The 63,552-nt window shown below is 37.9% G+C and overlaps 1 protein-coding gene across 1 annotated transcript; it reads right to left on the minus strand.

Annotated features, from left to right (window-relative positions):
- Positions 1-18,494: 18,494 nt before the first annotated feature.
- Positions 18,495-48,813, minus strand: LOC126816612 (uncharacterized). The gene is made up of 13 exons (XM_056099467.1): positions 48,173-48,813; positions 46,807-47,018; positions 45,554-45,643; positions 43,969-44,104; positions 42,275-42,359; positions 41,571-41,649; positions 40,664-40,747; positions 39,996-40,150; positions 39,110-39,147; positions 38,123-38,228; positions 36,157-36,312; positions 35,375-35,399; positions 18,495-18,500 (listed from the first exon to the last, which is right to left on the minus strand). The coding sequence occupies exons 1-13, from the start codon at positions 48,222-48,224 to the stop codon at positions 18,495-18,497; spliced, it is 1,224 nt and encodes a 407-aa protein (XP_055955442.1). The 5' UTR covers positions 48,225-48,813.
- Positions 48,814-63,552: the final 14,739 nt, after the last annotated feature.

Here is a 63,552-nt window from a genome sequence, read left to right on the forward strand (position 1 = left end):
ATTGCCGGTTTACATTTGAATAAGAAGAACTTTAGTAACATCAGCAAACACTAGTGTTAATGCCTAGAAAGTGTCCTATATACTAAATTGTGTATTATTAAACGGGTCTTGTACCATTACAATCATACAATACAAATGTGTTATCCGTCGACAATTTTTTTCTTTGAAATTACTAGGGTAAATAAAGCAGTTTCCAAATAATGTATTAGCCAACAAATATACAAAATATTTAAAATTAAGTGTCTTACCATAACAAGGAAATATATTAAGTGTCTTACCACAACAACGGAAATATATTGAGTGTCTTACCATAACAAGGAAATATATTACGTATCTTACCATAATAAGGAAATATATTAAGTATCTTACCATAACAAGGAAATATATCAAGTGTCTTACCATAACAAGGAAATATATTAAGTGTCTTACCATAACAAGGAAATATATCAAGTGTCTTACCATAACAAGGAAATATATTAAGTGTCTTACCATAACAAGGGAATATATTAAGTATCTTACCATAACAAGGAAATATATTAAATATCTTACCATAACAAGGAAATATATTAAATATCTTTATAATAACAAGGAAATATATTAAGTGTCTTACCATAACAAGGAAATATATTAAGCGTCTTACCATAACAAGGAAATATATTGAGTGTCTTACCATAACAAGGGAATATATTAAGTATCTTACCATAACAAGGACATATATTAAATATCTTACCATAACAAGGAAATATATTAAGTGTCTTACCATAACATGGAAATATATTAAGTGTCTTACCATAACAAGGAAATATATTAAGTGTCTTACCATAACAAGGAAATATATTAAATATCTTACCATAACAAGGAAATATATTAAGTGTCTTACCATAACAAGGAGATATATTAAGCGTCTTACCATAACCAGGAAATATATTAAGTGTCTTACCATAACAAGGGAATATATTAAGCGTCTTACCATAACAAAGGAAATATATTAAGTGTCTTACCATAACAAGGGAATATATTAAGTGTCTTACCATAACAAGGAAATGTATCAAAATACTCCCACTGTCCGTACTTATTACATGTTGCCGTTGCCTCTATAGAGTTGTCCGAGTTGCATGTATATAGAGTTTCAGCTCCAGGGTAGGTTCCATAAATAGTTTTATTAGATCCCCAGTAGTCTCTAGGGATGCCACAAACCACTAAAATTAGAAAACAGAGATACTCGTTATAGGGACGCTTCCGAGAGTTTTACGTCCACTTCCACCAAAGGTGATATCGTAGGCAAATGTTTCCTTAGACACTTGCCAGAAGAAACCACAAAAATAGGCTTGATCTATCTTTTAGATAAGACACAATGTCTTTGCAGGGAAGCGTCCAAGATAAAATTCATCAACAAGAGAAGGTCCTTTGTTCAAAAAGAAAAGAAGATCTTAGATATGGTAGGTAAATTTAAGTTTGACTGTGAGCTGGGCCCTGGGCCCGCCGCCTGTCTGACCTAGGTTCAGGGGTGCAAGCAATGTACTACGGGCTATGCGTTGTCGTGCGTTGGCCTTACCAACAAAACAAAACAAAGAACGTCCCGCTACATGGTATCTGAATGAATGAATGAACATTTTATAGCACTCAACTTGAAAAATAAAATTAAACGGGGTTTTGCTCCGACTGGGCTAATGAAGATGGCCAACTGACCTAAATATTATCAGAAATTAAATAGAATGTGGTTTAACGTCCTACTTTTTTGTACAGAGATATTTTGCTCTTTACAACGCAGCTACATCCTACTGTTAATTTGAATTCCAACGGTCAAGGGTTCTTTTACGTGCACTCGGAACAACTACACGCCGTCCTTGCCGGACCACCGGGGAACATTGTCGAGCTACAGCGACTCACTAGATATCATGTGACTTACAAAATGACTGACTGATTGGAATAACGAAGTGGAATAAGGAATAATGAAATAGAATAATGAATAATGAAATGGAATAATGAAATGGAATAATGAAATGGAATAATGAATAATGAGATAATGAAATACTGATACTGAGATAATGAGATAATGAAATGAATAATGAGACAATGAATAATGAGATAATAAAATGAATGAATCAACCAATCTTACATTTACAGACTGGTGGTGTTCCTGTAAAAGTGCCATTAGTACAGTTCCGTGTTAAATCCCCATAAATTTTGATATAACCAGTATAACATGTGTATACAATGCTTGAACCTTCTGTTAATACAACACCGTCAGAGGTTCGATACGAATTTATCACAGGTCCGGGTTCATCACACTCAGCTGCTGAAACAAACATAAGTTTATATAACATGCATTATGCAGAGATCAAAAAGGGCCGGATCCAGGAATTTCTACAGGAGGGGGTTTGGCAGGCTTCTGTTAAGGAAATTTGACAGCTGACAATGCATGATGCCATCATTGTCCCCAAATTACGTAGGCATACATACACATTGAGCTTTCTAAAGAAAGAAATCCAACACCCCGTTTGATAATTTTAAAATCAATTTTATTCATTATGATAACACGCATGTCTATATCATTATTTCACGGTTTCAATACCAATCCCATCCCATCATTTGAAGATAAATTGTAAACCACACGCCGTTACACTTTTCTCACAAAATGTTATGTTACAATTTATTTTTTATGTAGCTGAGCAGGTTGGGGTCACCCCCCGCCCCCCAACCCCCCCTCTCTCTTTCTAGTTTTCCGTGCCGACCATAACAGGTTAAAACAGATCTATACCCTTATATTACTACTATCTTGAATGGAATCCTTGACGCTTGAAAGAAAACGTAGAATGAAATATGGGGTTATATATTAAACATACATTATACAAGAGCCCAATCTGCCTATTGCAGGTCTTTTTTAGGCCTGAAATGTTATCCAAATTATTAATTAGACATTTATTAACATTAAAAGACCTTAATCTTTTTTTTAAAAAACAATATTTTTATTCAGGTTGTCTGAATGGGATTGGGGAACAGACTTAGCCTATGTAAAACCCCTCTCCCTAAATAATATGTGTATATATATCATCAATGCAAAATGTGTGTATATACATAGTATATACATATTATATAAGTATAATTAAATATGATGGGCGAAAATGTACAGTATATATAGTAGCTAATAATTATACATATACAACTATAGTAAGAATTTTTAATAATAGGCAACATTAGAGAGACTAACCTTAATCAACTCTCGATGCTATCGCTAGCCTGCAATATTTACTGGATTTGAATTCATTTTGTGATGGATGTTTAACGTCAAATTAGATAATCCAGACTTTAGTAATGCTGATCGAGGTTAGACCTAAAATTCAATCCCTAAAATCTCAGTTCTGAGTGGAGCAATTTGACTGAATTTTTTAGCATATTCTCTTTACGTTATCTAGATTTTAACTATTATAGTGAGAACTGTCAACTCTTTATCTAATCTCCCATAAATCCCCTTAAGATTGTCATCTGGGACCGTGAAGTAATACAAAAAATATTTCGTGTAGTCATGACCTTCTCCGTGTAAAGCTTGAAATCATGGAAGACATTTAATTGGGTGCGCTCATTAAATAAAAGTATGGTGGCTGAAAGCCGTTAAGCCAGAGCGACGAAAAAGTCGCCGAAAAATGCGCCGATTTTTTCGGCGACTTTTTCGTCGCGTGGCTTAACGGCGACTCTGGCGTTGTATCTAGAAACACGCCGATCTAAATGGACGCTTTCAGCCACCATATAAAAGCCAATGGCTGAATTATTTGTTGGTGTTTCTTGTTTTGTAAATCTAATTAGCCAATACAACTTGAGTATATTGCATATTTGTTTGATATTACTATTTTGCAATTGACGTTTAATTCTTATTCGGATTAAAAGGACACACCATCACAGTCCCACTCTGACCCCTTGACCTTTTTAATTATGTGAGTTGTTTAGAGCGATGAACTTTATATAAATATTAAAACATTAAACACTAACCACCTTAAGCCTGATCATTTTTGTCTCGATGACATCGATTTTTGTTTCTTCTTATTTTCTTTTCATTAAATGTGAAATAAAATTGAGTACATACCATTTGTAGAGCTATACCTCCTCAAGCAGGTTATGATATAGATTATTGATTATTGTATCGATCTCTGGACGGATGTGGACAAGTTCATATAACAAAGGAAAGAAATCTATTAACGTGTCTTTGTTTGGTTTTTGGGTATATTTACACAATGTATACAAATTAAACGAAATCAATTCTAGCAATGGACTTTGTATATACATATAAACAGAATAGTTATATAGGCTGCTATCGAGACGCTTTCTACGTTAAACGATTTTCTTTTGTTTCAATATCACGAAGAAATAAAAAACCTTTTAAGTTGTAATTTATCTAATACAATTCATACAAGTGGTTTCAAAAATAGGGTTAATTAACCCATTGAAAACCATTTCTAAAATTTGAGCGATAGAAATAAAATACAATGAAATGAAATGGAGTATAACGACCTACTGTTCTGCTCCAACTGGGTTAATGAAGACGGGCATACGCCATACAGCAACGTGCTATGAGGGAAATTACATGAAATTAAATGGGTTTAACGTCATACTGTGCTGCTCCTGAACGGGCTAATGAAGACGGGCATACGCCATACAGTGTGCTATGAGGGGAATTTTGCCCGGACAGCGGCACTACGGCCTACTCTTATATTCCAACTGCCAAGGGATCTTTTACGTGCACGCCAATGTGTACACGGGACCTCGGTTTGTCGTCCCATCCCAACGACTATACCTTGTCCCTTGTTAGACCCTCCGTCCTATACCGCGGACAAGGAGAACCACATCCGGCACGCTGGAAAATTCCCGATGAACTTTTTTGTCCAACGTAGGTATCGAACACATGGCAGTGAGCCATTGTTTTACTCACTGAGTCACCACGACTTCCACTGCGTGAGAGACGAAAGAGATGGAGAGAGTGGAAGTAGGGGCTAGTACCGTTTGACATTTTGAGTACCCAAATCAGAAACAAAGTTTCCTGGTATCTCACCGTGCCAATTCTTGGCTTGCAAAATGTGGCGAAGGAAGAAAGCGCAGGTATTTAGTTTTCATTTTGCAATCTATCTGGGAGCATTCCGCTAGACAAAAGGGCGATGCCCATGAATGAAAATTAAGTTAAGACGGGTCGCTATTTTGTAGAATGACGCGATGGTTTAGCTGTCGGCTGATTGGTCAAACAAAAACATTGCTCCACTAGATACTAGATTTCATTACAGGCTATCGGAGTAAGACGTTGGCTCGCTAGTCTGGAGGCCTGGTGTTCGATCCCTGCATTGGCCGAGAAAGTTCATCCAGAATTTCCGGCGTGGTTCCCCCTTGTCAGTGATGCACGAAAACCCGAGGTCCTGTGTACACATTGGCGTGCACGTAAAAAATCCCTTGTCAGTTGGAATTCGATATAAGAGTAGGCCGTAGTGCCGCTGTGCGGGCAGAATTTCCCTTATAGCACACTGTATGGCATATGCCCGTCTTCATCAGCCCAGTGGGAGCAGAACAGTAGGACGTTAAACACCATTTCATTTCATTACAAGCTATTTGATACAGAACAATTGGTGTTCAGAGTGGGGAGCACAATTCCTTGTCTGAGGCGACAAAAGTTAGCATCCGTTGCCGTTGTGTGCGATTTTGTCTAGCAATTATTGGATAATAAAATTCGCTTAGAAATTGTCTAAGACAATCGCTCATGATGCCAGAAATATGGCGAGTTCCACGTATGAGGGTTAGGGTTGAGAGTGATATTAGTTCAAACGTGTTGAATATTAGAAATGAAATGGGGTTTAACGTGCCAGTATTCTGCCACGGTCTACTCTTATATCGAATTCCATCTGCCAAGGGTTCTTTTACCTGTCCACTATAGTTTTCACGGTACATGTTGTAATACTATGTAAGGTGCACTGTTTAATATATTGAAGTGGTTAAACAAATGGATGACAACGAGAAATGGGCTAAGCAGGTATTTCGCAAGATTCAACTTTCTTAGACGAACTCACAGATAGTCTCTTCCATCATCAATTGCTGAGGGTAGGTTACTATCGTCCAGGAATCTGGTGCACAGATTAGCACAATTAAATAGAATAATGTTGACGTAAAACGGTGCTCATACGAAACACTGACAGCCCTAAAAGCTGACCCATTTATATTTTCTATATAAGAAAGAGCGAGGTTAAATGTCCCTTTAGACATCATACGGCATTCCTGGCCGTACGACTAGCCGCCTCGGCCTAGAGGCCGGGATACCGACCAGAATGGCTCTCGCCACAGAACACGCACTATTAAGTGATAAAGAACTTATATTTCGCTTATATTTAATCTGTGTATGTAGTTTCCTGCATGTAACCTATGGATGCTATAAAGATATAAACTTAACCAACAAAGTATTCTAGAGTCAATTGGTCCTTGAAGTTTTATACACACCGTGAAAGTCCTGACTAGATAAGTGTCATCCTTGTGCCACGGACCGTTTTCCGGAAGTTCCTGATTAGATAGTAACGACGTAATCGAACCTGTCACACTCGGTTGTTCGTCCGGACTAGACGTACTTGAATTGATGATATTAACGTATTGCACATTAGACAGATAGCTATTGAACTTTAAAACAAATTAGTCTTGTCGTGGAACCTTGTAAAATTGTACACGTGCACAACATGCTCATTCTTACTGCACAGAAAACCCACCCCATTTCTCTACTAGAACTGGCATAAACCAGCTAAAGTATGTAATACAATTGCAAATGCCCCATCCATGTTACAAAAACTTTTAATGGACATTTGCTTAAAGCCTGAGTAAATTATTTCATGAGACTTAGTCTGATCGCAAAGGGAAAACCTTTATACTTTTTGCGTTTGAAATTATTTGCGTGCTCTTCAGCATATCTTTTGAGTCTATATTTGCTTTCCAGTGTCTGAGGTAGATAAAAATCAATAATTCTTTGATCTGTTTAATATTATCGTGATTTCTTCACACGATCCGCTCTAATCTCAACAACTAAACAATAACTTTATCTTCAAAATGAATATATGGTAATATCGATGGGGAAGAATAAAAAAAACAGCTTTTTATTTCAGTTAAGATTTTACAACCTGTTTTAATATTGAAATAAAATTGAACCATATGTTAGTCCCGAAATGACCTAGTTTGTGTTGAGTGGACGTTAAACCCCATTCCTCTCTCCCTGTTTATGTCGTTTGTGAATCAGCTATTTTTATTTACTTCCGCATTGTCTTGATCTGTTTTGCTTCGCTCACTACGAATTTACCATTTTAACAGGTTTTCAGATTCATGAATGGAAGACATCTCAATGTCTGTATAAACAGAATTGGGTTTAACGTCTTACTGCTCTGCTGCGAACTGGGCTAACAATGACCAGCACGCACCCAGTAGTGTGCTATGAGGGACATTATGCCCGGACAGCAACGCTACGGCCTACTCTTAATTCGAATTCCAACTGTCTATGGAATTTTTTAAGTGCACACCAATGTGTACAGGAGACCTGATTTGCCTCCCATCCGAACAACTTACCACTGACACGGGGGAACTATTCCGGGAATTTCTTGGTCAAAGCAGGGATCGAACACGGAAGTTCCCTGTTAGTGAGCCAACGTCCTACCCACTGCGCCACCATGGCTCCCCGAACTTCTATATAACATTGAACAAAGAGTAATATTAAAACAGGTTGTAAAATCTTAACTGAAATAAAAAGCTGTTTTTTTTATTCTTCCCCATCGATATTACCATATATTCATTTTGAAGATAAAGTTATTGTTTAGTTGTTGAGATTAGAGCGGATCGTGTGAAGAAATCACGATAATATTAAACAGATCAAAGAATTATTGATTTTTATCTACCTCAGACACTGGAAAGCAAATATAGACTCAAAAGATATGCTGAAGAGCACGCAAATAATTTCAAACGCAAAAAGTATAAAGGTTTTCCCTTTGCGATCAGACTAAGTCTCATGAAATAATTTACTCAGGCTTTAAGCAAATGTCCATTAAAAGTTTTTGTAACATGGATGGGGCATTTGCAATTTTATTACATACTTTAGCTGGTTTATGCCAGTTCTAGTAGAGAAATGGGGTGGGTTTTCTGTGCAGTAAGAATGAGCATGTTGTGCACGTGTACAATTTTACAAGGTTCCACGACAAGACTAATTTGTTTTAAAGTTCAATAGCTATCTGTCTAATGTGCAATACGTTAATATCATCAATACAAGTACGTCTAGTCCGGACGAACAACCGAGTGTGACAGGTTCGATTACGTCGTTACTATCTAATCAGGAACTTCCGGAAAACGGTCCGTGGCACAAGGATGACACTTACCTCGTCAGGACTTTCACGGTGTGTATAAAACTTCAAGGACCAATTGACTCTAGAATACTTTGTTGGTTAAGTTTATATCTTTACAACCTGTTTTAATATTACTCTTTGTTCAATGTTATATAGAAGTTCGGGGAGCCATGGTGGCGCAGTGGGTAGGACGTTGGCTCACTAACAGGGAACTTCCGTGTTCGATCCCTGCGTTGACCAAGAAATTCCCGGAATAGTTCCCCCGTGTCAGTGGTAAGTTGTTCGGATGGGAGGCAAATCAGGTCTCGTGTACACATTGGCGTGTACTTAAAAAAATCCATAGACAGTTGGAATTCGAATTAAGAGTAGGCCGTAGCGTTGCTGTCCGGGCAAAATGTCCCTCATAGCACACTACTGGGTGCTTGCTGGTCATTATTATCCCAGTTCGCAGCAGAGCAGTAGGAAGTTAAACCCAATTCTGTTTATACAGACATTGAGATGTCTTCCATTCATGAATCTGAAAACCTGTTAAAATGGTAAATTCGTAATAAGCGAAGCAAAACAGATCAAGACAATGCGGAAGTAAATAAAAATAGCTGATTCACAAACGACATAAACAGGGAGAGAGGAATGGGGTTTAACGTCCACTCAACACAAACTAGGTCATTTCGGGACTAACATATTGTTCAATTTTATTTCAATAATTCGCTTGCTCATAGGGGTCTTTACCAGTGGGGGGTGGGCGGAGGTTGGACATGCGACCCTACTCCTTGTCACGTACAACCAGGGAGTCGAAACCACGCCAGTTGACTCAATGACAGACCTTATGATACAACACGTGCTAACTATTCGGCCATCCAACCCCCACGACGTAAACAACTCTAGTCGAATTAACTAAGCAAACGACTACCGTTCATTGTTAGACTATTCGCGTAGTCTACCGAATATAATGGATTAGAAATTACAATAACTTATTTTAATATTGAATATAAATCCCATATTTAAATATACATTACATCACACTTCTACTCGTTGCCACTGGCAACCTTTGATAAAACTGTCCTGTTTAATTGCAATACATGCTTAAAAGTATCCGTGTATCAGAAATGTACAGAAAGAGTACTGATCATTTCTGATACACGGATACTTTTATACCGTTTTAGATATCTATCAAGCAATAAGTAGCGGACGTATAGTCCGACCCAGATCGCAATTGATAACGGGGCTCTAACCAATGTACATGAAACAACTAGTCAAAATCATAGTAACAAAACAAAATGGGGGGAACTACATGGCAGTTCAAAAACATATACAATGACATTAAATTAACATACCAACATATTACAAAAATCAATTATTATACATACCAATTGGCATCTATTTCATAATTTTGTTTGATTTATATTAATATGCAAAATATATAAATTAGAATATTGAATAATTATTTTAATTAATTGTGATGATAGAAGGCGCAGTTCTCTTGCTGAACACTTCACAGGCATTGAAAATAAGCAGGATGAAAAAAAAAACTACCTAGAAAGTCATAAACTTTATTACAAATAAATTTCAACGGAAGAACCATCCGCCGATGCATACTTTCACCAGGAATGACCCACGTTTCGCATTTCCTTTACACTACATTTAATAATATCGCAGTCCTCTACGCCATAGACATTGTTTTGACGATGTGGTCTAAACAAACACGTGATTGTTTTACGCTCAGAGTATCATAGCAAGACGCACGCGTGAATACTACTCAGGTCGTCTCTCAACTGCGAAATCATTCTACCATGAAATGTAACGTGAGGCTCAGAAAGGGGTAAATAATGAAAGAACAGAAAGTATTTGTCACTTTTCGGTTGAAACGACTCGATAATAAATACTATTTTTCACATTTTGCTTCACAATACTCGATAGAAATGTGATGTAAGTAACTTATTAGCACCTTTCCTCGGTGTATCGGTGAATATCAGGACAGTTTTGGTCGAGGAGCCGCCTCGGCTCCGCCTCGGCTGGGCCCCTCGACCAAAACTGTCCTGATATTCACCGATACACCTCGGAAAGTGTGCTAATAACTACTACTTAACGTAGCAATGTTTTTTATCCACCCAACGGTCTAGAGACTTGGATATGTGCTTGCTCTGTGAATACATCCCTTATTAAAAATCCGATGTGAAATTTGAACTTTCGCTAAACTACACTCTAAATGAATACTTAGATTGGTTATTTAAAGTAGCTAAGGCATTAACTCAATATCACCCATACAGTCTTCCATATTGAAAACACGAATTATTTGTCAATTTAAATCAACATTGTTATCTTAACGGGAAAAGATGACCTTCTGATCTCCAATATTTAAGACAAAATAAGCATTTTACCATTGCTACACGAATCGTCTATCATAATGCGTTTCAGTGCCGTTTGTAACAAAGGACTCGAAGAACGAGGCTAGACATATTTCACAAGTCACGTCAAACGATGACGCCATATTGATTACATTACGATACTATGCCCCAAAATGCACAATCAACGTGTTCTTTATTATATAAAAACGTAAAGGGTATATTTGTATGTTAAAGCTTCAAAGAGCTAGAATTAATAGAATAAATTTATTTGGCTGGGTCCACTCGTGGGAAATATCAAAACCATGCTAGGCTTATAGGGACAATATCGCGAAAAAATATAAAACGGAATGTCACAAACTGTTTAAATGTTACATATTGTACCTTTTAGTTTTAGTTCACTTTGACAAGCCCTGTTACAATTCCCGTATCCGCCTTTCCAATGTCCCACAGAATAGTACAGTTTTGTAGTGCAATGCTTACCTCTCCAGTCATCGAGGCGGCGCTGTACCTACTATCTTCTGGCGTAAGTACTAAATCCGCTACATCAATGTCTGATTAGGCCAAACTAGTATGACCAAGCCTATCGTGGCAAAGACCGACACTTACTTCGTAAAAATATTCTCCCAAACTCTTGATTTCGATGATTTGTCCAGACTGTTGCTCTACAGCCGAAATTATATAAAAATAATATTTTTGGCAGGTTGTATGAAATGACACCTGACCACCTTATAACTCTAGCATCCTCAATTTTTATAACATTTGAATCCAACCAATAAATATTTCACCCTTGCATAGTCCGTCCTTAAGCAGTTTCGCAGAATACAGGCGTTTCTTATTAACTAGAGAATAATAATCTATGTTTGCGATAAAACTCTTGATCAGAGCCACTGGGCTAGTGCTCAATTATACGGCCAGCTCAACTGCAAACAGGCCTAGCGCTAATCCCAACCCTAACTTTGGACCTAGCCCTAACCCTGGATCTAGCCCCAATTTTTACCCTAACCTACAATCTTGCCAACAATCACGTGCCCTCACCTTATTTACATAACCTTATTTAAATTGGGCTGGGCTTAACCACGATTACTCCGCGATTAAAAGCACGATTTCAACCGTAGCGCGATTCGTGATAGTGGTAGCCTAGCATTATGGTGCAAAATGTTTTATAAGAACAAATTTAAGAATCGCAGCCAGCAGCAACACCTCCTCCCTTAATCCGCTCCTAAAATATATACTCTTACCTGTCGCCAAAGCTGTTCCCACCAAGACTAAGAGAAATATTTTCAATGTCTCGGTGTCGTCCATTGTCGCTCAGCGTCTTCTCAAATCTTTTTCTTATCATCAACATTTAAACAATTGTAATAAATGTCCTTACAATTGTAATTTATATCCAAAAGAATCGACGACATTTTCCCCCACAGGCCAGATCATCTTCTTTATATTTGTATATTTGTGAAGGAGTCAGATTGCCGGCGTTATTTGAATCGATTTCACGGCAGGGTATATTAAACAATAAAACATGTTTGGAAGATCAATAAAAAAAAAAACGCGGGGTAAAGAGATAATTAAATATTAATACTTTAGGCATTTAGCGATTTTAAATATATATAACAAAACTGACACAGTTATATGCGACAAAAATCACTGGTTTATTATACACAAGCACGAAATGTCAAATCCTAAAAAATAATCAGCTTCAACATCTTCGATACTAACAAATTGGTGTCGCCTGTCCAACCTCGTCGGTTTTCTAAGGAGCCTCCGTTTTCCTACCACTGCAAAAGACGCCTACGCGCAGCGAATTATTGAAATAAAATTATACCATATGTCAGTCCCGAAATGACCTAGTTTGAGTCGAGTGGATGTTAAACCCCCCTCTCTCTCTCTCTCTCTCTCTCTCTCTCTCTCTAGACCTGCTCAAATGAATATATAGGAAGTGACGTCATTTTAGTAGCCGATCACCATTAGTCTCTATCATCCAGAAAAATATTTTACGAATATTAGTCTGGATGCGTTGTCAACATTTGAGAATGATAGGTCATTGTCTAGATTATCCGGTCTTTTACATTATCATAAACAATGGTGTTTAAAGTGCTACTTTTCTGCACCGACTGGGCTAATGAAATCTGGCAAACTTCATTTATGGTCTTGGGTACGACGCGATTCGAAAATAATTTCTATGACTCCGTCAATTCGACATCAAAATTGGCATGCTTTTTCCTTGTACAATTGCCAATATAATTTTTGATATGACGTCACGGTTTAAATGTGGCGTCAGCGATGACGTCATGTCGGTTCCTGGTCCATATCAAGTTAATAGTTACAGTGATATTTTTCCACTATAATTATGATATAGGCAAATGATTAATTGCCCATCGAATTGTCTACGAATGGGAGATGGGGAGCGAATGGTTAACGCGTGCGTGTTGGATCACAAGGTCTGTCATTGAATCAAATAGAGTGGTTTCGATTCCCTTCATGTAGCGTATGTCCAGCTTCGTGAGTTTTTCCCGGGTCCTCCAGTTCCCCCCCCCACCCACACACACACTCGACTGCTAAAGACCCCTAAGTCCAATTGAATTATTGAAATAAAATTGAACCATATGTTATCCTCGAATTGGTCTAGTTTGTGTCGACTGTACGTTAAACAATCTCTCTCTCTCTCCCTCTCTCGCGCTCTCTCTCTCTCTCTCTCTTTCTCTCTCCCCCTCCCTTTCTTAGCCAATGGAAAAGATTTTAGCTTTTGTTTGCGTGAAAAGGACCTCTTTCTGTATACAAGGGCGTAATAAACCGGATATGGATCTTCACATGCTTCTATCAATCTCCATTGTTTACAAAGGGATTTATTCAGTTTCAAGTATACTTAAAACATTTGGTACTAATGGCTTTTAGGGCATTAACCCGTCGCTTCCGACAAATCCATTTACTTGAAAACTACATCAAGCATATAGAACAGCGATATTAGCTGAACATTAGGTGTGTTGTAGATGTATAATCGATGATACGTAAATGAAGCCTGTACAAAACAAAAGTTAGACAACTCAGTTATTATCGGCAGAAGTGTCGTTAAATTCGGACCATGTATTTTACCACCCGTTCCAATATTATTCCCTCCTAGGAGGGGATGATAATAACAAAATAAATCGTCCTATAGTGAGAACTGCCATCTTTTTATCTAATCTCCCATAACGTATCTTTAAGAAGTAATATTAGATTTAATATGGTTTAACGACCTACTGTTCTGCACCGACTAGGTAAATGAAAACGGGAATATGTCATACAGTTTACTATGGTGAAGGACATTCTGTAAGGATAGCGATGCTACGCCCTATTATTATTTCAAAGTACAAGCATCAAGGTTCCTTTACATGCATGCCAAAGTACACGATACATCGTGATTTCGTGCCATTGGCAAGACTGGACGCCCAAGAGAATTGCTGTGAATTTCACTGCCAGGAACGAATGAGATCTGTTTCATCAGAAAATAGAAATGAAAGACAATTTCACATGGATTCCGTCTAATCTTCATGAAATTACAAAAAAAAACACACAAAAAAAACACAGCTGCGTGGTTTCGTGACAAGGAATAGGGCCGCCTGTCCAACCTCGTGGGTTTTCACCGGGCCCTTCGGTTTGTTCACACTGCTAAAGACCCCTAAGCACAAGCGAATTATTGAAATAAAATTGAACCATGTGTTAGTCCCGAAATGACCTAGTTTGTGTCGAGTGGACATTAAATCCCATTCCTCTCTCAAATCAAAATAAATAAATTTTACAGTTTACTGAATACGCGTACACACGGGACCTGTGTATAATATGGATAGAAATTGACATGACACAAATATCGGGTTCCTTTCATTGAGCGGCGTAGTTCTCCCTTGTCAGTGATGCAGGACGGAGGGCCTGACAAGGACAGCTGTCTAGTCCTTCGGATGAGACGAAAAACCGAGGTCACGTGTATACATTGGAATGCACGTAAAAGATCCCTTGGCAGTTGGAATTCGATATAAGAGTAGGCGATAGTGCCGCTGCCCGAGGCAAAATTTCCCTCATAGCACACTATATGGCGTATGCCCGTCTTCATTAGCCCAGCATAGGAGCAGAACAGTAGGACGTTAAACCCCATTTCATTTCATTTTCACGTACACATTAAACCATCCGTATGAAGTATGCCAGTCTTCATTAGCCCAGCATAGGAGGAGAACAGTAAGACGTTAATCCCCATTTAATTTCATAGAGTGAGAAGAATTCATGATTGTAATTTAATGAGGAGATAGACAGTCTCTATACCTAATACATTCTCCCAATATTCAGTTCTAGAAATAATTCACAATAACCCAATGATTTCATTCAATATATTTATTAAAATTATTTCAAAACAAAGAAATGTGTAACAAAAAGTTTTTAATTTACAGGTGAGAGCTAAGTGTATTCCATTTCTTCACAAGAAATATGCGTTTCAAAGTCATTCAGGCACACACATAGTGTAACAAGCATGGTGTTCATTCAATGCAAATAACCGTTAGGGATGAATCAATCAGTCAGTGTTGGTGGTTATTTAAACATTATATTTTATTGTCCTTCCGTGTTAGCAATTTATCGGTTTTAAATGACAAATGAAATGAAATGAAATGGAGTTATATCGAATTCCAACTGCCAAGGGAACTTTTACGTGCACGCCAATGTATACACGATGCCTCGGTTTTTCTTTCCATACGAACGACTGGACCTTCGTCCTGCACCACTGACAAGGGGAAACCACGTCTGAAAATCCTGATGAACTTTCTCGGCCAATGTAGGGATCGAACACGTGACCTCCAGGCTAGCGAGCCAGCGTCTTAACCAACTAGCCACCGTGGCTCCCTTCAAATAAAAAATCAATAGTGTAATATACTGTGGATCAAACACGCGACCTCCAGGCTAGCGAGCCAGCGCCTTACGCCACTTAGCCTCTCTGGCTACCATTTCAATAACAGACCTAATCTGTACGTATAACTGAGTTCTGGTAGTTGGAATTTGCATTATAAGACTTTGAAAAGGGGTTTTAAAGGGTTCATTCAACCAGGATTATTCACTTGACCTATTGGTTACTGGGTTATGGCCATTTGAATAATGGCGAAATTTCAGCAAAATCGAAAAATATCGAGATGAAATGGGACAATAATGACATTAATATGTCGGAGACATTAGTACAAACTATAATTACACCAAGTTTCAGATTTTTGGGCGCTCACCTACCAAGTTGTATCGGCTCGAAAATACGAGACAAATTTCGAAAATTTGTGCCTGAAACTATATTCGAGGCCAATTGTCTTGGAATCTAGTGAGGACTCGTGCGTTTGCATGTGTTTCGTATGTAGCACTACCGGCAATCTCTGGATAGGCCAAACTATGGGTCTATATATATTATTTTATAGCTCCTGGAGCACTCCAAAATTCAGAAGATATACAATTACACTAATTTTTGGCGGTTTTCATGGCCAAGTAGCGTGTGAACCCTACCACTCACCTGTAATCTGATTGAAAACACGAATTATTTATCAATTTAAATTAACATTGATGTTGTGATCTTAGCGGGAAAAGGTAGGCTTCTGATATCCAATATTTGCGATAAAATAAACATAAAAAGTACACGAATCGTGTACCATAATACGTTTCAGCACCATTTGTAACAAGGTACTCAAAGAACAGGGCTAGACATATTCCACAAGTCACGTCAAATGGTGACGCTATAATCTTGAAGGAAACAATGAGACTGATATAGACGAAGAATATAAATATTTAATATTTTATTACTAGACTATATCATTTTTTTATACACTATAATATGTTCATGTTAAATGTTTAATATTGTTTTATAGTTAGTATATATGATTTAAAATTTTATACACCATCAACAGACTAGTAGAACCAGTAGACTTTATCTCCATGTTTTATATTCAATTTTGATAATGGAAGATGTTTGTTGTGATGTGTGTAGTTGTACTTCTGTTCATCATCAGCACTGTAGATAGAACGAATATAACCATCATACTCTTTTCTATACTTCTCCCCCCCCCCTCCTGCATCATCTCCTCTAATTCATACACTGTTTTATCCCTACGTATGGTCGTATTATACAGACCCCTGTAAATACAGGTAAATATATATTATAATATTTATACAGGTACTGGATACTACAGGTAAATAAATAAAACATGTGATTCCAAGAAAGGGATAGAAGAAAATAAAATGGACGTTGAAATAGTGGACCTGTTTTCCATGTACGTGTTTTCCATGTAAGTGGATCTAATGCAGGTGTAATGGGACCGTTTCCAAATAATCGGCTAAAACGCGTACATGTAATACGTGGTTTATAGTGTTCAACTCAGATAAATATCTACTTGGACCATATTGAAATAACAGTCACCAGATGGGATAAATACCACGTGTGTTAAAACTGCTAACTGTTATATTAGTGACGTCATCTCTATTTGACGTCATCAATCGGTTGATGTTTTTGTTTAGTGTGGTTTCAACACTCGACTTGTATAGTGATATCAGTGTTTTAACTATAATATATAATTTTTACATGTTTTGTTTCTATCATCCACCCACTAATGGTTCTATTATAACAAGTTTAATATTCCTGATATGTCGGTTATATTAAAAACAATTATTTCATCTACTATTATAAAATGTTTATTTACCATAACTTGAGAGTAATCATTTCGTCTGTCTTGTCTGAATTTTTATTCGGTTGCGTTTTCTTGTCTGAATTTTTATTAACGTTAGTTTTCTTGACCACCTTTTCATCTTCCAGAACCCCCACTCTCTCTGTTAGTTGGTTCATTCCATCAGTGAGTTTGTGTATTTGATCGTTTTTAACATCCAGTTCATATCTCATGGTATCCACGTCATCGGTGAGTTTCTCTATTTTATCTTCCAGTTCATATTTCATGTCGTCCACGTCTTCCTTTAGTTGATTGGTAAGGCGGTTATCGACGATGTTATGATTACCCAACTGTACATAACTGGTACCGTTAAAATGATAAATAACAGGGTTGGTTTTAGTTGATTCTGACTGAAATAAATAAAATATATATAGAAATAATCACTGTCATGTGACATGATAAATACCCCCCCCCCACCTTCCCCACCCACGACATCAAAATGTCAAGTAGTATCACGCGTACGCGTAACTGAAATAACATAAGATCTGTCAAATGCCGTGGTTTCGATTCCCCATTTGTACGTGACAAGGAGAAAGAGAGAGAGAGAGAGAGAGAGAGAGAGAGAGGGAGAGAGAGAGAGAGAGAAAGAGAGAGAGATAGAGAGATAGAGAAAGAGAGAGCGAGAGAGAGTTTAACGCACACTCGACACAAACTAGGTCATTTCGGGACTAACATAATAAATGGTTCAATTTTATTTCCACAATTCGCTTGCGTGTAGGGGTCTTTAGCAGTGGGAGGAAACCGGAGGACCCGGAGAAAACCCACGATGTTGAACAGGCGACCCTACTCCTTGTCACGTACAACCGGGGAATCGACACCCCGCCTGTTGACTCAATGACAGACTTTATGATACAGCGCGCACGTGCTAACCATAGCGAGGCCGATTAGGCTCTATACGCGATATTTGGTGATGAATTTCCGTGTTTCTGGGATATATAGTATAATGTCCTTAATATACGTAAAACGTTCTAAAGAAATATGATTATTTTATCAAAATCAATTTAAAAAAATATCCCCCAAATCTTTTAAACATAAGAAAAAGTCCCATTGCTAAGCGAGGCCGATTGTATACTTCATGTGGTATAGTGCGATGAATTCCGCTATTTCTGTGATATATGTGATATTATTCTTAATTTATATAATACAATCACGTAAATATAATTTTTCTATGAAAATTAATTCATAGAAATACTTTATAATCTTTCAAAATTAAGAAAAAGTCCCACTGCTAAGCGAGGCCGATTGTATACTTCATGCATCGCGAGACTCTAATATACGCGATATTTGGTGATGAATTTCCGTGTTTCTGGGATATATAGTATAATGTCCTTAATATACGTAAATAAATATGATTATTTTATCAAAATCAATTGAAAAAATATCCCCCAAATCTTTTAAACAAAAGAAAAGGCTGACTGCATTGCGAGGCCGATTGGTGGTTCTATATGTTGTACAGTGCGATGAAATTCACTATTTCTGAGATATATAAAATTAAAGAGAGAGAGAGAGAGAGAGAGAGGGGGGGGCGGGGGCGAATAACGATTTAGTAGAAGATCCAACATCTCATTTTTGCAACTACCATACAGCGAGCCTGTTTAGATTCTTTGTGATATAGGGCGATGGGTTTGCCTACTAAATATAACATAATATTCATAATTTTTATTAACATTCAAGTATGGAAATTAATTGAGAAAATTTATACAAAATATAAACATAAGAAACGGGTGCAGGAAGATCCAAACTCTCATTTTAACCACAACTAAACATAATATCAAGGCTGCATATCGAACTGTCATGCGGCCTCGCTCAACAGCGGTCTCGCTTAGTACGCTTTATTATTTTCAGTGTTGGATGGCTATTATAGGACAATCTAGAATACAGTGTGTAAGATGGCTATTATATGACAATCGAGACTACCGTGTGTTAGATAGCTATTATAGGACAATCGTGGGAGGAAACCGGAGTACCCGGAGTAAACCCACGAGGTTGAGAAGGCGCCCCTATCCCCAAGCCACATACGCTCACACGAAGGATCGAAACCACAACCGTAAGCCAGAGGTCGAAGCGCGACACTCTTGACTACTAAGCCATCCTAACACACCTATCTTGTATGTAATTAATATGAATTTATATACCCTTAAATCTGAAACTCTAAGACCATGTCTTGTAATTAAATTGACTAACGACCGATACTGAGAATTGAAAGGGTTCTTCTAAGGAGAATAAAACCTCGATTGTTTGTTTAATTTACATGAATGCACGAGATTCCAAGTCCGGATTAGTTTTGAATTATTTTGTCAAAATTGAAATTTAAAATCTGTGATTCGTCACAAATTGAATAAACTGTATATGGACCTTCGAGTATGAATACCGTAAACAAATTTGTTTGGTAATTCCATAAACGCAAGCCATTCGATATGACAGCCCAATCCTAGCCCACTTTTCCTGATTCCTGGCAATTGTCTCCTGTATTAACCAGTTACTACATTATTATTTTTCAACGATGACTAAATTGTACGAATTATAGGCCTAACTAATGATAACGAAGCGATAACTAAATTGTACGAATTATAGGCCTAACTAATGATAACGAAACGATAACTAGATTGTACGAATTATAGGCCTAACTAATGATAATGAATCGATTACTAGATAGTTTGAATTATAGGCCTTACTAATAATAATGGAACGATGACTAAATTGTACGAATTATAGGCCTAACTAATGACAATGGAACTAGATTGTTTGAATTATAGGTCTAACTAATGATAATAGATTTGCAATTTCATAGGAGTTTTGGGTAATACAGATCATTATACACCGGAGGGATATGGTGTGTAAAGTGTCCTTCTGCAGAGCAATCATTGTGTAGGAAGTGAGATTTTCACCCCAGTCAACATCAAATCCATGTAGCAAAAAATCTAAACGGTCAACCCCCTACAAAATTATGATGAGGAGATTGCCTAATGTAGTCCCATTGTGCCTATAAAGATTGGAACCAACGGAATGTTGAGCTAAAAGCTACAACCTGTGATGTTACAGCCATTTAACATTGAAGTCAATGGGCAAATACTTGCTAGTATAGTCTGAGTTCATATAGTCGAGCAGTTGGTAACACAATTACTATCCTTCTAATTGAGGTAGAATGTTCAAACTTGGTGTAGGTTTTTATTATGTCCATGCCTTAATGGAGATCGATGATAAACATTGCATGCTTACAGTAAGCAGATATAAGCAATCTGATTGGTTGATGCTTTGGGGGACGATAACTTTGGCTATAATTAAGTGAGAGTGATGAAACTCTTGAGTATAGATTCATTTTATCATTACCTTGACTAAGTCCGATGATGAGGATTTTCTGAATAGGCTAAGGAGCAATAAGCAATTTGATTGGTCAAAACTTTGGAACATAACAACTCTCCTCTTAATTGACGTAGAATGTTTAAACTTTCGAGCTAAAGTTAAGCAGACCTAAGCAACTTCGTTGGTCGATGCTTTGGGACAAGATAACTTTGATTCTATCTGATAGAGAGTGGTGAAACTTAGTGTATAGTTGATAATCAGTTTGATTGCTTGATACTTTTGAAAAAAATAAATGTGCGATTAATTAATGTGTGTTATCTATTTATTTTGGGATTTCGGCGGGGGACATCAGCCTCACTGTTGGCTTGGTTTTATTATAGGTAGTTGATATGAACAAGTTTTACATTATATTCTGTTATTTATCCCGAGTTCAGCAGGAAAGACGTTTTTCTTGTTGTTTACTCTTGTGATATATCTATTAGACAGATTATCCTTTAAAGTGAGGCTAAAAGGTGAGGCTGAAATGTAGCAATAACATATCAGTAACAACGGTCGTAAAGTAATCTGTGGTCTCGATATTGCAGGTGGGGTAGGGGGATGTCTGATAGTGTGCTTTAGCTCATAAGGTCTGTCATTGAGTCACGTGCCCGGGATTTGATCCATGCTTATATGTGACAAAGAATAGGATTGTATTTAGTGTAGCACCATGGGTCGTTTGTCAGACGTGGAGAACGGTCAGCGCTAAACCCGGTTGCCACATCCGACGTATAACCCATGCATCGTTTCTTCCTACATATTCTGGAACATCCCATGATCGTCTAATATTGTCTCTGGCCGCATTTGTTTCTTATTTTCTTCTTGTAGGACTCCACTTTAAATATTGTGTATTTATTCTGCCATTCAGTTTATGGTTACACACAGTAACAACAATACCACATTTCGTTTCTACATTTTATATTAAGCACTGCTACATAGGTTACAAAGTTACAAACATAATAAAGTCATTCTCTCTAACCCGCTCTCATACAGACGCAGCGGGTCTGTTGATGGAAATTCCTATATCTTCTCCCTACGAGAACTACATGGCTGTCTACCCTAGAGCGCACATTCTATTAATTATATATTCTCAGATTCATACCCATTAATTATTCTATTGGCTACTTATGATGTAATTAATCATGTGATTGGTCACTCTTCCCAGATATGAAATGGTAACTTTCCTACCACGTATATTTCAAACAATAACAATTTATCCTTGAAAAATGCAAATGACCATCATGTTTACTAAACTCTAACTGCATTAACGTATCTAAACAACCAGCATACTTTCTCTATTTTTAGTTATGAAGTTAGAATCAATAATTTAAAAGATAAAGTTATTGTTCTAGCCATCATATTTCTACATTCTTGTCTTTAGCCCCATGTCTGGCTATTGTCACAATATTCATAACCACTTTTGAATTTGCGTTTCCGAATTAACTTATACCATAGCTAATATTTTGACAATGGAGAATAATTAATCAAAACCCTAATATTATTTATATAGATGTTTCAAAGCACAAATTCTTTCCCTCCATATTACTACATTAGGTCGTCTCCTTGCCCCCTGCTGTTGAAGACCCCTACACACAAGCGACTTGAAGACCCCTTGTTTGAAGACTCATCCACACAAGCGATTTGAAGACCATTTCACACAAGCGATCTTTCGAGAGACATCGTCTTATATACTGAGCTACAGCGACTCCCTTTTGTCAAACAAGACAAATTGATTATTTTGAAATGTCTTTATATTAAAGTTACAATTTCATATTTTTAAGTTATATTTTTAAAATTTATTTTAAAAAAAGCCTTAAAATAGAAGGTATCTATAACCTGTCATACCTTGTTAAAGAATAATCCTATTAATCCTATAATTCACTATTGCCAGTTGAGAAATTAGCAAAAATATCATTTTCAACTTCAAATTCAAACCTTTAAAAATAGCTATTCTATGGGGGGAATAGGAAAACAAGCTAGGTAATTGTGTTATTATTTCCTGTGTCAATGATTTTTAAGTATGGGAAATAATACCTATGATCGTATAATAGTGAGTTGATAACCTATTGAGCAAAAGTGTACACATATTTCACTTTATATTAAATGTGTACACACATTGGACTTTATATTAAAAGTGTACACATATTTCACTTTATATTAAAAGTGTTAACATGTTTGACTTTATATTAAAAGTGTACACTTATTTGATTTTATATTAAAAGTATACAATATTTGACAGTATATTAAAAGTGGACACATATTTGACTTTATATTTAAAGTGGACACATATTGGACGTTATATTATGATAAATGTGAAAGATTAATTATTATAATCAAACTGAATGTATTAGTAGTCATTGGTTAACACCGTTGGACATTGGTTGACATTAGTGGCCACTGGTTGACACTGGTTGACGTTGGTCGACACTGGTCTATACTGGCTGACATTGGTTGTGTTGACATTAGTAGCCACTGGTTGACATTGGTCGACATTGGTTGACATTAGTCTACACTGGTTTATACTGGTTGACGTTGGTTGGCACTGGTTGACATTGGTTGACACTGGTTGATATTGGTTGACACCGGAAAACCTAACATAAATGTAACGACTCTTTCATCCAGTAATTTTTGGCACAATGGATATAATTGAATACGAAGTGTTGTCATCTAACGTGATCCATTCATTATTTTATTTAAATTATATCAGATAAAATATTGAACTCGTGTGATTTATTTTTTCTCCCATAAACGTTCAGTAGTGATCCGGGCCCTTATTCACGAAAACTTAAAGTAAGTTACAACCGAAATTTTTAGAAATACTGCAACTTCAATGGATATATTCAAATTGATTTTACTGGTCAGCCAATCGAATTGCAGTATTTCTTAAAATTTCGATTGTATCTTAGTTTAAGTTTTCGTGAATAAGGGCCCCGATCTATCTAATACCCTTTGATCAATATTTAATCTGAGAAGAGAAGGTCACCTGAACAATCCTATAACGAATCAAATACACGTAAAGGTGTGAAAAAATTTTTTTTTAGAAAGTTTTAAATAATGCATCTAATAAGAGATCACTTCTTAAGCCAGCGAAAAGCAAATGTCACCATGCCAAAATAAGCAGTTGTTTCTAATGGCAAGTTCAGCATGTCCACACTACAGTTGAACCTGCGGACAAGTTATCAACTACACAAACATTACAAGCAATAAACAATAAATATCAAATCAAGTGAATGGATTCGAGCGCCATGCGTAATTAGTGTCCACTACGCTGTACAGTCCTAGGACTATAATGATACCGGCTTCACTCAAAATAAAAAAATAAAACAAAATCACAATTAAAATATAGCACAAAAAAACCCCCAACATAATAGTTTATTTCCCTTTTCGTCGTTTGTCGTTGGATTCAAGAAGGCTCTGTACACGAGATGAAGTTGTACGCATCGTGAGTCCTGGTACTGGTGTCCCAATATATTTTGGTGGTTTGTTTGGGTTTGAGGTCACATTATCTAGAGTGGACACCTGTGGTCTTGTGGACAACTGTGCTTTTGTGGACACATTTGGTTTTGTAGATAACTGTGGTTTTGTGGACGACTGTGGTCTTGTGGGAACCGGTGGTTTTGTGGGCAACTGTGGTTTTGTGGACACCTGAGGTCGGGTTGACAAAGGCATCTTGAATGGCCCATGACTAAAATAGGGCTTATTATGAGCAACGTCATTTCTCGTCAGTTCGCTGGTTCCGGGATTTTCGACTTTTTCTCCTGAATTTGAAAGTGGTGGACCATCTTGATGTGCAGTTGTTGAGTCACTGAAATCTCCCACAGGATCAGTATCCGTCCCTGATTGGGAGTCATGAAGCGATTGCACGTCCAAATCTGGACCTATTACGGACACCCGTCGTGGTCTGGATGCTGACGGCGGATGCAACAATGTATTGTCCTTGTTTGTTTCGCCATATTCAAGACTGTGTCCTGAGTTGACATTGGATGAGCCAGACGGTGGTGTTTGAAGATTGCGTCTGGTAACTGAAGGTGAATCGAGTCGAGAGATTGTCGATGGATTCAGGAAAGGTCTGTAAGTTTCGCCATGATTCGCATCACCAAATTCCTGCCCAAATAAAGATGGCGATGCCGGTCGGTCATCTACTGCAATGTGTCGTCTCAACAAAGAAGGTGAATTAAGAATCTGTGGATTGCCAGAGATCTGATTACGTCGGGATGGTACTGGTGAATCTGATCGTGAAGAGTCTAAACCACGTCTAGCAATACTAGGAGAGTTGCTTCCCAGTTTAGATTGTAAATCAGCACGGGCGTTAGATGAATACAAATTTTGAATTCGGGCGTCCAGAGGTGTTGGTGATTTCCCTCCAACATACTCGCTTCTTGATTCTGGACTTGCAGTATTTAATTTATCACCGGACCGGAGATCATCATCGGTGAATCCGTGATTTATTCTACCCTCTGTACTTACAGGCGAAACGTGTTTAGCGGGAGTTTTTCCAGAGAGAATATTCTGAACACGAACCGATTTAGTAGGGCGAGATAAACCGCGAATTGTAGGGGATGGGACCATGGGACCTTGGTCGAAAGCGGACATCTGGTCAATAGAGGAAGAAGCTACTGGTTTAGTATGCAGGAGTGGTCGACCAGGTCTGTTAACTGTATGTCCAAAGCCGCGTTTTGCTGACTGGCCGTACCCATTCAGTTGCCCTGCGTCCATTATTACTCCATTAGGAGCATTAGCATAGTTTCTTTTACCGTTATTGCTGTAGGCATAATCTTCTGGCAGAGCTGATGAATGATGAACATACGAAGAGTAAATTCCCACTGTACCAGAAGTATAAATCGTTTCTTTAACGCTGAAATATAGAAATAGAAATATGTTTAATGCCCTGCTGTTCTGTATCAACAAACGGAAATCCAAGGAGAGAAGGGGAGAGAAGTATGGTTTAACCTCCACCACTCGACATAAACCAGGCCATTACGGGATTAAATAATGGTTAAATTTATTTCAATAATTCGCCTGCACGTACGCGCCTTTAGCGGTGGGAGGAAACCGGAGAAAACCCATGAGTTTGGACAGGCGACCCTACTTCTTGTCTCGTACAACCGGGGAATCGAAACCACGCCAGTTGACTCAATGACAGACCTTATGATACAACGCGCACTCGCTAACCATTCGGTAGTCCAACTACCCAGACGGACATACGCCTTGCAGTGTGATATTGGGGAAATTGTGCCCTTTCAAAACGAACTGGCAGGAGGTCTTTATGTGCACGTTAAATTGTACACGGAAACTCTTAAATCACTGACAGGGGCAAAATACGCTGGAAAAATCTTGATGAATTGTCTCGGCCGCGACCGGGTACGAAACCGGGTTATTGAGCCAGTGCTATCTACTGGAGGTCGGGTGTTCGATACCTGCATTGCTCAAGAAAGTTCATCCAGATTTTCCGGCCTGGTTCCCCCTTGTCAGTGATGCAGGACGCAGGGCCTGACATGGACAGCTGTCTAGTCGTTCGGGACAAAAAACCGAGGTTTCGTATACACACTGGCGTGTACGTAAAAAATCCCTTGACAGTTGGAATTCGATATAAGAGTAGGCCGTAGTGCCATTTTAGATTAATTTTGGTTTTAGGTCATATAAAAATATCAGTAGACTTACGTTTCATCCTTGTAGTAATAATTTGAACTAGCTGTTTCAGCCGTTTCTTTTGTCGATTGTAAAATAGCCCGTTTCTTTCGTCGTTTTTTTCTCCAACATAGACAGCAGACAATCAGCAGAATCAGCAATATTAGAAACGCTAAAGCACCAACTATATAGGGTACCAGCCAGAGGAGCTAAAATAAAAATCATGAACCGTACAACACCAAATTTATTATATGGTATAATCGATCATAGATGGTATAATAAAGAAAACGAATCTCCATTTACATATGGTATCAATAGGTAATATAACCTCTACAGCTTTATCTATATATGGTATCAACCTCTACAGCCCTAGACATATATGGTATCAACCTCTACACCCAAGCTATATATGGTATCAACCTCTACAGACCCAGCTATATATGGTATCAATAGAGATAATATCTTCCACACCCCCAGTTATATATGGTATCAAGCAGAGAGGCTATATAGCATGGTATATTTTCGCATGTTTTATTTTCTCATTCCCATTCCTATCAATATAGTTTTAATAATTAAAGAAAATATCGCGATTGTCAACATATTTGTTATAATAAATGAATTCGTTGTACCTCGGGGGGGGGGGGGCGAATGGTTAGAAGTGCGTGCTGTATCATAAGGCCTGTCATTGAGTCAACTGGCGTGGTTTCGAATCCGCGGTTGTACCTGACAAGTTTTAGGGTCGTCTGTCCAACCTCGTGGGTTTTCTCCGGGTCCTCCGGTTTCCTATCTCTGCTAAAGACCCATACGCGCAGGCGAATTATTGAAATAAAATTAAAACCATATGTTAGTCCCGAAATGACCTAGTTTGTGTCGAGTGACCGTTAAATGTACCCTTCGTTGGTTTATGAATGAATGCATGAATTTATGAGTTATTTAATAAATTTATGAATGCATTTATGAACTTACATCAGTTTCTTCTGAACATACAGTAACTTTAAAATCCTCCGACACGTTCCATGCTAGAACTTTGGGATAGGACGTGTAATATGTATCTGTTACCGCCACGGCCAATTGTATGTAGGTGGTGGAAAGTGTATCATTGGGGACTTCCGCTTCCGGTAGACAATCTATTGCTGATACAGCTCCAGCTGTAAGGGGCATAATAATATATTCATGTGCATATTATCCACAAGAAGTGTGCTCAATCCTGGATTACCTCCCTTTCTATGTTGAATAACGATGACAACAAGGTTTAAATTTGCTGTTTAATTGTTAACACTGTCCTATTGCTATCTATTGATAACTTGTGTTTTTCCGATGTGGATTTACTTGTCAAACGTACAGGACAGAAGGCCTTGTCATTGAAAGTGTTTAGTAGTTCGGGTAAGACAAAAACAGAGAACCAGCATACTCGTAAGGGTGCACATAAAAGAGCCCTTAAGAGTTGGAATTCGAGTCGAAATAACCCACTACATGATGTCTGTTCTATTTCATTATCCCGGTTGAAGCCGAAAAGTGGATGACTAAGTGGGTAAGTCGCTGGTTTACTAGTCTGGAAGTCGTGGGTTTGATCCCTGCATTAACCGAGAAAGTTCATCTGGATTTTCCAGCGTGGTTTCCACGTGTCAGTGGTGCGAGACGGGGGAGGGGATAACAAGGACAGTTGTCTAGTCATTCGGATGGTATGAATAACCGATGTCCCATGTATACATTGGAGTGCACGTAAAAGATCCCTTAGCAGTTGGAATTCGATACAAGAATGGGCAATAGTGCCGCTGCCAGGGCAAAGTTCCCCCATAGCACATTTGTTAACCCAGTCAAAGAAGACCCCTATTTCATTTCAATTGGTAAATAAATAAGATAGAAACTTACAGACGTTATCAAACCGGAAATACTGTTCGGCATCGGGTGGTGACCAGTAAATTTTATACTGTATTTCATCACCATCATCATCTTGTGCTTGAACAGTATAAATATCACCACTAGCTCCACCTGTCAGATCTAAAGATGCTGGTAAATTCGATATGAATGGTGGTACATTTGATTCTAAAAAAATATACAAAAATATTAAAATAGTGTTCTGAAATAGATACTGTTCCTGATCACTTGGTTTCAACTCGACAATTTGTAGACTTATCGGTTTTTGTTCTAAAATGTTTTCAATTTCTTTGGATTTTATGCTCAGTTGGCATTTTCAGGGATATCATGAGACGCTGATGTTATTTTACACAGGTTATATTCAAATATATTCCATTAAAAATTAAATTTATACCAAAATAAATATCGTCTTTTTTTGTGTAGTTGTCATCCTGGTTTGAAAATATTCCTTTAGGAGTCGCTCAGTGTGATCATTAACAGAACTACTAGAATCATTTGGCAGAAAACGCATTTTGTTTTTTTAACACAACGTATCAACAGAATTTAATGTATTGATGTACAGAATGAAGGCATTTGGTGGAGAGACTCTAACATATAATCACAATTTAATGTATTGATGCATAGAATGAACGTATTTGGTAGAGAGACTCTATATAAGCGCCTCCCATTCTTGATTTTATCATTAGTAAATTGCTTCAAGATATGAGAAGAAGGGCATGATTATATTATCTGTCCAGCTTCTCTCTAAACCCAGTTCAGTCTGAAGATACGATATTGGTAATTACTCAAAAATACCTTTTGATAAAGACGAGGGTATCCTCGTCGAAATGTCGCTTAGTATTAAATTCAATAATTGTGTATCCATAAAAATTGTACCTTGTGTTAATATGTCCAAAATACCTATCAAAGAAGCAATTAAGCTAAAATAGCATAATAAGCTGACAATAATGCAACTAACTTACAGGGTGTTAGCCACTGAATCGGGTGGTGTAACTCATCCTCGTTATACATCGCCTCGCTTGCCTACTACATAATGGCGACTATCTTATAAATGCATAGAAGCACAAACACTATTTTCTGGAAGTATCTTAAAAGATTCAATGTTGTTTGTTAAAAATATGTTTCTCCATGTAGACGGCCATCTACAAAAAGGGTTGACAATCACGGCGTGGTTGTGCTTTCTTTGACACACTCACACCAGGTTTACCCCGTAAAAGCGAAATTGTGTTTAATGTCCACTCGACATAAACTAGGTCATTTCGGGACTAACATATGATTCAATTGATTTTATTTCAATAATTTGCTTACGTGTAAGAGTCTTTAGCAGTTGGCGGAAACCGGAAGACCCTGAGAAAACCCACGAGGTTGAACAGACGACTCTACTCCTTGTCACGTACAAGCGGCGAATCGACATGTCTCAATGACAGACCTTTTGATTCAACGCACACACCTTAACCTTTCGGTCATTGAATACGTCCTACTGTTCTCTACCGACTGGGCCGATGATGACGTGTACACACCATACTCTGTGCCTCGAGGGAAATTGTTTGCCCGGACCGGTTCACTACAGCCTACTCTTTTATCGATTTCTAAGTGTGTTTTTTTACGTGCACGCCAATGTGTACACGGGACAACGTTTTTCGTCCCATGGGAAAGACTATACCTTGCCCGGCACTCCGTTATGCACCATTGACAACCACGCGGGAGAAATCCCAACGAACTGTCTCGGTCAATACAGGGATGGAACACGGAGCCCCCAGGTTAGCAAGCCAGCGAGTAAGACTCCTCTGATGGAACACGGAGCCCCCAGGTTAGCAAGCCAGCGAGTAACACTCCTCTGATGGAACACGGAGCCCCCAGGTTAGCAAGCCAGCGAGTAAGACTCCTCTGATGGAATACGGAGCCCCCAGGTTAGCAAGCCAGCGAGTAAGACTCCTCTGATGGAACACGGAGCCCCCAGGTTAGCAAGCCAGCGAGTAAGACTCCTCTGATGGAACACGGAGCCCCCAGGTTAGCAAGCCAGCGAGTAAGACACCTCTGATGGAACACGGAGCCCCCAGGTTAGCAAGCCAGCGAGTAAGACACCTCTGATGGAACACGGAGCCCCCAGGTTAGCAAGCCAGCGAGTAAGACACCTCTGATGGAACACGGAGCCCCCAGGTTAGCAAGCCAGCGAGTAAGACTCCTCTGATGGAACACGGAGCCCCCAGGTTAGCAAGCCAGCGAGTAAGACTTCTCTGATGGAACACGGAGCCCCCAGGTTAGCAAGCCAGCGAGTAAGACTCCTCTGATGGAATACGGAGCCCCCAGGTTAGCAAGCCAGCGAGTAAGACTCCTCTGATGGAACACGGAGCCCCCAGGTTAGCAAGCCAGCGAGTAAGACTCCTCTGATGGAACACGGAGCCCCCAGGTTAGCAAGCCAGCGAGTAAGACTCCTCTGATGCAAAAACAAAGAGGCAAATCTTTTAACTGTTAACTACCTTTAATTGTGCAAAACGTTCAGCTTGACTGGATAATATGACTACTGAAGTTGTCATTTTAAAGGACAATATTGGTGTCAGTCATTATTACATACGTGATAGAACTGGTTAAACACATTCCAAATATAATTTTTACACAAAGATCGAATTTCATTTCACTGATAATTCCGTTGAAGTTGAAAAGTTGGCTGTCCCTAGATAAGGGATAACGAGAAAAATAGAAAAATCCCGTGCATTCCCCCGTTTTTATTCATTCTGTTCTTAATAAAATCATGGTAATGCACGGACTTTTCTAATTTGTTCGTTATCTTTTATGAACTGACAGCCAATTCTTTTTTTGAATTGTCAGATATCCGCTCACCGTCTCATATAATAACTTTTCATCTTCAACTGAATTATCAGTGCAATGAAATTCGATCGCGTGTCTGTTATCGCTCGTTACTTCAGTCAGTTATATAGAAGGATAACTCGTGTTTGTCATGTTTGTCGTCACTTCCCGTTTCTTCACGTGCTTGTTACACATCTCCAGTAGCAATGATCTCTGTGTTAAAATTATATTTGGGATGTATTTAACCAGTTCTATCACATATTTTATAATGACTGACACCAATATTGTCCTTTAATATTCCCAGTTACGATATTATATTACACTGGACAGAAGCATGTGACGGGGGAAACCACGTCGGAAAATCCCGATATGGGGAAACCACGTCGGAAAATTCCGATGAACTTTCTCTGCCAATGCTTGGATCCAGCAAGCGACCTTCAGGCTAGCGAGCCAGCGTCTTACTCACTTAGCCTCAAAACATGAATATTCACCAAGACCTGGCAACATCCTTTCGTCGATTCTACGTCAAAAAGTCAAAAAGAATGGCTATGCAAAAATGGGAAAGTGGGAGAAAGACTACCAATATTGTCTGCACTAGATTCGTGACCTATGTCTATAATATGTGTTACATGATGTTGAACTTAGAGAACAGTGTTAATAGATCGGCATCACGGAGTTCTTCTAATCAATAATTTAAGTTAAGGATTTAAGATAAGATAACTCTCACATCATGAAACCGGAAATACTATTTCGTCATAAATTCACGTTGTTATTACCTTGTTTAGTCTATTTGGTACCAATTAAAAGCAAATCAAGAAATACTTTAAAAAACGGAATTCTAAATAAAAAGCAATTAAGTGCTCTAGTGTTAGCTACCTAAGCTTATTTCGTCGATTCCTTGTATAAAAAAGAAGGTAATTAATTAATAAAATTGATAAAAATAAAATAAAAATGAAATATGTCTTACTGGGTATACATGCCCCTTTATGGCACCACTGTAATACAAATTATATTTTATATATTACACTTATTTATTATTCTATTAAAATATAAACTATATATTTCAAGTCATATTGCAGAGAGTGGTGATCCATTGTGAAGTCTACCTCACCGGTTCCTATGATGGAATTTGCTCCTTCACTGTCGATAACACTGTCGATACAACTTCTACCTTAGAATGTAAAGCAATTAGTTGCAGTTCGGATTATTTGGGTAGTAATGATCGAATATTTACATGAAGAGTGTAGTCCTTTTTTTAGCAAAGCATTGGAATAAATTACTGGAGATATCCGTGGTACAGGAAATCGGTTGTTTTACGTTTTCCCTGCATTCAATGTTATCATGGAAAAAAAGTAGGTTTTCAAGACTACACTGTTAACATTCAATTTCATAGGATAGAGAACCCTTTAGAATCGAGTTGTTTACTAGGCCTATATATCGGGATAAGCATTTGGTACAGGAAAAACATGCTGGCATGTTGCAACTTTGAATCGTTTGTTTGTACTAAGCAGACGACACATACATTGGATTTCCCCCCTTCTCTATTTGTTGATGCCATAATTAGGCCTAGGGCCGGAATGGGGATAAACGTCACCGTAGACGTCAAACTGGTGTACACAAGGAATATATATACCATAATACATCGTAAATGAAGCATGAAGTGGAGTTGTTTATTCAAAATAATTAGACTGACTCTTATATCTGTTAGATAGTCTGTTCACTAGTTACACCACATTTAGATTCATTTAATTCTCTTTTATATGGTATTCCCCTCCGCCAAATTAATAAATTACAAAAAATGCAAAAATCAGCCGCAAGACTTAAAACTGGAACCCCATACAGAGACTCAATCACACCTATTCTTTTTATACTACACTGGCTCCCTGTTACCTTTAGAATATCGTACAAGATTTAAATGTTTGAACAGCCTTGCACCATCATACATTTTCAAGTTACTTACTCTGTACAAACCAAGTCAAAATTTGTGCTCTACCGAAGATAATTTTCTACTAGTTCACAAAAATGGCAACGTTAAATATTTTGGAGAGAGGGATTTTTAAACTGCAGCCCCTAAACTTTGGAATAAACTTCCACACAATATCCGCTTCATTTCATATTTAGAAAAATTTAAAACTAGTCTCAAAACTCACCTTTTCACAATAGCCTTTAATTGATATCTTATACATGTATATTTATCCATAGTTTATTATCTGTGATATATGTCTATTTCTTGTGTAATTTTTAAGTATTTTGGTAAGTATTTACGTGTGTATTTTATGTGTATTTAGTTTTGATATCTATACTTTTGTTTTTGTATTTAATTGTGCACTATGGTGGAAACAGCGCTATATAAGTGTTCTTATAATAATAATAATAAAAATACAAATGGCGAATGTAAATGGTAGTGATTCATTGAAAGATTTCACTGAAATGATTAACCAAACCATGGACATACTGTTGCAAGTTGTTCCTAGAGATGTTATACAGAGCCGAACAAACTTCATGATGATGACGGAAGGAATTATTTATGACCATTTATTGATGAAATAAACACGATTTCATGACCTTGACCTATGTGCTGTATATGTCGTGAGAAATGAAATGGGGTTTAACGTCCTACTGTTCTGCTCCGAACTGGGCTAATGAAGACAGGCATACGCCATACAGTGTGCTATGAGGGATATTTTGCCCGGACAGCGGTACTACGGCCTACTCTTATATCGAATTACAACTGTCAAGGGATCTTTTACGTGCACGCCAATGTGTTCACGGGACCTCGGTTTTTCGTCCCATCCGAACGGCTACACAGCTGTCCTTGTCAGGCCCTCCATCCTGCATAACTGACAAGGGAGAACCACGCCGGAAAATCTGGATGAACTTTTTTGTCCAATGCAGGGATCGAACACCCGACTTCCAGACTAGCGAGCCAGCGTCTTACCCACTTAGCCAACATGACCCCCCCATGTTGTGCGAAAAACTCCGTTGCGTGTGCTGTATATGATTTGACTGATACCCCATTAAGGGTGTCGCATTTATGTTTCACTGATACATCATAGGGTGTGCTGCATAGGTTTGAGTTATGCTCCATGGGGTGTGTTGTTGATGGATACTCCGTCGGATGTCTGATATTCAATGGGGTGTGTGGTTTATGTGTTAGACTGATTCTCCTGGGGGATATTATACAGGCTAATCGTCATATCACGAACTGTACTTACCGAATCCTGGTCACATTTTGTATGTTCTTGAGGAAATGTCGATTGACACACTCTCGCCGTATCGCCAGTACAATACATGACATAACATTTGGAAAATTCTTTCTGAAATAGGTAAAAGGTTATGAAATAACATGCGCCATGGCATTTCAGTTTTAATATTGTTGGGTAGACGTGATGATTTATTACATGTTATAGGTATCTTTATCAAGCAATGATCAATCCAAGCATTCATATAAAATAAATCACACAAACAAAAGCCATCACATCATCAACCAATTCTTTAAATAAGAAGTAATAAATCAATAATCACGTGACACGAACAGTCTCAACAAACGTTAAATAACGAAATACTAACGTTTTGAAAACGTTCGGAAAACTAAATTTTTGCACAGCGAATAATGAAAGCACATGCTATTTTTTAAAAAATAACAATTGAAAATCTAAATTTAAACGTATTTGAGATCCGATGATGCCGTGGTATGATTTTTTAAGGGTTGGGGGTTAGAGTTATAAGTCTTATATAGCGTACTCCATGGTAATATATCAAATGAATCGTTCTGTATTGGTAAAAATAATAGACTAAAGGGGTGTTGGTAACACACCTTCCCCCTCTTCCGGCTACGACAAATGACAGCATTGGTACTGTCATCAATCAAATAAGTCGTATTATTTAGTAACATCATTAAATAGCCCCCCTATACACCCTCAGCCGGCTACGACAAATGACAGCACTGGTACTGTCATCAATAAAATAAGTCGTATTATTTAGTAACATCATTAAATAGCCCCCCCCCCCCCCCGCGCCCACCCCAAACCCGTGCGCAAGAATTGTGACTGATAACGTAATTAGCCCCCCCCCCTCTCACACACAGACACAAACGCACTCCACGCAAAGAAACACGCACACACCAGCACATACTGTAATCGTCATAAAAAAGACAGTCCCATAGGGCTACCAACCTGACTGGGTAAATCACAAAATGAAGAATTCATTCCATAAGCTAGTTGACATTGTTCCTCAACTTCATAATACTCTCCACCTTTATATATTGTTGTTAATTCATCTTCTCTATCATCATTATATACACAGTCAGCTCTATAAACAGATAAACAGGGTCATTATATACACAGTCAGCTCTATAAATAGATAAACAGGGTCATTATAGACACAGTCAGCTCTATAAATAGATAAACAAATTATAAAAATAAACAAATTCGTTATATATAAAAAAATAAATAAAATAAAAATAAATTGAAGAGCGATGTAATTAATCCCTTCTTCAGTCAACCGTGTTGACAACAATGCTAATGATTTGGTAGACAATACTAAAAGTGGTTGATGAATATGATCGGAGCAGCATTGGCTCAGTGAATAATGCGCTGACTCGCTAACCAGGACAGCCAGAGTATGATCTAAGACATGCGTGGTGGTATGTCCTCGTAAATAGTGCAGTATCAATAGGCGTCCAAGATAGGGTCTAATGATGTATGTTTTGGGGATGTATGTTTTGGTCTTCGATATAATGATGGTTTAATAGTGTGTACAGGGAGGGGGGGGGCACCACACAAAATACAAACCTATGTACAGAACATATACACAGACATTACAAACGGCACACGTATATAACAGATTAAATGAATGGATACGAGGGACAGCCGCAAGTGTCAATTGCGTGTACAGTCCCTGGTCGGTAGTGATACATACTTCACTCAAAATGAAATTTTATTTACAAAAATAAACAACAGAGTATAATATCAGAATACTGGAACAAGACAAACATGAGGACAAAACAATTTACACAGATGACGCCATTATGAATAAGGGTGATAATCCGGATAGAATCTCGGAAAACGTTAAACAAAATAATAAAGTGTAAATATAATAATCACTGACTCGTCTAGTGCTTCTTTAAAGATGGCAACTGAACAATTAGAGAACTGCCATAAACGTAAAGCTTCCTCTGTGTTTTGAGCGACGGGAATGGAGGTGGTCATGATGTAACCATCTTCATCACTGCAACCAATCTGTCGGTCATGTTTAGACCCAATCCTGTAACAATAAACAATTCATTACAATATATTCTAGTCATTGCCGAGAGAACGTCATCCGGGGGATTGCTAACCCGTTGCAATCTATACTGTTTTTAAAAGTGCTAAAGCTCTAATATTATTCATAATATTCGAAATTAAAAACACGAATTATAATTCAATGTTGCTCCATTTCAATCTATATTGATATTGTTATATTATTGTGAACATGTGCAGGGGTCCTAATATCAACTATTTAAGACGTAATGCACATTTCAAATCCAGTACACGAGTCGTGTACTCTACGGATATAACAGTTTCGAGGGCATGGGCAGCGGGGCATATCCCAGAAGCCAATGCGGACGTTATTATAAATAGTTGATTGACAAATGACCAATTATTAATTTTAAAAAATCAATGTAGAATGAGCCAAGCTGGCGCAAACGACTGTCGTTCGCGTATGTCACCGAATATAATTGGTTAGAAATTACAGTACACATTTGAAAAAGGTCGCTTTATATACACCCATAATGTGACTTAGACCAATTTCGTCTATTTAATGGTTCAAATGAATAGAGCTATACGGCCTTTAAGGTTATATCTCTCGAAGGCTCAGTTCCGTCCAGTATTTACAAAGATACAACCATGATGAATTGAAAATGTCGCAGCATCGACATCCTGTACATACTTTAATAAATGGATGTGTTCCAGACGGAGGTAAACCAAAACGGGCGAAATCCACCTTCTTCAAAACGACCAACTAACACAGCCTATTTGGTAAGTCGAAATTTCAAGACACTAAGTCGAAATTCCAAGAGACTGTAACTTCAAGAGGTCAAGATGCTAAGTAATCTGCCTCTGTCTATTACCGTTTTAAACAATCTCGCGCCATCTTTAATTTAGCTGAACTCTGCGATATGGCGCTTTTTAATTCAATTGATTTCAAGTTTGGAGATTATCCTCCGTTGACATTGTGATTCAGTTACAAGCCAAGCCGGGGAAAATTTATCGAAAAATGTAATTGATACACAGTTTCTTTCTCTCGACCAAGTGAAAATACAGTTTCGAGAACTCCGTACGGGTGTTCGAAATGATTTAGTTCCTCTTTTAAGATACCTAATGTAAAATATAGATAAAGAGTCGGTCGTTCTGGCTATAATATTAAAAACAACAAGATAATGAAATAAAAATGTGTTGAAAATTTCATTCATATTTCTTTATTCTGGACGATGTTATGAGTGTTGGAACATGTAACGAATATTTGTTTAGTGTCTTCCACATTCAAAACACGAATTATTTGTCGGTTTAAATCAACATTGATGTTGTGATCTTGATGATGATGGGCTTCTGATATCCAATATAAAATAAATCATTTTACCATTTTGCGTTTCAGCGCCATTTGTAACAAGGGCTATACATATTCCACAAGTCATGCCAAACGGTGACATCATATTCTTATCTGGAGAGCAAGCATGCACAAAAAATACTACCAGTGTAGATTGAGATTTCTCGCGTATTTCGCCGAACATAACTGATTAGAAATTACCGTAAAAACGGAAACGATTGAATATAAATCAATTTATATACATTCATATTACATTATTATATGTGTTGCGACCCATTTGTGTCAATTTCTAGGTCCAAATACTAGCCATTTAGCTCCTTTAAATAGTTTAATAGTTGGTACACATGCATGTGTCGTTGCATCTATTATATGACTATATAACTTACCCATGTCCCCTGCCGTCTGTCAACACAACATCCGGAATTTAACTATACAACCCATGCCCTAACCCATGTGCTATAATAGCATATATCAATATATAACTTACGCATGCCCTAGCTCGTGTGCTATAATAGAACCCACTATACCATTTCGGCTGTTTTCATTGATAGATACTGAATTAGGTGTACACATAACTCTTAATCCAGCAAGACCTACAATAATATCAATATACTCGTTTTATTTATGTTGGGCATAAGTTATTTATCAATTTAGCCGAGGACGAACATGATGACACAGCGTTTAACGCGAACTATCTCTACAAAGCGGGGGAGGGGGGTAGTGGTCTACAATCTGCACCTTAGATCATAAGGTCTGTCATTGACTCGGGTGGCGTGGTTTCGATCACACATTTGTACGTGGCGAGGGTTATGATCGCATGTCCAACCTCCGGGACCTTTTCTTTCAACAAACTAACTATTAAGGCCCATAAGCGCCAGTCAAACACTAATACGATTCAGCAATATTTTATTCCCTAATTGACTTGGGATCCACGGTGGCTAAGTGAGTAGAACGCTGGATTGCTAGTTTGGAGGTCGCAGATTCGCTCTCGGTGTTGGTCGAGAAAGTACATAGGGACTTTCCGGGGTGGTGGCCCCTTGTCAGTGATGCAGGTCGGAGGGCCTGACAATGACAGCTGTCTAATCGTTCGGATGGGACGAAAAACCAAGGTGCCGTGTACACATTGGGGTGCAAGTAAAAGATCTCTTGGCAGTTGGAATTCGATATAAGAGTAGGCCGTAGCGCCGCTGTCCGGGCACAATTTTCCTCATAACCCACTGTATGGGGTATGCCCCTCTTTATCAGTCCAGTCGGAGCAGAACAGTAGGGTATTAAACCCCATTACATTCCATTGACCCAGTTGAAAAGTTGTGTCTAGGGGACGTTACACTCAATTTGTCTTTCTTATAAACTAGTCGGACAACTAGTACTTTAAGCGGACGTTAAATAAAGCTATTCACACACGCACACACCTACACACCTGGAATGTGACTTCTAACATTGAGCGGATTCATAACAAATTCAATATACTTACCGGCAAAAGATGTTTGATTGCCTCGAACCAGATCATATCTGTAACACAATAAATGTATATCTAAATATTTCGAACATACTTTTCTGCAATGAACGGACTTATGATGACGCACCTACGCCATACAGTATGCCATGAGGGAAATTTTGCGACGATATCCTTTTTGTGTTCTCCAATGAGTACACATGAGCCCCATTCTTCCTCCTATCCGAACGCCCAGACACTAGTCATGCCATCTGTCCTGCACCACGGGCATATCCCGAGCATCTTACTCACTGAGCCACCGCAGCTCCACGTTACAGTGTGATGATAGAAAACACCGGTAGATGTTATAAGCTGTACACTCGATTTGAGTGTCTGGGGTTCGATCCCTGAAGTCTTCCAAGATGAACATTCGACATAATGTAAGCTCCATTAGTCGAAGAAGAACAGTCGGGATTATCCAAGCTCTACTCCATTTGGTCAGGACTAGAACCTGGTGCGGAGCTTTCATACGAAGTAGATTGGTCGGTGGGATATTGGAAAAGCTCATCATTTGACACATGAAAGCGGCAATTAATTAAATATCCTTATCATATGAGATACAGAAAGCTTAATCTGGCATTATGTAACAGTCCAGTCGTGTAATTATTTTAAGATCTGACAGGGGCCAAAGGGTGTAAAGAAGAATCGGGAAGTTAGTTAAGATCAGAGCTGCGTCAAAATGGTTTAGTTGCGAAATGGCCTTGAGTCCAGACCAAAGGGCGGCCAAGTAGCACCAAGACCCTCTCAAGACAAGCTAACTTTAAGGAGTCGGTTAATTAGAAGGAGTTTTTGTACTGTATATGTCCACAAGAATAAATGTATTAAACCGGTGGTGTCATCAAGAACCCCAAGGGCCAATACTTACCCAGTAAAGAACATGTAATGGTCGCTAGTTGGTAGTGTAATGTTGGATGGTATGTCCGTTAACCAATCCCTACAAGCACCCAGGCCATCAGGACTCTCGACTTGAGTATCATTAGCTTTAGCCAATCCAACAGTAAAATTTGAATTCAGACGATCCTAATGAATAAAAAAACACAACATTTCACATCAAATATAATACGAACCTTTCATTGATTGTTTATAATAATCTAGCCTATAGCTGTTTTTGATCCAAAGTTCACAGGGATTTTTGTCCCTTTTCTCAGTGGTGCAGGGACAATGTGTATTCGTTCAGATGGGACAAAACACCCACGTATCGTATACACATTGGCGTGTGTTGATGGCGAAGTTTGTTTTTAGTTTTCTCTCTGTCTCGTGATGAGTTAGAAGACAGTACCTGAAAAGGGATAACGTATTGGCGTGCATGTAAAATATCCCCTGGCAATTGGAATTCGATATGTAGGCCGTAGCACCGCTATTCGGGCAATATTTCCCTAATAGCAAACTACGTGGCGTATGCCCGTCTTCATTAGCCCAGTCAATGCAGAACAGAACGTTAACCCCATTTCATTTCTTCAGTTTTACTTTACATTAAAGACATATAATTATATGTATTTAGGTCAGACTTAATTAGTAAATGAAATGCCTCACCTGGAGTAGAAATAAACCTGTTGCTTTTATCAATATATCAATACTACCATTAGTATCATACACACTGTGATATCTTAATCGTAGCTATAAATAATAATAATATACAGGCTGGTTAATCGTAGCTAAAAATAATAATTATATATATATAGGCTGGTCAATCGTAGCTATAAATAATAATTATATACAGGCTGGTTAATCGTAGCTATAAAAAATAATTATATACAGGCTGGTCAATCGTAACTATAAATAATAATTATGTATAGGCTGGTCAATCGTAACTATAAATAATAATTATATATAGGCTGGTCAATCGTAGCTATAAATAATAATAATGTACAGGCTGGTTAATCGTAGCTATAAGTAGTAATTATATATACGCTTGTCAGTCAGTTTTTTTTTTATTTATATTGACTCATTATGATGTATTAATTAAGCAAAAGGAAGTTTACCGAAATCGGAGTCCAAATAAGGACAGGGGTGGACAGATAGGAAGTCAGTACAAGCGAGTGCAAAACTGGCGACGTTATCGTTATAGCTCATAAGGTCATGACGTTACTGTGACGTCACAACGGCATATCAGACGTTGCATTTCTTCCGAAATCGGTTCATTTATATATATGCGTGTTAATAGCCGACTCGAATGCTGATGCAGAGAAGAATGTGTGTCCATTATGTTGGGTTGATCAATAAGAACAATGTGTTTAACAGTCTGTCGGCACAGTGAGAAACTTCAATTCCGGAACGCTCAATAGAGTATCCCCTTTATGCGTCTGGTCATCAGTAAGGTGACAATGAATTCAAATCCGATACTCGAGTATCCACCTTATGTATCTAACCATCTCTTAGGTGGCCATATTGCCGTTGTTTACACGTGTGAATCTAGGATATAATAATATTGATGTTTTACCTGTTCATTGACTAGAGCATAATAAACCGACATCTCGTCTATAGCTTGATTACTATCATTGTTATTCCTTTCTAAATAACTACAAAATATATCAAAAATTAATGAAATGCAGGATTACAAGTTTTATCTATTTTACTTTCAGTAACTAAGTGTGTTTATTTATATTGTATATATTTTATTTTCATTAACTAAGTGTGTTTATTTATATTGTATATATTATAGTTTATTTTCATTAACTAAGTATGTTTATTTATACTGTATATATTTTATTTTCATTAACTAGTGTGTTTATTTATACTCTATATATTATATTTTCATTAACTAAGTGTGTTTATTTATATTGTATATATTTTATTTTCATTAACTAAGTGTGTTTATTTATATTGTATATATTATAGTTTATTTTCATTAACTAAGTATGTTTATTTATACTGTATATATTTTATTTTCATTAACTAGTGTGTTTATTTATACTCTATATATTATATTTTCATTAACTAAGTGTGTTTATTTATAATCTATATATTATATTTTCATTAACTAAGTGTGTTTATTTATACTCTATATTTATACTCCATCCTGCAGTGCTATATGTGTACTTGTTATCTGAACTCGAGTAAACCGATGTACAAAGACGTGGATATGGTGGGTATTTGGGATCAAAACTTTGACGTCATGCTTTACAAAATTTAATATGAACTTACTATTCAAAATCTTTTGTATCACTGATAAAGCAAACTTCTATGATATATTTTCTAAATGTGGTGGATCTCTTTTTTCTTTTTCTGTCTGTAAAATATTATATTTCATGCAATGAAAGCAGAAGCCACATGGCAGACAGTAGTCTCGGGACAAAGGGTCACCAGAAAAGCGTGAAAGAGAGAGAAGTGTGGTTTAACGTCCACTCGACACAAACTAGGTCATTTCGGGACTAACATATGGTTCAATTTATTTCAATAATTCGCTAGCGCGTAGGGGTCTTTAGCAATCGGAGGACCCGGAGAAAATACAACCGGGGAATCGAAAGTTGACCGGGGAATCGCAAGTTGACTCAATGACAGACCTTATGATACAGCGCGCACACGCTAACCATTCAACCCCCGGACACCACAAAAGCATAATCTGCGCAACATATCTTTCATTCATTAGCGATATTAACAGAACCAGAATATCTTTGATCTTGAACGGGGTATTTCCCCATTGCATTGCCGGATCAATGTCACGTCAATTTCAATGGAATCGTCGAATATGAAAGGCCATGATGTGACAATTATTGTTAACGGCTGATATAATTAATATTGTAAAGTTGTAAAAGGGTCATAGATTCTGTTCTTTCAACAAAATCACTAATTTAAGACATCCATGACTAATTTACTATATTTTTTAAGCGTCCAGATCCATTTTAGACTTCTCAGTCAGCCTTTATTCAACGCCCTTCATAGTTAGTCAGTGTTTTGGTCGACTGGGTTGATCGATTGGTTTAACGCGTGAGCTTTACAGTATAAGGACTGTTATTGAGTCAAGAGGCGTGGTTTTGTTTCCATGCTTGTATGTGACAAGGAGTACGACGCCTATCCAACCCTTGTTAGTCTCGAAATCACCTAATCGGTGTCGAGTGGACGTTAAAGACTGCAAAAGCACAGTCAATCATGACACACAGAGTACACTGGTGGATAGGCTCCCTTATGAGTTTTTTTTTTATTTTAAATTTTTCTCCTGTCACTGCACGCATGGGATTATACATCCCCGTGTAGACTTACAACCGACCTTCCAATCTATTCACTTGTGTTAAAGATCTGGGATCCAAATATGCTCATATGTTAACACTTTGCCCTCTAGCCAAAATAAAAACATACAGAGGGGCGCGCAAACATATTTTCCCAGGGGCAGGTGTGGGTGTGGGGCGGGGATGAGTTGGGGTGGAGGTACCATCAAGACATCGACCAAGTCGGCATAAGAAAATGAATTATTACCCCCTGTTAGATCAAAAAGTAGTCAATAATTATTATGTAATCTTTAAATGACTCAGTTGAACATTAATGTGTATTATTGGCCCCATTTTGTTCTGATTTGAATGTGTAAGGAACACTGGCAAACCGGCCCATTTTCCATAAACCGGTTGAATATTTCTTTTGTATTATTGGCCTCATTTTGTTCTGATTTGAATGTGTAAGGAACTCCGGCCAACCCGCCCATATTCCGTATCCGCCAACCAGGCAAAAAAAAGAACAAAAACGGCCCATTTGTCTATTTGGACTAAGCTCAGGGAGGTGCCGCATCCCCCCCCCCCCCGTCCCAAAAATCCCTATTGTGCGCCCCTGATCATATCGAGTCCAAGCTACGTAGTCAGCTGAGACATGGATTTATGCGAAATGAGTTAATATTGAAATATGCCTACCATTATAATCTCCACCATGATCGATCATCAACTCCTCATAATGTATCACATGTTGAACCGTCTGACCAGAATCTCCGCCATCTTCTTCTACAGGTTTAATATAAACCATTCTTTCTTCTAACTCAAAATTACCTGACTTTTAAATCAACAGAGAGATCTCACAAATACGTTCGATTCAAATTAACAGTTAAAAAGCTCAATTTTGAAACCATATTATTATGTTTGTGCATTCTGTAACACTTGTCCTTAAGACAATTTTGGTTCTTTGCAAAATTGTTACTTCACTGTGTCTTTATAGTCAAATCACACATACTTAATGAACGTGAATGATATATTTATACATAAAAAACAGTGATATTTTGGTTAAATCATAATCATTGTCCAAATATCCATCAAATTCTGTCTGTTAATTGACATATGGTTGGTAGACCAAATAATGTCTCCTCCATTAGCTGTGTGAAATAAAGAGGTTTATTCCATATATGGGATGGAAATTAACGTCAAGGTTATAGAAGACCTGCAGAAATTAGGGGGTATAAATTAGGGGGTATAAATTAGGGTGTAGAGGGAGTTGGATCAGAGCTCATTCAGAAATCCCAAGCAGCCATTATTATTGAGAACGAGGAATCTTCAAAACCATTACAGCTTAGAAATAAAGTTGTAAAACCATTGATGTTGTAGTCTTGTTACGATCACAAAGAAACAAACACAACAATAGAAGAGGTCCGATTGTACTACAATTCAACAACACTTCCGGAGAATGTTGAATAAGCAGTTCCCTGAATCCTACAAACTGTTCTGGGGCGATACACGAGAAACTCAATAAATAACGACAAATAACTGTAAAATAATATATACTCTAATATCAAATGTTGAACATATATTTATATATATATATATATATATACACTTGTCTTTCATGGATGTTTGAAACATTCCGTGACTTTGGGATACATTAAATCTTACAAGTGTTATGATATGTTATACAATATTAACATGAAACACCAATCTGATTTAAATACAGATCTATATTTCGTTTCGTTTTTTATACTTTCGACGACCTACACTACATAAAGATCAGAAGATCGTACGAGCGGCGTTTGACCATATGACGTCAGACATTAATCAATCAATCAGCGTTGACGTTCTAGTGGTTTACCTACAGTTACGTGCATGGCACGCCAAGAGCCCACCGTAACAGATGGTTTCATTGGCTAATACCTCACTCCATCCAGAACGCAGGTTATGTAACAACTGAAATAGGATCTGTGTTTTAATCAGATTGCATGAACTACAGGAATACGTCCAGTTTCCATAAAATATAGTTTACGAAATCAAGAGATTATCGATGCCAATGATTCATAATTTCCGACTATAACATACAATACTGTGAGAAGACACAGAAGCACAGCAACAGCATGAAGTAAACGATGAGACACAGAGAAAAACAAATGTTGTCATTATGAAACTTCCCCACGAAATTAATTTGCATGAAATTAAATTTGAACACTTCAGATGAATATTTTAACAACCAGCCAATGTTGCTTTTCAACCCCATTGGATTTCTATGTTCCAATATACATACCAATTTATAAATAATATTGTCTTCTAAATCAAAACGTCTCTCCACCATTATTGACGCTTTTCTACTCAAATCTGTGTAAACTGCTCGATTCTAAAATTAATTATTAAAAATATAAATTCCATACCCTATTTCACATGACATCGAATCAGGGTAATGGTTAGGGTTTTCGTTTAGACAAATGTGATAGGCATATTCTGATGTGCCATTTTATACAAGTATTGTACTTAGAAAGTATGAAAGCCAAACCCACAACCAATACAATCCCTGCATTGACCGAGAAAGTTCATCCAGATATTCCAGCGTGATTTCCCCTTGTCAGTGATGCAGGACGGAGGGCCTGACAAGGACAGCTGTCTAGTCGTTCGGATGGGACGAAAAACCGAGGTCCCGTGTATACATTGGCATGCACGTAAAAGATCCCTTGGCAGTCGGAATTCGATATAAGAGTAGACTGTAATGCCGCTGCCCGGGCAAAATTTCCCTTATAGCACACTGCATGGCGTATGCCCGTCTTCATTAGCCCAGTTTAGGAGCAGAACAGTAGGACGTTAAACCCCGTTTCATTTCATTTCATTTAAAGCAACCAAACATCGCTGTTCACAGCGAGAGAGTCATGTAAACAAGCTACTTAGTGTATCTCCCACCTACAGTCAGTCAGTCAGTCTTGTCCAGATTCTGATAATCAATAAACTCAAGCCACTTACAGTACGCCCATCCCCATCCCACACCCACACACTGCTAGAACATAATATGACCACAACCATGTGCCCCATCCCACATTATGGGAGATTAGATAAAGAGCTGGCCGTTTTCACTATAATAGTTAAAACCCAGATAATGTATGGGCAATTTGCTGAAAATTTCAGTCTAATTGATCCACTCTGAACCGAGAATTTAGTGATTAAATTTTTGGTCTAGCCTCGATCATCATTACTAAAGTCGGTCCTATAAAAAACATAAGTCTCGATTATCCATTTTTTTTATTTAATTATCAATGAGCGTCAAGAAGCAGATATGATTCTAATCCAGAAAATATCAAGGCTAGCGTTACCATCGAGAGTTGATTATGGTCTGGATAAGTTAATTAATGTCTAATTAATAATTTAGATAACATTTCAGGCCTAAGGAAAGATCTGCAACTGGCAGATTTAGCTCTTGCATAATGTATGTTTAAGTCTGAGAATATTGAACTTTGGGCCAGATGTTGTAAAAGCTGTTGAAAGAATTAAACTGAATAATATATATTATATTACCCTTGTGGTTCCAAATATTTCGTCTGTCACACCATTAGAAATAGAAAATGTAGGTAATCTGTCTATTTGTGTTAAACGTAATACACCCCTATCTGACTCTGTCTCCACTTCAAAAACCAGATTAACTAGCATTGATTCCACATCTCGCTTAACTCTTCCACCATCTACATCCATGTCATATATTGGTATATTTCTAATATCTATCGATCGATCTGTAATATATCATATATTGGTATATTTCTAATATTTATCGATCGATCTGTAATATGTCATATATTGGAATATATCGATCGATCTGTAATATATCATATATTGGTATATATCTAATATCTATCGATCGATCTGTAATATATTATATATTGGTATATTTCTAATATCTATTGATCGATCTGTAATATATCATATATTGGTATATTTCTAATATCTATTGTTCGATCTTTAATATATTATATATTGGTATATTTCTAATATCTATTGATCTGTAATAATTATATTGGTATATTTCGAATATCTATTGTTCGATCTGTAATTGCTACAGGCTATGACAGAAATTTCTATAAATGGAAAAACTCATCATAAGTGTTTACAGAGCTACATCTTCCTGCTTTAGGTTTTATTTGTGATCTAGATCACTGATAGCCGCTCCAAGACAAAATGTGATGAATGACAACTTTACATTAGAAGTGATCAATTCTGTTTGTAACGCTGATGTGTTTGACACGAGTATTCATATAAATATCTATTGTGCTTTTATATATAAATAGCCGATTTTAATAATTTCATTGAACTACCTTCAAAGGAATGAATATGTTGATGTCATCGGACATTTCAATATTTATGACCTTCTCACTTTTGATCAATTTTTAATTTTGTTATAAAATTCTTTTTTTGTTCTTTTCTTATAAATAGTGCACACAATTGATTTCCTTGATAGGACTGCGTGCTGTGTGATAAGGTCTGTCATTGAGTCAAATGGCGTGGTTTCGAATCCCCGGCTATGCGCGACAAGGAGTAGGGTCGCCTGTCCAACCTCGTGGGTTTTCTCCTTGTCCTCCAGTTTCCTCCCATTGCTAAAGACCCCTACGCGCGCGTGAATAATAGAAATAAAATTGAACAATATGTTAGTCCCGAAATGACCTAGTTTTGTTTAGTGGACGTTAAACCCCATTTCTCTCTCTCTCTCTCTCTTTCTCTCTCTCTCTCTCTCTCTCTCTCTCTCTCTTTCCCTTTTTTCACATACACAGCAGATTTGTTTATGATATATTTCATAATATGTACAGAGAAGATATGTTTAATATATTTCATATTCTTAAAATCGAAATAAAATATTATTTAAATAAAAAAAAAATATATATTGAATACATACCTGCTACAGTGAAAGACAATCCCAACAACAAGAATAATATGACGACCATCATTTATGTTTTTACAATTAAACCAGTGGTGAGGGATGGGTGGGGGTTACTTCTAATTACACCGAGGGTGAGGTGTTGGCGGGGTTACTACTAATTACCCCGGGGAGAGGGGGATGGGCTACTTCTAATTGAAATGTTTTATATTTTGGTTAGGATAAGTGTATTATTACATTGATATTAAATGATATCCTCCAGTTACTGTAATTTATATAGTTTCCTCAGGGATAATCTTCAACAATCCCATGACTATTCTTATAATATATTCCTCAAAAACTAGTAATTCAATGATAATCATTAACTATCACATATTTCTTACAAATTCTATCATCCTATATTCCATACACAATATTTATAGATATTAGATGATAATTGTCAACTATCACATAAATATTGTTATCCAATATTCCTCACACGTAATCTACAGAATTATAGACTTCAATCATCGCATAAACACACTCAAGCCGTAATAGTTATTAACGACCCGTCTTGCACTATCACATAAACACAATCATATCATATCCCTCACGAGTTAATATTAGGCATTAAAGTTTCGTTATCAAACGTCATATAAATAATCCGATACACTATTCCCACGAGTGGTTATTTTCTATAGTGTTTATATTCTACCTATCCTATATACTTGTGTCAAAGTTTAATCGGCACTTAAATAAAACACCTTTGTTAGTCAGGTGTGGTGAATGGCAATACAGTACATGTATTACACGAGCCAATTGGCTTGCATAAAGTAAATAGGGGCGTACTAATACTACCCGTGTGTGTTTACGTCTTTCGAGTGCAGTTATTAATCTTATTATAAACTTGATTGGTTGAATGAGGACATTTTTGGTAATGGGATAACGGTACATTGTATTTGATGCACAGTGACATGTGACAGATCACAAGAGTAGGTTGTTGCGCTGCTGTCATAACACACTGTATGAATTAGGCTAGCTACGAGAACGAAACTAAAAACGCTGAGATATACTGATGTGCTTGTTTTTAGCTACGATTGGATGCCTTTAGTTCCAAGCAAGTGGCAAACTCAATTTCTTTATTAATGTAGGTACCATCTTAAGAATAAGTTAATTTTATACTATTAGTACCTATTACACATACACAGCCAAATCTACTGAAACAACATTCATTTATCAGCAAATATTGACAATGAAGTAAATCAAGCGTTGTTTTTATCAAAATTGATTCGGACGTTCATAATTACGGCGTATTACTACTGCGCAACACTGATCAAATTAGTACTTTGATTGGCTATTGCACACGAGACCCCCGCCTTTATGTGTTACAAACGTAAATTTAAAATGTCGGAAAAAGCAATCTACTGTCGCTTTGATTTTAAAAGAGGGGTTTTGTAGCCGTTTCAGGTAGGATTATCTGCTTAATTGTAGTTGGGTGTGGCAGGGAGGGTTGAGAGATAAGGTTTGTTATCTAGAATTAGGCCTGTATTCATACAGCAAGGTATGACGTTAAACCCCATGGAGATAACGCAGAAAAGTTGTCCTATTTTATTATGTTTAGCAAACACACAGGGGTCATTCCTATGGGAGGAAACTTGAGTACCTGGAGTAAACCACATACGCTTGAAACGACGATCGCAGGCTAGTGGAGACTGGTCAGGGATAGCCCAGGGCCATTAGACCATTCAAACCCCCGTCCCATCCCCCATCCCATCCCCCATCCCAGTTGTGTAGCAGAGTACAAAACCTCTTATACACCATGTTCCTGAATCAACGACTGCGAGTTTCACAACATCTGGCCGTTACTTGTTTACTTCACAATTCCCGAAATTAGTGCCGCAATATACAGGGTATTACGTAAAGGCCTTGATGAGATGTAGATAGTTAAAGCGAGATCAAGCCTTCTATTGAAGATGCGTATACTCCTGCTGTTACGTTTGTACTGAGATACCCGTATTATAAAGTACATAAGAAAGTTCAATGTTCTCGGTCTGTTCGGTCACCTCACCCACCAAGATATCCATATACCCCCCCCCCCCCACACCGTCATACCGTCATGATCACATTAATAAAGACCGTCCCCCACCCTCCGTCATACCGTCATGATCACATTAATAAAGACCGTCCCCCACCCTCCGACATACCGTCATGATAACATTAATAAAGACCGTCCCCCACCCACCGTCATACCGTCATGATCACATTAATAAAGACCGTCCCCCACCCTCCGACATACCGTCATGATAACATTAATAAAGACCGTCCCCCACCCTCCGTCATACCGTCATGATCACATTAATAAAGACCGTCCCCCACCCTCCGACATACCGTCATGATAACATTAATAAAGACCGTCCCCCACCCACCGTCATACCGTCATGATCACATTAATAAAGACCGTCCCCCACCCTCCGACATACCGTCATGATCACATTATATAATAAAGACCGTCCCCCACCCTCCGACATACCGTAATGATAAGATTAATAAAGACCGCCCCCACCCTCCGACATACCATCATAATAACATTAATAAAGTCATGACATTAATAAAGGCCGTAAAGTACACAAGACGGTTCAATGTTCTCTGTCAGATCGGTCAACATGACATAACTCTATTGGGTGTTAAATAATCCTTTAATAAAAGATATGTTTACAATGATCTAGTGATTGTTGATTTCCATTCAAATCAATTCTACATACACACTAGGGGATATTAAAGTTAATATCATATCGTGATTAATGTTCTTGTGACATAATATCTAGGGGACATTAAACTTCATATAGAGGACTACACCTCACACAAATGAATATACAAGACAAACCTACGGAGAGAGAGAGAGACAGAGAGACAGAGAGAGAGAGAGAGAGAGACAGACAGACAGAGACAGAGAGACATAGAGTCATTTCGGGACTAGCATATGGTACAAATTTATTTCTATAATTTGATTGAGAAAATGGGGTTTAACGCCCACTCGACACGGACAAGGTCATTTCGGGACTAACGTATGGTTCCATACGAGCGCATTTAGCCGTGGGGTGTAACCGGAGGACCCGAAGAAATCCCACGGGCTTGTCACGTACAACCCGGGAATCGAAACCACGCCAGTTGACTCAATGATGGAAATTGGGATACAACGCACACGCGATAACCATTCGGCCAGGTAAATCTGTCTATTTCAGGTCTTTCTTTAGGCCTTGAATGTTATATAAATTATTAATTAGACATGAGTTAATCCTCAAAGCATTTTTAGTCTACGATATTTACTGGATTTGATAGATAATTTTAATGTAAATATGGATAATTGAGACTTTGTTTATTATCGTACCGACGTTAGTAATGGAAATCGAGGCTAGCCCAAAATTGATCGCTAATATCTTGGTTCAGGGTGAAGTAATTTCACTGAAATTTTCAGCATATTCGGTTAACATTATCTATTTTTAACTATTATAACGAAAACTGTCAGCTCCTTATCTAATTCTACCTAATTCCCCTTTGAGAGAGAGAGAGAGAGAGAGAGAGAGAGAGATGGGTTAACGTCCACTCGAGGATTCGAAGCCACGTCACATGACTCAATGATGACAAAGCTTATGATCAAACGCGTTAACCATTCGCCCCCACCCCCTCACCTTTGAGAGCATGTCGTTCTTACTATAGCTTACGTGTTTAAACTGGATTAAGAAAATGAAATGAAATGAAATGGGGTTTAACATCCTACGGTTCTGTTCTAACTGGATTAATGAAGACGGGCATACGCCATACAGTGTGCGATGGGGGAAATTTATGAGGCATATAGATGGTGAAATATGAATATATTGTCAATTGCAGTCAAAGTATCGATTATCTATTTTATAGTTAAAACTTTGAAATGATCTTGTATATTCACTCATTTTATGATGGGTTAGTTGTATTTTACGTCCGCTTCCACCGAGGTGATATCGCAGACAAACTCATTTTATGTTACTCATAAGTATTTTAAGTGCGTGTGGTTGGGCGGATGGTGCTACAGGCCAAGATATATTTATAAACTATAAAAATCCTTTCTACAGTCTAAATGACGTGAGACATTAGCCCTCAGTGTGTTGTGCCAGTGTCGGTCGATGTCATAAGACCGTTTATATATAGATCCATCGAGTTTGTTTGCCATGATCCACAAATAATATTGTGTAATACAGCGTTAACTTTGTATTCAGAGTTAAAGTTATAACCGCAGGGTTTGCAAGGAAAACCTGTTATTTAAAAATATCTCCTGACTAATTCTGTCGGTTAAAGGGTGGAATACGCTTCTCCGTGAATATTTAATGTCTTAGAGTTAATTGCGCGGATCCGGAGCGGGTGTGGTGCGTGTGCGTGGGTTGGGTGGGGGTGAGGGGGGGTGCTAGAGTTCAGGATCAGCTAAATTGGCAACCAAGGGCGAGAAACAGTCATAAAGGGCATCTGACAATTTTAGTGCCTCCCCCCCCCCCCCCAACTCCATGTCGAAACTATCGATTAATTTATAATTATAGTCTGTTCTTGACTAAACTTGTGAGATTTTTATTTTAATTAACATGGCGTTTTACATTGTCTACCTAGGCCTATATATATGTGTGTGATATCCCTATTAGTAAGTGCAGGGGGGCTGCACCACACAAAATTTCCACAAAAAAAATACATGGACGTGGTAGAATTGGACGTTTAATACATGTTTCACATTCACACATAGGGATGGATGGTGTTGAACTTCGTGTTTCAACTCTTCAAATGGCTACTGTCTTAATTCTTCGAAAATGCATTTAAGATTGATGGGAGAGGGGTTTAATATAGACTATGCCTGTTCCCCAATCCCTATTCAGATACAAATTTGAATAAAAATATTGCTTATAAAAGAAAGAAAAAAAAAGTTTGACGGGCTTTCACTATTGACAAGATTAAGAATTGAAAGGTGTAATGTTTCAGGGACAATTTGGATTACAATAGTCAGGATTTCAATTAAACATACATTATGACGTCACATTAATAATGATGTCATTGTAATATTCATATTAAACATACATTATACAAGAGCTAAATCTGCCTATTGCAGGTCTTTCTTAAGGCCTGAAATGTTATCTAAATTATTAATTAGACATTAATTAACCTATCCAGACCATAATCAACTCTAGAAGGCATCGCTAGCCTGCGATCGATCTTAAGTGGATTAAGAGTCGATTTTCTGCATAGCTTTTCTTCACGATTTAACGATTAAATGGATAATCGAGACTATGCTGTTTATCGTACTGACTTTAGTAATGATGATCGATACTAGGCGGAAATTTCAAACGCTTAGCTCTCGGTTCATAGTGTATCAATTTGAATGAAATTTTCAGCAAATTGCCTTTACATTATCTAGTTTTTAACTATTATAGTGAGAACTGCCAACCCGTTATCGAATCTCCCATAATGTATCTCCCATAAGAACATTAATCACGATATGATATTAACTTTAATATCCCCTAGTGTGTATGTAGAATTGATTTGAATGGAAATCAACAATCACTAGATCATTGTAAACATATCTTTTATTAAAGGATTATTTAACACCCAATAGAGTTATGTCATGTTGACCGATCTGACAGAGAACATTGAACCGTCTTGTGTACTTTACGGCCTTTATTAATGTCATGACTTTATTAATGTTATTATGATGGTATGTCGGAGGGTAGGGGGCGGTCTTTATTAATATTATCATTACGGTATGTCGGAGGGTGGGGGACGGTCTTTATTATATAATGTGATCATGACGGTATGTCGGAGGGTGGGGGACGGTCTTTATTAATGTGATCATGACGGTATGTCGGAGGATTGGGGGGGTCGTCTTTATTAATGTTATCATGACGGTATGTCGGAGGGTGGGGGGCGGTCTTTATTAAAGTGATCATGACGGTATGACGGAGGGTGGGGGAGGTCTTTATTAATGCTATCATGACGGTATGTCGGAGGGTGGGGGACGGTCTTTATTAATGTGATCATGACGGTATTACGGTGGGTGGGGGGGATATATGGATATCTTGGTGTGTGAGGTGACCGAACAGACCGAGAACATTGAACTCTCTCATGTACTTTACTACACGAGTACCAAAGTACAGACGTAAAAGCAGGAGTATAAGAGGTTCTGCACTCTGCTACACAACTGGGATGGGGGATGGGACGGGGGATGGGACGGGGGTTTGAATGGTCTAATGGCCTTGAGCTATCCCTGACATGCACGAGAATCCCCTTCTTTTCTTTTCCCTCTAGTAGATTGGGTGGAATTTAAAGTAGCTATGTCTCTAACTCGATATCATCCAAAGTCTTCGGCATTGAAAACACGAATTATTTGTCAGTTTAAATCAACAATGATGTTGTGATCTTACCGGGAAAAGAGGGGCTCCTGATATCCATTATTTAAAGACAAAATTGTTTTTTTTACCGTTGGTACACGACTCGTGTAATATAATGCTTTTTAGCGCCATTTGTAATACAAGGGACTTGAAGAACGAGGCTAGACATATTCCACAAGTCATGTCAAACGGTGGCGCCATATTCTTATCTGGAGAGCATGCGCAATAAATACTGTGGGTGTGGACTGGAATAACCAGACTCTAGAAGCTACCATTCGATTGGCATATTTCGCTGAACATAACTGATTGGAAATTAGAGTAAAAACGGAAACGATTGCATGTAAATCAGTTTATATACATTCATATTATATTATTATATTATATTACTTTTTTGCTGGTTTAACCCAGTTTTAGCAGAAATAAGGAGTGTGTTAGTTTTCAGTGCAACAACAGCGAGAATGTTGAAAAGGTGTCCATGTTACAAGATATTGATATAATGCTGTGGTCTATGTTGTTAAATCTGTTAACTCATGACAGCAATGTTAATAATATAGCTTGGTGAATTCAAGTTCCAACATGTGAAGCCATGTCGTGTCAACCACTCACTTCTCTATCTATTTAAAAGAGGAAAGCGTTGGATCTTTAAATAAAACTGAAAGAAATTCCATACTAAAATCAGTTGTCAGTATTTGACAAATCTTCAGAAAATTTTAATAGAGAGAGTAAAAATAGTACGGTGTTGACATCATGTCTAGTTAATGTTGAATTGGTGTTGCGTCACACTCAGTGTCATTCGTATGGGTGTCTGAATGATTTAGTAGAGTCGCCAATTGTCCAAACAAATTTTTGTTTTTTATATATATATATATATATATATATAATAAAAACAAATTTGTTAGTCCCCGAACTGACCTAGTTTCTGTCGAGTGAAGGTTATACCACTCTCTCTCTCTCTCTCTCTCTTTCTCTCTCTCTCTCTCTTTCTCTCTGGAGAGCATACAATAAATACTACCGATGTAGACGGAGTTTCTGTCGTTAAACCTCATCTCTCTCTCTCTCTCTCTCTCTCTCTCTCTCTCTTGAACTCTGAAACGATTAATGTCTGTCACTAGCCAGACAATTTAGCCACCAGTCTAGCCACCAATTAGTTTGTTTATTAACAGAGAAGAACAGAGTATAAATTAATTTGAATCCGGTTTGAAGATGGAGACGATTTTAAAAAAAAGGTCTGATAATCGCCATCAATCGATATTACAGCCATAACTTTTTACCAAACATTTTATATTGAATATAAAACAACTCTACCAGTAATATCTACCACACGATATAAAACAACTCGTATTTACGACACAATGGGGATAATCGGTTGAACGTTTCGGAATTGAATTCTGTCATTCGCGGTCGCATGTTCGATCCCTGCATCGGCCGAAAAAGTTCATCCGGATTTTCCGACGTGGTTTACCCTTGTCAGTGGTGCAGGATGGAGGGCCTGACAATGACAGTCGTCTAGTTGTTCGGATGGAACGAAAAACCGACGTCCCATGTATACATTGGCAAGCACGTTAAAGATCCTTTAACAGTTGGAATTCGACATAAGGCCACTGCCCGGGCAAAATGTCCTTCATAGCAAACCGTATGGCATAAGCCCGTCTTCATTAAGCCCGTCTTCATTAACCCAGTCGTAGCAGAACAGAAGGACGTTAAACCCAATTTCATTTCATTTCCAGTGCACTGACAGTTCGATTACCGCGAACAGCTAGGAAAATGAAAAAATGGGAGTTGACGAAACAGAAATAATATCAGATATAGCCATATAAAACCATTACAACAAATGAATATAATATTTTATTTATTAATGTCTATGACATTAGAATCGCAGATAAACAATTAAAAACATTACTACTCGTGCTCGTTTTTTAATCGATTTGAAATAAAACTGAAATCCCCATAGAATATTCAACAAAACAAGATATAAATAGATAGATTAAATAGCCAACTGTTGATAGCGCTTAGTGCATTCCCTAGTGGATTGAATAGTTGCGCGATACAAATATCATTATTATTATTATTATTATTATTATAAGGCAATACTGATTGACATCAAATAAAATATGTTAAAGATACATTATCTGTCTATGTATTGTAAGTTTCTACTAAGGATGACATTTAATACATTCTAAAGTTTCTAATTAAGTTTCTTCCTTTACTTGATATACTTAAAGTTGGGGGTCCCTTTTTACCCTCATTTCCCCTTTTTACAGTTAGTTCCCGTCCATCCCTTAAATTTAGATCAACCAATAACTTTACCATTTGTTGAATTTAAAAAGTGTTCCTCGAAATCCTATTTTATTTCATTTACTAACTATGTGTCTTGACGGATATCACATTAGAGTTATGTATGGTTTTGGTTCCCATTTGGGCTGACAAGGAAAGCTGTCTCGACAGAAACTAGGTCAGTTCGGGGACTAACACATTTGTTTTTATTATATATATATATATATATATATATATATATATAAAAAACAATAATTTGTTTGGACAATTGGCGACTCTACTAAATCATTCAGACACCCATACGAATGACACTGAGTGTGACGCAACACCAATTCAACATTAACTAGACATGATGTCAACACCGTACTATTTTTACTCTCTCTATTAAAAGTTTCTGAAGATTTATCAAATACTGACAACTGATTTTAGTATGGAATTTCTTTCAGTTTTATTTAAAGATCTAACGCTTTTCCTCTTTTAAATAGATAGAGAAGTGAGTGGTTGACACGACATGGCCTCACATGGTGGAACTTGAATTCACCAAGCTATATTATTAACATTGCTGTCATGAGTTAACAGATTTAACAACATAGACCAAAGCATTATATCAATACTTGTAACGTGGACACCTTTTCAACATGCTCGCTGTTGTTGCACTGAAAACTATCACACTCCTTATTTCTGCTAAAACTGGGTTAAACCAGCAAAAATTGGTCGCAACGCATATGATGATGTAATATGAATGTATATAAACTGATTTACATGCAATCGTTTCCGTTTTTACTCTAATTTCCAATCAGTTATGTTCAGCGAAATATGCCAATCGAATGGTAGCTTCTAGAGTCTGGTTATTCCAGTCCACACCCACAGTATTTATTGCGCATGCTCTCCAGATAAGAATATGGCGCCACCGTTTGACATGACTTATGGAATATGTCTAGCCTCGTTCTTCAAGTCCCTTGTATTACAAATGGCGCTAAAAAGCATTTTATTACACGAGTCGTGTACCAACGGTAAAATGTTGGTTTTTTTGTCTTAAATAATGGATATCAGGAGCCCTTCTTTTCCCGGTAAGATCACAACATCATTGTTGATTTAAACTGACAAATAATTCGTGTTTTCAATGCCGAAGACTTTGGATGATATCGAGTTAGAGACTTAGCTACTTTAAACTCCACCCAATCTACTAGAGGGAAAACAGTGCATTTTATGTTAAACCATTTTGATTTCTGTCAGTATTGAAGTAGGTTAATTTATACCATTAGAGATAAGTTCTATACAGTTTTACTAATTCTAGTTTACATAATGTCTTACTATGTCCTTACAGAAGAACAAATGAATTCTAAACAGCGCTGATGACACTTGGAAGATTTGAAAGGCTTTGCTTAATGAAGCTAGAATACTCCAACCTCTGTTAGTTGATTTGGTCTTAAAGAGAGAGAGAGAGAGGGGGGAGAGAGAGAGAGGGGGAGAGAGAGAGAGAGAGGGGGGAGAGAGAGGGGGGGAGAGAGAGAGAGGGGGAGAGAGAGGGAGAGGGAGAGAGAGGGGGAGAGAGAGAGAGGGAGAGAGAGGGGGAGAGAGAGAGAGAGAGAGGGAGAGAGAGGGGGAGAGAGGTGGGGTTTAACGTCCACTCGACACAAACCAGGTCATTTCGGGACTAACATATGGTTTAATTTTATTTCAATAAATCGCTTGCGCGTAGGGGTCGTTGGCAGTGGGAGGAAACCGGAGGACCCGGAGAAAACCCACGATGTCGGAAGGCATCCCTACTTCTTGTCAAATTTGGTCTTAAAGGAGCTAGTTGGTTAATTGCTTAAGGTCACGTGTTCGATCCCTGCATTGGTCGAGAAAGTTCATGGGGATTTTTCCAACGTGGTTTCCTCTTGTCAGTGGTGCAGAACAGAGGGTCTGACAAAAACAGCTGTCTAGTCGTTCGGATGGCACAACAAATAAAACGAGGACCCCCTGTATGCATTGGCGTGTATCGCAGGTCATACTTCATATAATCATATATCATAATGCATAGCAACCACAGAATTAACTCGTATCGTATAACATGCATAGCAACCACAGAATATCTTCGTATCGTATATCATAATGCCTAGAAACGACATGGTGGCTAGAATGTCAACAATAATAACAGTGATGCTAGTTTCCAATATCACGATTCGTGTTAAGATTGACATCGTGGAGTAATCGTGTTAATCCAATCAGGTCTTGTCATATATTGAGGTCAGTCGTAGCAATCGTGTTACTAGTATCCGAACGTATCTGCACGTACCAGATCGGGAATTCAATAGAAACAATCTGATCGAAACGCATCACACGATAGTGGGAGCCTTGAATAAGGTACAAAAAGGGAAGATATTAATTTTATCGATTTTCAAAGACAATCTCATGTCGACGTCCACTGAAAAAAAAACCTTAGCCTTTACACACAAATTAAATGGATTCTCTTTGCCATCAATTTTCGTTTCTATCGTCATGTAACGATTCCAAACCAAACATCAACTGTACATCCTGTTTTTGCACGACAGCGATTTTTAACATCATGTATACATATAGAATTAAAAAAAAATTATCAAAAAAATGTATTTTAATGTTTTCACACATTTTATGTAAATAATATTAATCAAATTAACATGTTTATAATATCATACAGAATGTAGTGGGCTTTAAGATCGTAATCAACCACAAACAACATAAAATGAAATGAAATGGGGTTTTAATGTCCTACTGTTCTGCTCCAAACTGAGCTAATGAAGACGGGCATTCGTCATACAGTGTGCTATGGAGGGGAATTTGGCCTGGAATTCGGCACTACGACTTACTTTTTAATCGATTTCCAACTGTTAAGGGGTCTTTTACGTGCACGCCAATGTGTACACGGGACCTCGGATTTTCGTCCAATCCGAACGACTAGACAGCTGTCCAACAACTAAAACGACTTATTTAACAACTGTCCATTAAACCATTCTGTCCATAATAGTGATTCAATACGGATGGGATGGAAAACCGATTTCCCGTGTAGTCATTGACGTGAACGTTAAAGATAACTTGACAATTGGAATTCGAGATAAGTGTAAACCGTAGCACCGCTCTCCAGGTAAACAACTTACTGTCATAGACCGTATAACCGTCTTCATTACCACAACCTGTGCAGTAGGACGTTAAAACCCATTTCATTTCTGAATAGTAAGTTCAGGAAGACCGCACCACACATAATCAATAACACCAACCCACGGTGGTATGCATCATATAAAGCGATGGATCTATTTGAGGTTAAAATTGTAATCAACAACATAAACGTTTTTTAATCAACTGATATCATGAGGAAATATGGTAGGCAATGTCTAAAAGATGGATCTATTTGACGTTCAAATTGTAATCAACAAAAACAACTGGTATCATGAGGACGTATGGTAACCAATCTCTAAATAAAAAGTGCTAGAATTACAGTAACATTAACGTTAAAATCAGCTAATGTATTCTTCTCCTTGAAGAAAATCTGTTAAATAAATTCCGCTGAAAAACAAAGAGAAATAATTGTGGTTTCTGACATTAAGATCTCTCAATTTCTTTCCTGTAAAGTCCACAGGGATTTCTATGAAATATACGTGTGGTAAATACAGATACAGGTTGTTTGTCTCTAAGGTTATAATATGTCATCTGACATCTCTAAGTAATTTATACAGATACAGTGTCTATTTTATCTTATAATTCAATCAGGTATATAATTGAACAAAGAGGGCAGTGTGGGCGTCTGAAATCTACTCCCAACAAGAAATGAAATGAAATGAAATGGGGTTTAACGTCCTACTGTTCTGCTCCTAAATTGGGCTAATGAAGACGGGCATACGCTATACAGTGTGCTATGAGGGAAATTTTGCCCGGGCAGCGGCACTAAGGCCTACACTTATATCGAATTCCAACTGCCAAGGGATCTCTTACGTGCACGGCAATGTGTACACGGGACCTCGGTTTTTCGTCCCATCCGAACGACTAGACAGCTGTCCTTGTCAGGCCCTCCGTCCTGCATCACTGACAAGGAAGGCATCACTGACTAGGGGAAACCACGTTGGAAAATCTGGTTGAACTTTCGCGGCCAATGCAGGGATCGAACACCCGACCTCCTGGCTTGCGAGCCAGTGTCTTACCCACTTAACCACGTGATCCCCAACTCCAACTAGAAGACACCCCTTGTTTAGTTGCCGTGGTTTGGTACATGTTAAATTATTAGATTGTTCTAATGGAAGATCTAGAATGTATGAAATTAACCTGATAACGCTGACCAGTCAGCTAGAGTTGTATACGCCTATGCTGACTATTTTCTAGAACAGGGCCTTTTTTCTCGAAATCTTAATTAAAGATAAAATCCAAATGTTTCTAGATACTAATATTATCCAATCAAATTACGAAAATTTGGATTTTATCTTAGTTAAAATTTCGTGAAACAGGCCCCTTATGTAGCTGAACAGTTGTATTGTATTGTTAAATATCCTAAGATGCCCTACTTTTATAAATAAGTGATTTACATTCAACAGAGTCCCAAAAACGCATCCCTGTTACAAAATTGTTACATAATTATTTCAAAATAATTTTGTAACAGGGATGCCTTTTGGGAATCTGTCTATTAATGTTGGTTATAAATGTCCTGGCCAGTCTCTTAATTAGTTGAAGTTTTGAATTAGTGGGTTTATATTTTTGGTTTTGAGCGAATATAAATCAATTTAAATGTTTTGGGTGGTGGTTTTTTATTGTATGGGCCTGGAAATGTATTGTCCGGATTATGGTGTTTAATTTTAGTGGTTGAAATGTTTTAGTTTTTCTATATGTGTTTAGTTTTTAATAATTCTGGTATAGTTCAAAAATAACTCGTTGGAATCTTTAAGTTCTGATGGTGATCTCTTTCTGAACGGGTTATTTATCAGGTGATTCTTTGTCCTGGCTGGTTATTTGTAAGTGTAGTTAGGATAAAACTACAATCATGTATAATTAACACATGTTACAGATTATCAACAGGGTCAAACATCGGGTAATTATTTTATATTTCATTTAATTGAAAGCGAAGTGTGAGAATAGTAAGTTTAAAGGCCAAGCTTAATATGTTTTGTGTTTATAGTTATGTGTAATGTCAGTATAAGTGTGGTTTTATGGTTATGGTACATGGTATTATAGTATAGATTAAAAAGCATCCTATTACGTGTTTCATTACATCGTTCAATATAATATAATAACTGTATCGTGTTATTTGTGGGATATATAAACTTATTTAAAACCCTTTCTGTTGTTCTCAATCCACAAGACATCTATTGCCCCGAACTACACAGGTTTTATAGCGACCACCTTTACCACACCATTGCAGGTGATTGAAGGGTAGGTCTGCAATATTTTATAATAATTTCTAATCAATAAAGATAAATGACATGACAATAATTTTCACTCCAAACCACGTGTGCTATGACGGGCCTACGCCTCCCAGTATGCCGTGTACTATGACGGGCCTACGCCTTCCAGTGTGGAGTGTGCTACGACGGGCCTGCGCCGTCCAGTGTGGCGTGTGCTATGACAGGCCTACGCCGCTCAGTGTGGAATGTGCTATGACGGGCCTGCGCCGTCCAGTGTGGAGTGTGCTATCACGGGCCTACGCCTCCCAGTATGCCGTGTGCTATGACGGGACTACGCCCCCCAGTGTGGAGTGTGCTATGACGGGCCTGCGCCGTCCAGTGTGGAGTGTGCTATGACAGGCCTACGTCGCTCAGTGTGGAGTGTGCTATGACTGGCCTGAGCCGTCCCGAGTGGAGTGTGCTATCACGGGCATACGCCTCCCAGTATGCCATGTGCTATAACGGGCCTACGCCTCCCAGTGTGGAGTGTGCTATGACGGGCCTGCGCCATCCAGTGTGGATTGTGCTTTGACAGTGTGGAGTGTGCTATGACGGGATTACGCCTCCCAGTGTGTAGTGTGCTATGACGGGCCTGCATCGTCCAGTGTGGAGTGTACTCTGACGTGCCTACGTCTCCAGTATGTAGTGTACTATGACGGGCCTACGCCTCCCAGTGTGGAGTGTGCTATGAAGGGCCTGTGCCGTACAGTGTGGAGTGTGCTATAACGGGCCTGTGCTGTACAGTGTGGAGTATGCTATGACGGGCCTACGTCTCACAGTGTGGAGTGGCTAACCGTAAGCCAACACTGCGCTGTACAGTCCCGGGCCAAACTGATCAGCAGTGAATTTTGCTTGGCCGCTACAATCATTGGGAGGGATAGCATCGGTGTAAGTTTATTAGCTCATAATATTAACTTTTTTCTTTCTGCAATTTAAATTACAGAATAGTTTTTTTTTCAAAATGTTAGAAAAATAAATGTGTTAGAAGTACACGTAGGAATCATTCTGTCAGGATCAGGAATAAACTTAGACATTGGACGCCAATGATTGATGCCGTGTGATGTGACGCCGCATGTAGAAGGCATGTAAACTATGTAAAGGAAAGTCATCATACACAGAATTGCGATGGCCCAGTGGTCTATAGTGTCACGCTTCGACCTCTAGCTGGCCGATCACCTCCGGTTTGCGGTTGTGGTTTCGATCCCTGCGGCTTGGTGATAGGGGCGGCTTTTCATCGTCCTGGGTTTATTCCTCGTACTCCCGTTTTCTCCCACAATAAAGACTCCTGCACGTGCGCTAAGATAATAAAAATCAAAATATAAGACATCTTGTCTGCGATATCACCCTTGGTGGAAGC

The sequence above is a fragment of the Patella vulgata genome, chromosome 3, assembly GCF_932274485.2.
Source record: "Patella vulgata chromosome 3, xgPatVulg1.2, whole genome shotgun sequence".
Taxonomy (NCBI): domain Eukaryota; kingdom Metazoa; phylum Mollusca; class Gastropoda; family Patellidae; genus Patella; species Patella vulgata.

Bases quoted from the DNA above. Each gene is read 5' to 3' on its own strand.
- LOC126816612 (XM_056099467.1), bottom strand. From the start codon at position 48,224: ATGATGGTCGTCATATTATTCTTGTTGTTGGGATTGTCTTTCACTGTA. The intron at 39,148-39,995 runs GTAAGTATTGGC...ATTGTGTTACAG, and splicing joins CATTACATGTTCTTTACTGG to ATATGATCTGGTTCGAGGCA. The intron at 35,400-36,156 runs GTCAGTGATTAT...ATCTATTTATAG, and splicing joins TTTAAAGAAGCACTAGACGA to AGCTGACTGTGTATATAATG.